The sequence below is a fragment of the Martes martes genome, assembly GCF_963455335.1.
Source record: "Martes martes genome assembly, chromosome: 2".
Lineage (NCBI taxonomy): Eukaryota > Metazoa > Chordata > Mammalia > Carnivora > Mustelidae > Martes > Martes martes.
In genome coordinates this window covers 8,591,676-8,663,764 of record NC_137889.1, presented here as the reverse complement: position 1 = coordinate 8,663,764, position 72,089 = coordinate 8,591,676, and the positions used below count along the sequence as shown (strand labels likewise).

The window sequence follows — 72,089 nt, the reverse complement described above, 5'->3', positions numbered from 1 at the left end:
AGGGAAAAGCAGAATAATAAGTAAATGGTAACTATTAAAGATCATCATACCGACTGAGCAGATATGAACAGATTCCAAAATGATAAACTACTGATATAAGTAATAAAATAATATTGTTTTAAGTCATCTAAAAGGTCAAAGCTTTTCTAAATATGACATAAAAACAAAGGCCATGTAATTAAAAAGTGTTACATTTAAATACATTTTTTAAAAAATGCCTGCATGTGCAAAAGCATTATATACAATGACAAGACACTTAAAAAATTGGAGTTTTTCCCAAACCTATAATAACATCACAAAGTAATTAAGCTGACATAAAGACTGCCCTTAAATCAAAAGGAAATGTGAAAAAAAAGATAGAAGTGAATACTAAAAAATCACCTAAATAAAATATAAATTTTAAGAATGAAAGTAAGCTGAGCACTACAGATCATATGAAAAATGCAAATTGAATTTCAACATATCTTCTATCAGATTGGCAAAGATCAAACTGTGTGAAAACCTACTACTTTTGTGACAATGCAAGAAAAGTTGTCATTTTATTTTTGCTGGTAGGAGGGTAAACTGGTATAAGCTTTAAAGAAGGCTATATTGCAATATCTAAGTTAAGATACATACTTTAGATGTAACAATTCTACTTAAAGAAATTTATCTTATATTTATTATTGCTTATCTGATATTAAAGGTGATTAACTACAGCCTTCAAATACATTAATAAGTGGACTATACAAATCTCTACCATGGAATATTCTATAGTTGCATAAAAATGAGGGAACAGAAAAATATATGTATATGAGTCTATATATTTACAACATTCCTTTAAAGGATATATATACAAGACATACACACATGTCCCCAGTACATGCTAACTGTCTCTGGAAGAGGGAATGGTTTTCTGGAAATCAATGAAGACTTCCAACTCTACATTCCTTAGTATTTTAGAATTTTGAACCACATGAATATATTACATATTTATTTATGTATTTGTTTATTTTCAAAGATTTATCTATTTACTTGAGAGAGGGCACATGACCTAGTAGGGGGCAGAGGGAGAGAATCTCAAGCGGACTCCCCACTAAGCAAAGAACCCAACATGAGGTTCAATTCCATGTCCTATGAGATCATCATCTGAGCCGAAATCAACACTAGAACGCAGACTGAGCCCCCCCACGGACCCCTTTATTTCTTAAAATATGTAATATATTTGGGGTGCCTGGGTGGCTCAGTCAGTTAAACATCTGACTCATGATCTCAGGGTTGTGATTTTGAGCTCCACAACACGCTCTGGGCTCAGTACAGAGTCTGCTTGAGATTCTTCCTCTCCCTCTGCCCCCCACCCCATCTCATGCTCTCGCTCTCAAATAAATAAATAAATAAATATAAAAACAGAGAGGAGATAAGAGAAGATATCCCTTTGATGAAGATCGATGTTCAATACCTCTCTCAGATTTTGTCTGAAAATGTCTTCAATTTCATTCTCATTCTTGAAAGTTAATTTTATTAGGCACGCAATTGTTAATTGATAGTTATTTCCTCTCCAAACTTAGAGGAGTTATTTACACCATCTTCTGGCTATAGTGGGTGCTGTTGAGAGTCAGCCCTACAAATAAATTTCCTGTTTTTGTAGGGAGTCTGTTTTGTCTGAATATTTTCCACATCTCTTTATCTTCATGTCATTAATTGTCCAAATAATGTGTGTATATATGAGTTTATTTTTATTTATTTATTCTGCTTGGAATTCACTGTGCTGTGAAATCTAATGATTCATGTCTTTCAACATATATTTGAAATTCTCATCACTTTTCAAAATATTTCCTCTCTGCCATTTTCTCTCTCTATATATATAGATGGCTTTATTTTGTCAACTGACGAAATACTAAGTTTAACTTTTTTCATATCGAAACATTTCTAAATGGGATTGCAGATTATTATCAGCAGCATTCTATAATTTGGCAATGTCTTTCATGTTTTGTCTACCCCGAATGTCTCAAAACTTTATTCCATATTTTCCATACACTGTGGCCATAACGAATGTCTGCGCTGTGTTTTGAGTGATTTCTTTTGATGCGTCTTCCAGTTTGTCATCCCCTCTTCAGCCCTATCTATCATGCTATTGAGCTTATACATTACATTTTACATTTAATTGGTTATATTTTCACTTCTACATGTTTTTGTCCCTTGGTCAGCCTCTGAGTCCAATTATCCAGGTTAAAAGTTAAAAATCTCAAAAATTCCTCAGGCTTTTGGGTTCTGCTTAATCCCTCTGCCTTTTCTACTCATTGAGTTTGGTCACTAAAATCTCCCTGGGTTTTTGTAAACTCAGACAATCATTTAAAAGTACATGTCTTACATTATCCAGCATTTCTAGGGGGTATATCCAGCATGCTCAAGCTGTTTTAAGCACCTAATCTGCAAGTTGCTGACAAATGAAATAAGGAAGGGGCTCTCCATGACTTAGGGGGTAGGTGATGACAGCTACCCAGGAGACATTGTATGACAATGACAAGGAAGAACAGGGTCAGATGGTTGCAAAGGAGCTGGAAGTATTCCAGGAGGAAAGAGAAGAAATACTTTAGATGTGGCAATAGAGAGCAAGGAGGTCGGATTCTTTATTCTGAGTTAGTTGCGATGCCAAGGAAAAAAATAAAGGTCTTCATTTAAAGGGGATGCAAAAAACAGTGTTTCATGAATCATCAAAGTTGCAGCTAAGACCAAAGGTAAATGAAACGTTTAGGGCAGAAGCTGGAGACAGAGCAGGTTTTCTTGGTTAAGGCTGTAAGAGTCCATAGATACAAAGGGGGATGGAGGCAAGTGAGACAAATGGTGGAGGCCGCTTAGGGAGTGAGGGCGGAAGTAGAGGAAAATCTCCAGCTCAGAGGGTGTGTGACACACTCTTGTAGGGACAACCCCTCTGCTTCAGGCACAGCGACGATACATTTCAGAATGAACACCATCAGGTCTCACCAAGCCCTACACGAGATCATCATTGCTACGGATCGGATCTGGAACACAGACACAACATGGGAGTTGGAACTGAACCCAGTAGCAGCAGCAGCAGCAGGCAGACAGTATGGAGATTGGTGACGGCTCCAGAGCAACGAGCAATAAGAAATGTCTCCTCATCAAATCAGGGGCCAAACCTAGTACACTGCTTGAAGCCATGTGCTTGTTTGGAATCACTCTGCTTGCAATATAAATATTAGGAAAAACAACCACAGACGATCTGACTGCTGCATTTATATACTTTACAGAGGGAGGCAGAGAAACGACTTTACATCCAGAATGTGGACCATTTGTTTCAATGACTAGGGCTGCGGTGATCCCAGCGGCATTGGAACAGGAGCCCAGAACCATCCTAAGGAGAGTTCATCCCGGACCAGGGGGTCAGTGTGGCCGGAGAAGTAAGCCACAGCACTGGAGAACAGTTATTGGAAGAGGGATTGTCAGTGAATGGGAGGGAGGGAGGGAGAGTGGAGGAGGAAGGGAAGGGGAGAGAAGGGAAAAAAGGAGGAGGAAGGAGAGATAAAGGGAACACAAGAATAAACCAGCAACCAGGGTGAGCATGTAAGTCAAAATTGCAAAAATGTGAGGAAAAAGATAAAGCTTGGAAAGACAAGCGGTAAACTAAAAGACAAAACACTCAGGAAATTGATTCACACCAGAAAAAAAAATGAAAATAACAGAACAATTGCAAAGTTGCATTAAAAGAAGCATGGTTAGGACACTCGATGAAGGATAAGGAGCAACAAAGAGCAGGCACGGAATTTACATCACAAATGGTTAGGGAAAAGCAACTTAACATTTTCGGGGAAGAAAAACATAGACTTTGGAACAAAATCTAAATATACATGAAAACTCTGGGACTGGGTCAAATTAAAGGGGGAATAAACGAAATGTTAATCTAAGAGGAGCTCACGTCTATGAAGATGTTCAACACAGAGACCACACTAACGAAAAAGCAGCTGAGCTAAGAGACAGCCAGTCCGGAAACAGGACAGAGAAAAGACATACCCCGGAGGGCAGAGACGTGTCTCTACCCCAAGCGTTAGGGATGGTATTTGGGGAGATAAGAGATGAAGGGATTAGCCCTCCTGGCTCTCAGATGGGCTTCAAACCCAGATGTATTGCCAGGCAGGCCTCCGCCGCATCAGGAAGGTGAAGGGCTGGGAGTTGGTGAAATGTTAGAGCAGGGAGGGGGCCAGGACAGAGGAGAGCAAGCCCCTCAAAGACAGAGGCAGCCCGTGGGAATGCAGAGCCACAGTTATGACACAGTTTTTAAAAGACAATGCATACATCTGGACTTTCAGGTCACAGCATCCGACTCTCAGCGCCGGCAAATGAGGTAATACGGAACTCTACAGAAGCCGGCGGACCCCAAGCAGCTGCCTGCAGGCTGAAATTTGCACCATTCACTTCAAGACAGGAGGGCGATTCAGAATCCTGAATAGGCTCGGTGCGACTCTAGGGTTCTGTTGACCTAGCCCCTCTTTTGTCAAGACCATGCTATTTAAATCAGTATCACAACATCTGTACAATGCACTTCCTATGGGGCCCCTCGTGGATCTCCTTTCCGCGCAGGTACAGTATAGAGGCAGGATTGTTACCTTCCCTGGGAGTCAAGAACTGTGCCTGATATTTTGTGAGGTTGGCCAAAATTATGTCTCTAAGGTCCAGAATACTTCCAGGATCGCTTCCTGAAAAATTATGTTTGGCTTCCTTGTTTTCTTTTAACTAAGGAGAATGATCACATCAGCCACATCTCCCTTCAATAACAAAGACAAAATTTAAATGAATTTTGAAAGAGTCTGTGCTTGTTTGTGCCATAGTCCTTTTCCATAACTTCTAAGCCAGTTAAATGGACACCGTGAAGATATTAACATATTGGAAGATATTTATAATAATTATCTCTTTGGAGAAAAAAACTCATACTTTGTTTTTAAGATTTTATTTTTAATTAATCTCTACACCCCATGTGGGGCTTGAACTTACAACCCCAAGATCAAGAGTCCTATGCTTTACTGACTGAGCCAGCCAAGGGCCCCAGAAGTCATATTTTAAAATGTTCATCTCACCACTTTAATTTGCTCATTTATGTTTCTTAGAATAATATTGCACACAAAAGCACCATCATCTAATAAAAAACTTAGGCATCATAAAATAACAGAGTTACGATGATAGAATGCACTACAGCTACGATTCTCCATCATGACGAGAAGTAATCCAGTGAGCAATCACATGGGGCTTTTTCCTCCTCGTGTCACACGCAGCGTTATACCCAGCTGTGCTGTTCATACAATGAAACAGAGTCAAGGGTTATTTTGAAGGTATTTCTGTGAGAGGGGAAGGTGGACGAGCCACTCTTCTCAGTTATGTCTTGCTTTCATTTCGTCTAAAGACACTTTTTCTTTAAATATTTTACTTGGAAATATTTCAAGTTTTCAGTTAATAAGCACGTCTCAAGAATTATGCCGCTACAATAAATCGTTTAAATGGCCAGGTTATATTCTACAGCGTTGGTCGCTTGAATATTTATCGTAAAGCACCAAGTACTATGATTTCCATTTTTATAATTAAGAAGCAGATCTGGAAAAATAATTCTAAGGGCTAAGTCAAGAATGATAGTGATGTAGTCTCGTAATGTTGTCGAGGTCCTGAGGTATCACTCCCTCTCGTGAACACACTTTGATTAGAAGATCAGTGGAAGAATAATTATTAGAAGCCAAGTCCCAGATACTTTCATGGGAAGCGAACTTGGGTCCATTATGCATAGCTGAACCATCTTTGTTGGTGCATTTTTCCATAATTTTTAAAATAGTTCTCATTCTTAGTTCACAAAAGACTTTCTTCGTAGGGGGCAATGAGGCCTGACTTTGAATCTCCCAGTGTTATTCTGATGACATATTTAACAAGTGTCCTCATCTCAAACCTAGTCTGTCTACCTCTTCTTTCCGTTAGTTTGAGTCTGTTTCCTTTCTGAACTTCTATGTCAATCCATTCTTCATTCTTAAAAGAATGCAGTCTACCTCCTAGTTAGGCTAGACAGTAATTTGATTTTGTTCTTCTTTCCTCCAAATTTTCTCATCTTGTATTGCTCCCAAGACCCCAAGTAGTTAAGTTATCCTTGACTTGAACTCGCCATTTTCTCCTCTGTCTTCCCATCTTCCATCCACTCTTGAGCTTTTCCAATATATTCCCTCACCGGAGGCGTGCCTATGCTGGGACTCTCATTTATATTTTAATCATTTTCTATATCAAATACTACCATTACCTCATTTATAGCCTTCTTAAATCTTTAATCTGTGAGTTTCAGAAGATTCACGTTTCCGCTGCTGCACTGTGTTACCTCTGCATTTTCCAAAGCTCTATATTCTTGACCTTTTCCTATAATCTCTGATGGCTTCTTCGTCCATTTTTTCCCTAAACTCTCAGTTACCAGCTCACTTGCTTTATTCTTAATATCTTTTTAACTTTCTCATACCCTTCTCTTGAAATAGTCCCATTAAAAAAAAAAAAATCACACTACAATGTACCTAAATTCATTGTGTTTCTGTGAAGTTTATCTCACTCTATCACTCAACATAAAGCCGCTGAACTCTTGAGTCTGTGCCAGAAAGATGAATTGGAAAGTCCATACAGAACTGGTATACCGGGGGCACCTGGGTGGCTCAGCGGGTTAAAGCCTCTGCCTCCGGCTCAGGTCATGATCCCGGGGTCCTGGGATCGAGCCCCACATCGGGCTCTCTGCTCGGCAGGGAGTCTGCTTCCCCTTCTCTCTCTCTGCCTGCCTCTGCCTACTTGTGATCTCTATCTGTCAAATAAATAAATAAAATTAAATTTAAAAAAAAAAGAACTGGTATACTGTATATAGACATCTACCATTAATTGTTACTGAGTTGATGACTCCAGGGTAACATTATGAACAGAAATTACTATTCGATGGCATAACAAAGGTCTGACTCTAACACCGAAAGAGACAGGCTGCCCCCATACATTTCAAATTCTTGATCTCTGCTCTCTGTGGTTTCCAGTTTTTGTGTTTTCTTGCTTTTATCAGTGTGGATACCAATAAGCAACCTCCTTCCTCCCTCCCTCCTATTCTTTTGCCTTTGTCTTCTGAGGTCTGGAATACCCGACAACCAATTTTAGGAAAATAAGGTACAAAACGAAATAGGTCAGGATCGGATCCTCACCCTTAGGGTGTTAGGAGTCCATACTGAAAGTAAGTTGTAGAAACTTGGTGCATGGACTTAGGGACTTACATTTTATTTCCTCAAAAGCACATTTTGTACCTACAGTGTTCTGTTGACTGCTAGATATCTGGGTTCAGCATGCAGAGGTTATTAGATCTGTCAGTGAGGTATCTAAAGGTATGTTAAAACTTTATTCAACTTCTGAGATGCACAACCAACTCATTTTCATCAAGAGAATAACTTGAACCCTTTTGAGAATGGCGATATTCTATAACAAAAAGTTATTTTTGAAGTTTCAAAAAACAATTATTTGTACTTTTGTTTTTCCCTTTCAAGTTCTTTGGGCTCTATGTCAAGAGATTACATTTCCTGTAGGTTAGGGATATTTGAAGAAATAAAACAAAAATGCATTTTGTGTACATTAAACTTTGTAAATATGTACCTCTTGCCTCTTGAAAGCAATTAGAAGTAGGCCTGGAGACAGAACCTCAGGGTGGACCTCACTGCACAAATGGAAGCTACCAGAAATTCTGGAAAAGTGGGACTCCCAAGCAGCAAAATAATTCGACAGTATACAAGGATAAAGCCAACGCACTCATTATTCACAGACGAAAAGAATTTCAGTCACTAATTTTTAACCATGAGATCCTTCACACGCCAATGAATCTTTTGGGGAAAAAATACTTGGACAATGGCTAGCCACACTCTAACATTTCTAGAGGAGCCACAGGAAAGCCTCTGATACTTGGTTTCCCTGAATACCAAGAGAAGTCTTTTCATTGCTCTTCTAAAGATGAAATTTCTGGAAAGTCAAATATATAAACGAGCACAGCCCACTCCATTGTTCTTTTGCCCTCCTTCCAGAACAAAGAGCCGAATAGCTCCCAACTGTATTCTGCTGGGCCCTCCTGTCTTCGACTCGCGGTCCCCAGAGCCAAGAGAGGTGCTGGGCAGTCTGACTAGAACTCTCGTCTGACCTCACTGTGCCTCACAAAAAGGACCTGAATGGAAGTCGTTGGATATGAACCAAGTTGCGTTTTCCAAGAACGTGTAACACTGGGCCATCAGAAGCTTTTTATTACTATTATTTTTAACACACTGTGCTTCTGCCCGCTCTCCTTCTCTGATATCTGGAAGACAACGATATAAACTTCCATCCCAGGCCCCCAGTGAAAAACTCACGAAAAGCTCTCTTACTCTCTTAAGGTCATACAGGAGTAAGTCTCTGCCACCAGTCCTCAAAGACAGGGAACAGTCAGCAGAAAAGGAAGAGGGCACAGAGCCTTGGTTTGCTGCTTCCAGAAGCCCCAGGAGTTTGGGTGTGTTTAGTACTGAAGAGGGCAGGGAAAGTCACCCCAGGAGTTTGAGATAAAGTTGCCCTCCAAGAATAAAATCAGGGAGATTCAAAACATAATGGATGAGATTGGTTATCTGTAGAAACGATGCACCCTAAGGAGTCGCCAAAAAGATTATGTGCAGAAATTTAGAAACACCCTGAGGAATTTGACAATAGCAGGAGCTTGATTGTATCCATATATTTCCAGCAACAATCTAATCAAAGTAAATGGATGAAGCTGTAACACAATCAAGCAGTAACTTAATCAGTTATAGTGAATAGATTAAGTACTCTAATCACAATCAATTGTATTGCAACCCACCTGAAGGAAGGGCGGCTGGGAGGAAATGGGGAGCGTAGGACCCGGGAACTTGTCTGGGCCTCCAGCTCCCTCCAGTGTGGGAAGCACAGCAAACAGGTAGGCCTCAAGGCTGTTTCCATGGTAATTTGGATTCTGAAGGCTTAGTCACAGGTCCATTTGCCTACAAGGAGAGAGTGCACTTGTCAGCAAAGCAGCAATCCTTATCGGTTTTGAGGCCAAAGGACTGCATTTTTAGAATTACCGTAATGGCCAAAAAACAGTCAGTAAAATTAATAAAGTAATTGGATACCGTTCACTCCCCCACCATTTATGAAACGGCTGTTGTACCCAAGCCACTGGCCTAGGAGCTGGGGGTCAGTGTCGAACCAGAACACCCTTGCCCGCATGGGACATTCATTGTAAGAAGGAAGACAGATATCAATCAGCTAGTTAGATGATGGATTACTGTGTTATAATTGTGACTATTTCTAGGAAGAAAACATACAGAATTTACTTGAATGGGAGCACATTACAGAGACCCCTGAGCTGATGGGAGGTTTGGAGATCACTTTCATGAGGATCCCTTTGGTGGATTTAGGCACATCTTATAAAGGGCAAAGAGATGAAAAAGACAAGAATAAATACACGTTGAGGAGTAGGATTAGACTAACCCTGTGAATAAAGCAGGTGACAATAAGTAGCTCAGAAATGATCTGTCACAAAACAATTACCCACACAGAGACTGGAAAGACTACTGCTAATATTCTCTTGAGAGGGGCACCAGGAAAGGCTTACCTAGCAATCCACATTCCAGAGACGATCTACTATTTAGAAATGAACTACCTCGATATTTTTGGACCTGGTAAGAGCCGGGGAGATTTTACACCACTGGAGTTGACCATGGATCAACATTATCTATGTTTGCTCCGGAAACAAAATGAGAGTGCTTGCTGGAAACGTGATATGATTGCAGCCCCACATTGCAAAGCACCAGACGATCGGCTACGGCCGTTAGACCGATTTGGGGATGCAAAACCATAAGGCATAAAGGTAGAATGATTGCAAAGCGATGGGCAAATAGAGCTCTCCCCTGTAATTTCCTATCTGAGGCAGAGAAGGGCTATTGAAAAGTTTTAGATCAACCATGGACATGCTCTAAGTGGATCTCAAGGGCACTCAGGCAGAAGCTGCATTACCCAGGAACGTGTTAGGCGTGGAGTGCCAGGACATAAAATATGGAGTGCTAAAACGCCGCTCTGTGTAAGACAGAAGGGAAGTGCAGGCATATGCTGGCTCCCCAGTCACAGATCAGAACGGAAAGGAGGCAGGAGCTGATGAAGCAGCAAATAGGCAAATCGAAACACTGTATCTTCTTGCAAAAATACAGGTAACATTTTGGAAAGAAGCTCCAAGGACTGTAAAGAAAATGGATTTACTGACTGTGGCGAAGATTATAAGGCAGTAAGCATTGGATTCTGTATGTATTCCTTAAGCTTTGATTGAGAAATCATTTGTTTAGGGTGTTAGACTTAATGTTAGGGAGGGTTTTTACCAACTTTTGCCTTTTGGAAATTTACCCGAGTTTAACATACACAAGATTTGGTGACAAAGCAATTCAACCCAAAGAAAGTCTGCAGGAAAAAAAAAAATTAAAAATGAGAAGGAAGGGGGTAGGGGAGAGGGAGGGAGGGAGAGAAAGAACTTCTAAGGCACTGTGTACAAACAGAACAGTTAAGCTATTTTCCCTGGGTCCCTTGGCTTCTGAAAACTTAACTTCAGTGAATGTTTGTTTCTCCCTCATTCCCATCCCCTGTGAATTGTTCCATCGACATTCAAGAGAGGATGTTTCACACTCTGAGATGAGTGCTATTTGTTTTGTTTTCATCGAAAAGTCTATTGGGGAGTTTTAATCAAGGAGTCTTCATGAGAGTTAAAATGTATAAAAGGAAGAGTGTCTCATTTTCAACATTCCTGTAACTGAACCAACCACTGACCCAAAGAGGGAAGACAGAGAGAAAAGCAGGTCCAAAGTGACGGCCAGGAAACACAGCAGAAAGCAAGGACCAGAGGGCTCGCAAAAGACACTAGAAGCAGGAAAAACGATGGAAGGGATTCAGCAAAGAGACTGGTGTAATTATGTTACTTAATTATGCAAATAATTGATATTGAAACCCATTCAGAGCCACAGTGTTATAGACTTGGAAAGGGATGTCAGAATTCTTCCAGCACCACCTCCTTGTTTTATGTCTGAAGACTCCGAGGTCCAAGACCCGTTCCGTCTCCCATCTCTCGGCAGGCTGCACGTTATTTAGCAGTGATTATTTTTATTCGGTCGTGCAGGACCGGCACTAGAAACCAGGTCGCCTGACCATCCGTGGCTCTTTCCTCAACCTCACATTCCCATTCCATTCCAAAATGAGTCATTATTACAGCACGTTTAAAAAAAGAAGCATTACATGCTGGTTTTAGTATAGTAGATTCAAACGTTTTCTGAAACAAACGTAAAAATACTGCATTCCAGAAGCGAGCTTCACAGACTGGAGCTTGCATAAGCGTTCCCCGAGGGCTTCCTACGGCAAACATCTCTGGCCCTAATCCTGGAAAGTCTCCCAAGCTTTGGGGTGATGCTGATGTGATGGGCCCACATTTTTATTACTTTACTGGTCCGGCTCCTGGAAATGGCTAGTATTTATAGTAGACCGACTCCGGGAAGTTTGCATGAGAGTAACCAACAATCTGCAACGAATCAACGACATGAAAATAATGACCACAGCCCAAGTTGGCTGATTTGGGCTCTAGTTATCTTCCATAGGTCTAATACAACAAACAGCCTCTCTCCATGCCAAACACCTCATACACAAACTTCTTCTGTGCCTACGGGCTCCTCCTAATCTCTACCTGTTTGTGGCAGGCCAACTCCTCCTCACCTCCAGTGTTTCCTCCTACAGGAAGCCTTCCTGGTGTCCCTCAGGTTGTCATGGGAGCTCTTTGTCCTCTCTCTTTCCGTATGACAGCTCTTGTCATATTGGATCTAACTACAATTATTGCTTTGAATGTTTACTTCCCCCAAGACTTGAAACAACTTGGTCCCAGCAACAGCTCCTTAAATATTTGTTAAAATATTACAAAAATGAGGATAACCAGAGAAAACAAATACAAAATACGTACAATACAACTAATTCTCTGTGAGTGAAATTCATGGTTTTAAATTTTGCTTGTTACCCTCTATCTATCTATGTATCTATCTCATCCTTGGTAGACCTATAAATAAAATGAAAACTAACTTCTGTCAAGAAACAATAATAAACTTACTAGACATGATTTGACACGATACAAATCTTCAATGCAAATATTCAGAAAGTGCCACCCAAACGTTTAGCACCATCAGTGATGATTCATTGTGTGCCAAACCACTTCCTTTAGAGGTTTAATTCCTAGGATTTTACAATGGGAAGAAGCCTTTGGTGGAAGCTGAGGTCCTTTCTAACCACATCTGCCCTTGATGGAGGTCAGTCACTGAATTTATTTGATGACATCTGGAAGGGACCTAAACATCTCACACCGTACCCAGTTCAGTTTTAAGAACTCTAATTTTGGAAATTTTTGTCCAATTAAACCTATAATCTCATGTCTCTTAGTTCTGTTTTTCTGGACCCGTATGAAAAAACACAATTCTTTTTTTGTCCTATCAGTCCCTCAGATTTCTAAAGATAGCTATCACATTCTGTTCAGCACATTTTCTTTAGTTAAAAAAAAAAGACAAAAAGGATACTAATTTAAGAAATGCTTATCAAGTACATTTATTAATCAAATGCAACTATATATTTACTGTAAAGATATCATCATTGAGGTATATATCTGAAAATAATCTCATGCAGAAGGGGATATATGGACTTTGCAAATCAAATTTGATCAAAAAATGTAAATAAATATGAATGATACATATTATAGGAATTTTACTAATGGATTTCCCTATCATCCTATTTCATAAGCACTCTCTGGTCACTGGTAATACCCTTATTTCTGTATTTTTCACTTATGGAACTTTATTCCTGTGAACATTAGCAAAAGAAAATGTAAAATGGCTGTATGCCATCGAATGTTAGAATCCCATCCCTAATTTTGTTTCACGGTGTTACTCCCACCAGTTCAGGACAGAGCTGATAAACCTCCCTTCCCCTTGAAGTCTCCATGTCTGATAAAAAATGGAATACTTGAGTTTATGCAGCTGTTCATGAGCTAATTATCTGCAATCATTTCTGATTACTTAATAGGCCATGGTAGGATGTGTGTTTGCTGCTATGTTGAGTTTAGACATTAGGCTTTAATGCGCTGATATGGTTAATTGTTGTGCTCACTGCTGCCTGCTAATAGACCATTCCTGAAAATGAGACCATATCTCAATGGAATTTGCTTGTTTATTTTAAATAAGTAATAACTACAAACTCAGATCCTAGATCCAGTGTTTACCATTTTAAGAATGCACTTTTTAATGCTGTATCATTTCTAATGCATTTAAATTATTCAAGTTTGGAGAACACACGTTATTAAACTAATGAGTCAATAACCAACTCAAATACTTAGATTTCACATTCTTCCTGCTCTGTTCGGCTTCCTAAATTGTCTTCTGCCATTGATAGCAAAATAAATTCTCTTTAAATGCGGCCAAACAAGCTGAATGTAATAATACAATAATGAGAAAAATATATGCATATTAAAAGCAGACAAGTATTTATTAACATGTGAGCCAAGATGCCGATGCGCACGGTGGGTCGGAGCCACGTAGAGGCGTTAACGCACGAGGTGGACGAGGAATTATAATGATCCTGCTCATTTGCTCGGCAGTTTTGCATTTTATGACAGCGTTTAGTCCAAAATGCTAGTGTGTAGTTTTAAAAATTTAGCAGGTTGTTCTTTCGTCGACTCTCTCCATATATTTGTGTTTCTGATTGCCAGCAACGGAGGCGAAGTGTCCGTACAGATCCTTTGGGCGTCTCTTTCCCGTGCTGTTCACGAGCTCTAATTCTTCCTTCTATCAGCAGGGTTTCAAGTCTTCATCTTTAAACTTCCTGTCTTTTCCCTCTCTCGCTACTCTGTGATTAGAGGAGCCAGTAGGATCCAGACAGTAAGTAGAAAGTGTTCCAAGCCCCAAACTCTCGGCTTCCCTTCTGCAACTTCCAAGAACGGGGTCCTTCTGTCCTCTGCCTGTCCCAGGCCTTGTTAGCATGGATGGGCCCCTTTTAAAGCAGACTTCAAGGAAGGGGACCCTGTGGATTGTTTGGGTCCATCGCTCTGGGTGGCACGGTACAATCCTATAACCTGCTTTCCCAGAAACACTGTACACGTCGTGCTTCCATGAAATTAAAGCCATATCTCTCTCTCTTTTCAAGATTTTATTATTAGAGAGAGAGAATGAATGTTGAAGGAGCAGAGGGAGAGGGAGAAGCAGACTCCATGCTGAGCAGGGAGCCCAACTCGGGGTTCGATTCCAGGACCCTGAGATCATGACCTGAGCCGGAAGGGAAACATTTAACTGACTGAGCCACCCAGGCACCCCAAAGCTATGTCTCTTCTGCTGTCAAAGAAACAAGGAGAGACTAGAACTAGAATTGTATAGTGATTTATATTCCTTATTGGATTTATAGGATTTTCGTTTAGAATGTAACATGTACCTGGATTTCTCTGAAACGTTGGCTTTCCATCATGAATTAAGGTTCTTGGTGGTTCTTTCATGTTCTCTATTTCTAAATTTTTGAGGTATCCCTGGAAACAATCACCCCAGCATCTCCTTCCTTTTTCAAAGTTCTGGGCTCTCTGTTCCCCAGACTCAACATGCCCTTCCTCAGGTACTCGCAAAAGGCTCTCTCTGGTGAAATTCAAATCCTGTGCAACCGCTGGCACCGTGCTTTCCTGAAACCTCCCACAGTAGTTATAGCCGTAGTAGTTAAGAGCAGTAATCATAAAGATAATGAGACAAAATGCAGTTTTTTTAACGCCCAAGCGCTGTGCAAGCCCATTAAATGGATACAGGACTTCGTTCGCCAAATGGTGCTGTGAGGTGGTGCGTTATCATGATTTCATTGAGGAGTTAACTGGGACTAGGCTCTCAGTAGCCAAAGCTTAGCAGAGATGTTCAGGGTCACATGGTCAAGGTCAAGGGAAGCGAGAGGGCAGGTCTTTGAACTAGCAGTCTTAAGAACTCAATCTTATTCCAGAATCTCCATAATTAAAGACTAACATTCAGTTTCCGGCAATGCTGGCAGGATAGAGGCCTTCTTCTCATTTGTTCAGAAAGCCCTGTGTTCGTATCGGTGGTCCAGCACGGGTCCCGGGGTGCACTGGCTTGCTCTCTGCCCCTGGGCTCCTGCAAGGGGGAACTTATTTATTTTTATATCCTCAGAACAAAGAAATGGCCCATCTTGTAGCAGTGAAATGGAATTAAGTCTTCCTTTACAAAGATTTTTCTTCCTGTGCATACCTGTCCTTAAGATGCACCATTCAAGCCACCCGGACTATTTGCTTTTCCCTACACAGCCCCTGTGTGATGCTCTTAGATATCGTTGCCTCTGCTATGCTCGCCGCCCGAAACGCCCTTCCACACACGCAGATCTTCAGCAAGTTGGATCTCCAATTGCTGTCTCTTTCCGGAAGCTCTTCTAGCTCATGAATCAGATGTGAGGGAGCTCTCCTTTCCTGTTCTTTCTGCCCCTTGCTTATAGGGCCGGTATCCTTTATGATTTCCTACCTCAGAGACTGCCCAGCTCTTCCTTAAACCTATGTAATGTTGATTTTTTTTTTCCACATAGTAGGTGTTTGATAGAGATTAAATGAATTCAGAACTGAGAAGTTATTTAGACCAGTTCATTTGGTTTCCTGTAAAATGAGAAGGTTCAGACTCATGGGCACCGGGAGTTGTAGGTACATGTTTTCATCTCTATGTTATTAAATACAGTTTAGCAGTAAGGTAGCATTCCTCTTTTCTTTTTTTTTTTTTTTCCTTTTCAATGACTGCATACCCTTTGATCTGATTAGTCTTGGCCTGTCCATTTGTAAGCAAATATCTACGGAATGCCAAATATATATATATATATATACATATATATACACAGAGAGAGAGAGAGAGAGAGAGAGAGAGAAACACTTTCATTTAAATTACTAGAAAGACTTAACAGCTTTTGGATACAGGAATTTCATTCTCTTTTATAATATACCAGCAGCACTCTCTTCAATGACATTTAAGTGCATTCATGTTTGAGTAGTGGTAACAAGGTTAAAAATGGTCAGTAGACTGACATTATATTAAACATTTATCTATGAAATCCAACAGATGGTTACCAAGTTTCTACTGTGTGCAAGGCACAATGCTGGGCAAGATTCTGTGAAGAACAAAGGAGACTTATATAAAATCCCTTCAAGAGGGAACATCAGGAAATGCAGATAGAACAAGTTACGTAACAGGAGACACACCATAGTATTAGCTCCAGAAAACCCAGCAAGAAAAAAAGAGGTTACGTCTTTTGGGAAACTCATTAGAACATTTCTTCTTTTGTTTCACACACCAACTTGCTAATGATGGTGGCTTGGAATATGTGATGACAGGTGCCTTTAGAAAGTACCTGAAAATAATGGATTAAAAAAAATGAATAGAGGGGCACCTGGGTAGCTCAGTGGGTTAAAGCTTCTGCCTTCGGCTCAGGTCATGATCTCGGGGTCCTGGGATCGAGCCCCGCATCGGACTCTCTGCTCAGCAGGGAGCCTGTTTCCTCCTCTCTCTCTGCCTGCCTCTCTGCTTACTTGTGATCTCTGTCTGTCAAATAAATAAATAAAATCTTTTAAAAAATGAATAGAAATTAAATAAATAAAAACAACAGAAGGTAGTGGAAATTTAAAAACAAATTAATGGGCATTTTAACATTGCCCATTTTAACATGATAAATTTTAAGGAAAAAAGGAGTGTAATCTTATCGCGCCACGATTATTTTCTTTTGCCTGTTAGGTATTTGTGCTATTCTGAAACCAGCACTTTAGTACACAGAAAGGAGAACAGCTTCTTCAGTGTGGACTTTCACACGGTGCAGACCTCACTCCAGCCACAGCCCGTGCGACATGGACACCTCTCCCACTTCACCCACAGGAACCAGGTTTCCTAAACTGAAAGTGAGAAGTAACAACAATAATAATAAAGCCTATTTCCTGGGTGGTCAAGAGCATTCAATAAAATGCTCCAGGGAAATGAGAGCTGTTGTCCCAAAAGAAAGGCCCAGGAAACAGGGGCTCTTTACACCATCTCTCTCACTGTACCTCCTACCTCATTCTCCGTCCACCCCCATCCCTGAAATCCTTCATACTCATGTGATACGGGTCTGAAATACCAAGAAACAGGCAGATTAATTCCAAAGAGCTGAACAGCAGCGGACCACATAGCGAGTCCCAGAAACGCAGCGCAGCGTTGAACAGCAGCCTCCGAGAGGCTGAGGCCCGGTCCTGGTCCCATGGCTGCAGGCGTCCGTGTTGTCCAAGTGGGACAAGATCCATACCTGCTTCCCTCCGGCTGGAAGCAGCAGGAGACAGAGAGGTGATGCCTTCTGCCCTCGCTCCCCTCCCCCTGCAGAAGGTGGCCTAGAAGCCCCCGGCAGCCCGGCGAGTCGCCTCTTTGCCGAAGACAACACAGAAGCACCGAGCAGGAACCTCAGCAAGAGCAAAGGGAAGGCAAGGACCACGTGCCCAGGGCGCTGCGACCGCCACTGTCCCCGGGCCCAAAGCCCACAGTGTACGTCACAACCTGCACATCGATCTAAGCGGAACACCACCGTGCTAAAGCAGAAGACCTAAATAGGCTGGAGCGTTCCCTAACCTCATAACGAAATATCCAGGATAGAACAAAAGATCACCCGTCGTGCCCCAAACCAGGAAAGCCACGATGGAAAGAAGAAAAGACGCTGCACCGGTGGTGATTAACAAGGTGGAACAGATGTTTGGATTATCTGACCAGGATTTTCCAAGTGCTTCCAAGATCAACTCGAAGTTCTCTTGAAACCAACTTAAAAAAATGGAAGATCTCAGCAAACAGATATTATGCAAAAGAACCAGGCCGGGGGGCACCTGGGTGGCTCAGCGGGTTAAGCCTCTGCCTTCGGCTCAGGTCATGGTCTCGGGGTCCTGGGATCGGGTCCCACATCGGGCTCTCTGCTCGGCGGGGAGCCTGCTTCCTCACTCCTCTCTCTCTGTGCCTGTCTCTCTGCCTACTTGTGACCTCTGTCTGTCGGATGGATGAATAATCTTTAAAACAAACAAACAAACAAACAAAAGAACCAGGCCGGAAATTACAGGACAGAGAAGCAGAGTTGCCGACATGAACAAGCTTGCTGGGGGTCTTACTGGTGGCGATGGCAGACTCAGGGACCACGGCAATTGGGAGGACCCAACATTTGTGTCCTTGGGATCTCAGAAGGATGGGGGCAGTGTGTGGGACTGAGGAAATGTTGGAAGAAAGGGTGGTTGAAAGGAGTAGGTATTACGTCTACGTACTTAACCTCCGTCAACTGAGATAAAAGGGTACAGCTCCGCGTAAGATGTAGAAACCTGGAATCTTCTCCTTCGACCTCTCCACCCTTATGCTACAGTCATCACAGCACGCCTGCATGTATCGTGTGCCTCATCACATGTTATATCATCTTGCTTCCAACAGTCCCATGTGTTGTAAAGAAACTAAGAGAAAATAGGAAATATTTCATATTTATTCAGATATTTGCCTTTTCAGGTTTTCCATATTGCTTCTTAACGATTTGCATTTCGGGCTGGCATCACCTTCCTTTGGCATGGACGTCAATGGGCATCGTTCAAACAGCTGCTTTAAAGCCCTTGTGTGCTAATTCCCATGTCTCGGTGATCTTGGAGTCGGTCTCCGTTGTTTGTCTTTTCCCTGAAACTGGGTCACATTATCCTGGTTCCTCTTATGTTGCGTAATCTGGACGGCATCCTGACTATCACATGGAGGTGGGTCGGCATGGGGGACATTCCTCTAGAGAGTGTTTCTGTTTTTGTCTCCACTGGCAATTAACTGGGTTGGATTCAAACTGCAAATTCTGACAGGCAAGTTGGGTTCTTTTGTCCTTAGCTGCTCTGTGTGCAGTCGGTCCCTGCACGTGGCTGGGGTGACTCAGGGGTCAGGCGAGGACAAGGGCAGTTTAAGCACAGAACTTGGGGCTCCTCCTCTAGGATCTCTCTCCTATTTCCCCCTTTCCAGTGGCCTCTTCGGGCCCCCTTTCTGGCAGACTTTGGCCAGCTCCGCTTGGTACTGGCTTTGTTCTGCCCTCAGGATGAAAGCTGTAGTGCATGGCAAGTTACCTCCAGCTGGTCTCGCCTCCCAAACCTTCCACCTCTCCAGAATCTGCCAGCTGGGGTTCACTCCCCAGGATGGTTGTTGAGTGTGTGCAGAACCTAGTTATCCAGTGGCCCAGAAACTAGAGCTGGGTCCAGTGAGAGCTTGCCCCACCATGGAAACAGAAACCTCCTTGGGGTTTTGAAGGGAGATGCAGTTGAAACTCCAAAGTAGGTCTGAATGAATGTCATTTTCCAAACACCCATTCTTCCTAAACAAGATCCTGTCTGGCCTGTCCATCCGGTTCTTTGATGCTCCTCAGGAAAATTTCCTTCGTACAAATCCTGCGTGTTTCTTACCAGGTAAGTATCTACACATACAATGCTGAAATTGGTTGCATTTCCTTTGCCTCTATTTCCTTGGCATTACTTTGCTCATTTACGGAAGCCTCATTAGAGATGGGCTTTTCCCTCCCTGGGGCACAAGAAGTCTGCAGTTTTGTTCTGAATGCACACCTGGGCACTTCACACCAGGTCAGTGAAGCTCACCCGCGGTCCAGCCCAGTCCGGGTCTGCCTTGTCGTCATTGTCCTGTTGAGCTCTTTGGGCTGGGATCACTGATCTTGGATTGGTTCCAAGTCTGTCTCTTCAACGTAGAGTTCACATGCAGATAAGACCATAGCATATGCTCTGGCCTTGCGGAGAATTTCATATGCTGGTGACTCCGAGAGCTGTGAGTGGACATTGTAGTGACAGAATGGGAAAGGGGTCAAGCCATTTCTCTGCGGTCCTTTTCTTTTCTAAAACATCTTTTTAATAGACCAAACCAGCTCTGAGTGGAATTTTCCACAAACATGCAGAAGTAATGTAAGACTGAAGCTTTCCTCTTCTCTTGGTAAATAATTATACAGTTACCTGCACTAAATTTGGCGGGAGTTGGGGGGGCGATTTAAAAAAAAACCAGAAGGAAGATAAAATGAGAAAAAATAATAGCATATTAAGCTTTTTAAATGGACTTGTTTTTAAATAATTAATTTCAGATATTAAAATCGAGATCAGAAAAACTGAAATCAACTCTTCTAGCAAAGATCTACAGACAACGTCTTCTGTTCCTAAATGTTACCTTTATATTCTGAATCCCCACAGGTTTCTAGGAAAATACACTTGAAGTTATCTAAGTGTTTGGCTTATCTCTAGCATCTAACAGGGAACCCGATGTCTGCTGAATAGAATAAAAACCAGCAAATGTTCTTTTCCTTAAATTTCATTTAAGACAACAAGAAGTACTTTAATCATATGCTGTGAAGAGCGGCGATAACCCAGAACATTACTCATTACAGATAGGAGACTGAGCTTTTCACTGGACTAATAATCTTTTCCTCAAAAAAGAAAAAAAAAAAAAGTCACTCCTTCCCCAAAGAAGTTACAAGAGACCAACAGCACACTAAAAAGACTTTATTGTCATTACTTGCATTATATATACATGATAAATAGAATATGTAGTACTTCTGATGAAACACCCACAGTCTTCATCCAGGTAAAAGAATCATCCATAGAAAGGAAAGATGGCACCCATTTAAAAAAAAAAATGAACATCTCTCAAATATTGCAACAACTATAAAACAAGCCACAGATATTCTACAACCGTCCTATTAAACAAAAGGGGACTAAACATTACATATGGTTTGAAGAAATTAAATGCCAGATATTCTACAGAAGGAGAAAATATTAGCACCCTGGAATAATTTTTATGCCCGGCCCATTTTCTGCCCACTGGAAAAAATTGCACTGTTTTGCCTTTCCAAGAGGACACACAAAAAAATTCTTTCCGTTATTAGGTCCCATCTTTAGCACCGTTCTCATGATGGAGCGTTTGCCATGGCTGCAGAATGGGAAGGACAAATCTGCCCACTGCAGGGTGAAAACAGAAGGATTGTAAAGTTTAGGAGCAGGTTAGAAACATGTACAGACTAAGTCTGGGTGCACGTCATGAGTGCACCCCACGTTCCCCGCTACTATGTATCAATCAGGCATTGTGAAATTGACACAGGTCATTAGTTCCAGCCCTTAAAAAAAGCTTATAGACCGTAAGACGTATCTCCTACAGATTTGCTTGAATTATGCAGAAAACTGCCATGACTGAGTTTCTCTTTGTCTGAAGGCGTGCTTATAGGAGTTCCTTCCTCTTTATGGAAAATATTTGAAAACGATCAGAATCCTGCCGTCAAGCCATCATATTTCTGTTATCAGTCTGTTTCAGTTCAAACAATGAAGATCAAAGATTTGTTACACATTTGACACTAAATTTCCTTCATCTCTTAGGAAAAGAAAGAATCCAATACGGAATTATGTGGATGAATTTAGTCAGATTCCCTTGAATTAGTCTTATAAATTTTGGCCTCAGGGGAGCTTGGGGGCCAGCTGTGATATTATTAACTTGTTACCTAATATTTTTTTCATTACATCCACAAAATCTCCTTGAAGAGGCTATGTGTCAGTTCAGGAGGGCAGAGTTACATCTTGTGCAGGGATTAAAACCTGGAAAATTCCTTAGTAAGGTACCACACTGAAGACAGAGATTTTCTCTCTCAATGAGCCCAACCTCCAAAATTTTTACTCCAGCACTGAAACAGAGTAGTATTTTTTTTTCAGTTACGCACCAGATGCAACAACTAGAAAAATACCTATCTTTCAACATTAGAGTCACACTCAGCATATGAGAGGCTCACACCCTGAAAAACACAGAAGATGAGCCTGAAGAAGGAGAAGGACCCCAGATTTTAGTGTCCTCTCCCATCTGCATTTCCAGGGACACACTCAGATCCACAAGCGGGGGTGGGGGGAGGAACTGCGCTCTACTTACTGTGCAAGCTTGTGTAATGGGACTTAACTAAGGTCACTGTAAACCTACGGAATGTTAACTATTTTTCCTGTGTACTTCTATCCAGTGCACAAACCCAGGGTTTTATAGCAGAAGTTAGGAAGAGCATGTTTGTATCTCGATTATTTGCCACCTGGGTAAATCACTCAAACCCTTCTATCTTTATAAACCAAGGGCAACACATCTACACTTGTGGCTACGTATGTGACATACTAGAATCATCTAATGGCTATTATTTGATGATGTTTTCTTTTCTTTTTTTCTTTTCTTTTTTGATGAAGCTCTTTGAATTTTAAGTTCTTCAACATTCAGGCTTCCAACTGAAGTGTCAGTATGGCTATTTGAAATTCAAAGGTGAAAAAGGAAATAAAATTTAAAGATGAATCTGGGAAAAAGATTGCTATTCGTTACTTTTTTTTTTTTTTTGGAGAAGCTGGGAGGAGGAGCAGAGGGAGGAAGAGAATCTTAAGTCCAGACGTGGGGCTCGATCTCGCAACTCTGAGATCATGACCTGAGCTGAAACCAAGAGTCAGACACTTAACTGACTGAGCCACCCAGGGGCCCCGCTATTCATTACACTTTAATAACCGAAGTATTCAATTACACTAGAGTGAGCTTAAAAAAATCTTACGCGTACTTGGAAAAATCCACACTGCGCTTCTCTAGGTAGAGGACAAGCATAAAACTGCCTGCCCTTGTTTTCGCCATCCTTCCGCACGACTCGGAGAACGCAGAGGCGGTTGTGTTTACTGCAGCGAGGACGATCAGCATGTAATGCGCAAGTACCATCTGTCAGATTAATTCCAAGTTCACTGAAATGACAGGTTACAAAGTTACTACAGTGTTAACAGCGCTAAAGGGACCGTTCCCACCACCTCCCCCCTGCGTCAGGATTCTGTTGGTACCAAGACACGGGACCAAAAAGTGGACCATGGTCCACTGGAGGTCATTACACACGCTGGGACATCTTTTTAATTCTTTGTTTTCCCAGGTAATCCCAATTTACTTCCAAAGCTACCTGTGTACCCACCGCACGCAATTAGAATTTCTAAAGAACAAAAACAGCTTAAGTGTCAACAAGGTACACCCACCTTACTTGCGCTTCATTTGTGATACCTAGTTCTTCCCTCATTCAGGATTAGAGTGTGGCCCCTTTGATTTCCTCTAAAATATTCTCAAGTCCGCCGCTCCCCACCCCCAAGTAACTAGAGTGTCAGTCTTCTCTAATTATTTTCTCACCTGTAGCAAACTCTCATCGATGGCTCGGGCAAGAGCCAAAGAGGTCACCCTTTCTGTTGTCCACTTTAAAGACGATTTTCTACGCTTTTCTTTGATCAAGGCTACTATAATAGTTGCAGTCGTATTTCAGCAAGGCACGGGCTGCCTAGCAGAGGAGAAATGTGTGTTCTGTAAAGCTACTAGGGAAGCTTTGTTTTCCCCCACAATTAGGATCAAGAGTATCTGCAGGTTAGTCCCACATACCGTGGACCAAGGTCAGAAGCCCGACCTCTACTGAGAGCTGGAGAAGCGGAATTTTCTCTTGGAAAAGGAGCTTCATGGTTATTTTAAGCTTTTTTTTTTTTTAAATATTTTGCATATTTTTAATAATACCTTTGTAAGAATTAGTCTTTTTAATAAACCAGTTGAAGAGAAGAGCTTACATTAATTAAAACCAGAAGTCCTTCCCCTTAATATGGCTATTTTAAAACTTTTTAATGATAAAAAATTCATCCTCTCTCATTTGTTTTGGTTAAAATATTATTAAATAATTTCTAGGGCAGGATAAAATATCCCTCTTAAATAATTTTTAAAAAATACTTAAAAATCATAAATACTTCCCCTTTTTCTTTCTTCCTCAACTACATTCTTCATGTTTGTTCCTGTAATGATGCTTCAAGGTATCACATTCAATTGAAATGTTCAGAGCGTGAGGTTATTTTTTTTTTTCTTTCCAGTTTTACTGAGATATAACTGACATATGAGGTCTTTTATTTGTGGTGAAATTGTTTTAAAATCACTTATAAAGGACGCCTGGGTGGCTCAGTCGGTTAACCAACTGACTTCGGCTCTGGTCATGATCCCAGGGTCCCAGGATCAAGTCCCGCATCAGACTCCCTGCTCATCGGGGAGCCTGCTTCTCCCTCTCCCTCTGCCTGCCGCTCCCGTGCTTGTGCTGGATCGCTCTCTCTGACAAATAAATGAAATCTTTAAAAAAAAGAAATCATTTATAAAACAGATGCTTAAATACGTTGCTTTAAATTAACTCAGGTATTCTCAGGGTAGTTTCTGAAGCTGGTCATGCAGCAGGCGTTGCTAAGGAAATCATTACAGTTAAATATTTTGCCAGCAACTTCTTCATGGCTACCTTCTTCAGGGTGGGGGACACTAGCCAGTGTTTTAGAATCAGAGGTAATACCATCCCAAAATAGCAAAGCCTGAAGACAACAGGCCTTTCTTTCTCCATGCTCCCTCCATTTTACCAATGCCCCTTCCAAGAGAGGGGATATTAAAACTTTAACTTCCAGGGAAGCTACATCTGTAGGTGGTTGTAGATAAGCCAAGACATGTCAAAACCAAAGGGAATCATAAATGTGCTTTTAAAAAAACTGTTAAGAGAGAATGAAAAAAGGTAAAGAACATTAATAGAAAGGAGTGAAATGATGCTTTCTTACAGAAAACATGCACACAGGCCAACACAGTTTTCTACATTATTTTGAAGGTGGCTACCTTAGATAACAATTAGTTGAATATTTTCTATCCCATTTGCTTCAACCTAGACATCTCCAGAGCTCCACATACCCGGGAGAGGTTTACATTTATTTCTCTTACTAGTAGAGCTTTACAGGGAGAGGCAAGGTGGAAGGTAGGGTTAAGGTCGGCGAGAAAGGCCCCAGGGACCCCCTTGGGTTCCTCGTTTTCTGGCTTTCACTCCATTTCCTCCTTGGTATAAGTTAAAGACAAAACAATCCACATGCTATCTTATCCCTAGTAGCTGGAGGGGGGGACCGCGGACCAGAAGCCTCAGCATTACCTGGGACAGCCTTGCCCACCCCGCTCGGGATCGCCCACAGAGTTGGAATCCGGATGTTAACAAGATTCCCTGATGATTCTTATGCACATTAACTTGTGAGGCACTGAGTTAATGTAACCAAGATACTGATGCCACCTGTGATCACATCAACTCTAAATATGTACAACTAATCTTAATTTTATGATAGAAAACATTATCCAGGATAATTAAATGTTCTGATTAATTGAGGACATCTTGGTTCTTCTTTGTTTCCATCATTATTTAAAAACTTTCTAAAATGTAGCAGACCATTTTCTTATGTAAACTTAGCATACAAAATAGTTTAACTTGCTTTGATAACTAGAACCATCACTTTGAATATTCATAGTGGATTATAAGTGGCCTGTTTATATAATGGATCCAGGGTAGACAAATCTTTTCAGATGGCACATATTTTCGGCTGTGGGTCCTAACAGTCTCTGTTGCAACTACTCAACTCTGCTGCTGTTGCATAAAAAGCAGCCATAGAAAATATGTCAGCCAATGGGAATGGAAGGTGTTCCAATAAAACTTTATTGATCAAAACAGGCGGTGGGCCGGGTTTGGCCCTGTCATGGTAAAGTGAAAGTCATTAGAAGTGAGCAACGCTTGATGTGTAATAGGTTCTCAATAAATACTTGTTAATTAATACTTGTTAATTAATAAATAAGTAACACTGAACAGAGAGCAGATAAAGACTATTATGGAGAACGAGGACATGACCGTGCACAAGTCTGTAATTTTAAAGTGGGTAGTTTTCAATGCTCGATTTATCAAGGTCTAACTTATCTTACAGATAGGGTGATTCATTATAATGAAAACACTGCCTAAACTGTTTTGAACTAATCAGCGTTGTTGAAGGTAGATTTTGGAGCTCAATGGCATTTCATGAAATAAAACAGAGGTTCAGTGACTCATCGTAGGGGGGTCCCCGTGTTTCTAAAATCCCTGGGGACTGGAACCTGCAAAGGGGACAGGAAGCGCGTCTAAGGGGTCCATGCTTCCCGGGTGTGAGAGGTGGAGCTCTGCGGACGCTCACTGGGAGACAGGAGAAACTGTGAGTGCTGCTGCCATCTTTATTTCTCCTCCAAGTGAACCTCTGCTCAGCTCACAAAAAACCTTAACCGAAAACACGAAAACACGTGTTCTTTGACTACGTACCACAGTGTTTCGCTCTGCATTTATAGTAACTGGATCAAAGACTTAAAGCCGTTTCTGGCAGTTATTCTGAAGTGCTTAAAAACCAGTTTGACCACCCAATTTATAATCCAGTGGCTGGATAAAATTCAAGTATATCCAAAGACCGATCTGGAAATATGCCTCATCAACATAGCACGTATCATGTGGTGATGAGCTTAGTCATTAGGAGAACAAAAGGCGAATTAATTACCATATAATTATTAAAGAAAAAAAATAAACTGGCTATAAATTCTTTGAGTGGACCACCTGCTTTAATCGTATTATGTTGTGAGCTTCTGCTCTGCATCTTGTCTGCAAGATGAACACTGTAGCTGCCAGACAAGGAGAAAAATGAAATAAATGACAGTAATTTGCAATTTATTCCTTGTAAAGTAGCTGGGTGCAGAAGGGCTGCTGGGTGAATGTATTTCATCACTTGACATTTATTCTGCTAGTTGATCTTGATTGATTTTAGAGTCTCGGTCCTGGGGTTCTTCTATTCAACGCAGGCTGTGGCGTTTCTAAGTAATGCTGTGTGCTGTGATTAATCATACGACCCTCTTACTAATGGCTTATGAAGAAATCATTTAAATTTAAGGTTACATTAATGTTTTTTTAAATCCCTAATTCATTAGTTAAATTGTCTGAGATTTTCTACAAAGCACTGAGGAAATAAAAATATGCTAAGATGTTCCATCAGGGTACAAGGAAGGCCACAACACTTTCAAATGCTCACCTCTCCTTTCCTCTGAAGCTACAGCCCAGGAAAGACTTCAGCAGTGATTTTCTTAGAGGACAGCCTCCCAACTCAGACCTTCCAGACCCTAGCTCTTTCACGACCTTTGATCGGGGTTCACTAGACATTAATATGGATGAAAGTGTAAAGGGAGTGTCCTGATCCAGTCAGTTACACACTTGGCCTCCACAACTTAATTCAAATGTCTGTCATTTCTCAGTATCATGGACAAAAGTTAAAGCAGTTATTACAAGTGATTATGAACAAGATTTTTTTAAAAAACCAGGCAAGGATAAATCATCAAGACTAACTCGATGGTAAATCTCAAGTTGGGATAGAAGACTTGAGACAAAAGCATCTATTGACCAAACACTGCCTCAGAATTATAAAATAAGCTCCAAGGGTTCCCAGAGGCTAGTCTGGGATGGTACCCCAAGCCGGTCCCCTGTCTTTCTGCCTGAGGGAAGAATCTTTCCCTCAGCAAAGACACAGCCCACCTGGGGAGAAGCTAATAATGCAACCCTCTCCCCGCAGTCACTTTAAATCCCACACACATCAACTTTTTTCTGCCGGTCTCCACGGACACTGAAAGACCCCTGGGAAGAAGACTGTCCACCTTCACTTCATTGTAAAAATGCAGGATGGACAGCACTTGCTTCCTGAAGGAAAAAACAAAAAACAAAAAACACAGCTGGGAAAAAAAATTGTGGAGAAATGTTTCTCTCTGAGGGAAGCCTTATACTGGGTTGTGAGAGGAAGAAAGCCCAGATAAAGAGTGTAAGCAAGGTCGTGTGGACAGGCAGTTTTAGGCGCTGCCAAGAATCCTGAGAGAGGGGGTGACACTGTTTGTTAACATTGCAGTATCTCTGGTGACAGCAATCGGGTGCGGGAGGGAGCTTCTCCTAGATGTGAAGTTCATAGTCTCAAAACGTATCTGGTCTCTAGTATTTACTAATCAAAATGACAGCTTTTCAAGTTCAGATACAAAAGTAGCACACATGTACTTTGGCCCTTATTGGCTGAAACCACCACCACCACCCCAGTCGGCTACTGAGGTAAGCCACTTTCTCTAGGAGGAATATTACTGAAAGTAACTCTGATCCCCCTCTCTTTAGAAGACACTTAGTAAACTGTCATGAGTGAGCTTTCCTTTAGAAGAACTATCTTTCTTTGGAAGGAAATATATTAAACAAAAATGTTAACAGTGGTGATTGATATCAGGTGGGATGATGGGGGATTTAAACAGTTTTCTTTATACTCCCAATTTTTTTCCAAATATTCTGTATTGAGCTGTAGACAACTACAGTGAGGATAAAATAACTTTTTACAAATAGATGTAGAAGGTTCTGTTTTCATTCTCTGCCTTTCTTTCACATTATGAGCTAAAGACAGCAAGGGAAGTAAATTACCATAATCATCTTTCCAGGTTTGATTTACCTTCCAAAATCAACGCAAATTGCTTTAGCAGGGGATGACTTCCCTGCCCTCTTTTTTTTTTTTTTTTTTTTTCCCTGCCCTCTTAAAACTTAATCCAAATACCTTCAAGATCAAGGTTATAAGTATCATACCTGGCAGGAAATCCAGGCTTACCACTTCGGAGATCTGGTGATGAGGAGTGGGTTGTTTTCAATTTTTTATATGCTGGACTAAATAATTCAGACTGAGGGCAGAGCGTAGGCGATACGTTTGCTTTGTCAGATGGTCGAGATCCGTGGTTTGCTCTGTCCTCGGAACGGTGCAGTGGGTCATTAAAACAAACGTGAGTCAGCGGACGGTTCTGAAATTCTCCATCTAGTGTCTGGTTTTGGCTCATTTTTCTTTCCAAAGCACTGGATTTATTGCTGAAATCGGCCAAGACAAGGGTTGTAGTTCCAAATGCTGTTTTCCTGTTGATCTTTACTTCCTTACTTGGTTTTCCAAAGCTGTTACAAGGATACCTCACTAAGTCGGTAAAGGCAATAGAATGTTCTTCATTCTTGATTATCAAATCTGGGAGGAGAGAGAGGTAATTCTGCAGTATTCCTATAACGTACAGACTACATGAAATACATATAAACATATATATTTGTAATATATTGACTGTCTGACACATCTTTTTACAGGACTAAAACTTATTCACCTATGATAGTGAATACGTAGAATGAATAACACAAAGTTACTTTGGACAATTAAGGATTAGCCATCTTCTTGCTAGGAAATGAAGTATTACATAAAGAACAACATTTCAACCACCCATAGAGGCTCCAAGGTGGTTTAAGAAAGATTTATATTTGCTTCCTACTAGGTCTACCATTTAAAGGTCACGGAGCTACCAATTCCGTTCCTATGCGGCAACATAGTAAAGCAGTGGTAATTAAGAGGCAGGTCTGCCATGAGGCTTTAGATCTGCGGGGAGGCACCTGTCTCTGGATTACCAGGAATGCTTCCGTGAATGACACAGTAAAGGGAAGGGCTTAGTAAAATTAAGCGAAGATGAATTACAAAGACTTAACATCAATTAAAAATGTTTCAGCAAAGCATCCCCGGATTTTGGAGTCGGGACTGGAATAAACCACAGTCTTTTGCATCCAGAGAAATAACAAGAGAATCGTTAATGAGATGCAAAGCGGCATTTCCGCTGAAATGAACGAGGAGCCCTAAGACTGTGGTTTTCTGAGGGCCGTCTGCTGAAAGATCCCGGCACAGGAGGCGCTGTCCCTTCCAGCAAAGCAGTGAGCACCCGGTGAGGCCCGCCTTTCTGGCCCAGAGAACAAAACGCCGTGTGACAGCAGGCACGATGTGGGGTCCGCAAGTCAAGAACGAACTTTCTCATCGCTAATTGAAGGAAGAAAGAAGGCTCTGAGAACACAATAGGAGCCACATCAATGAGCGGGTTCTTAATCACGGGCTCTCTCTGAGGTTTAACTTCCTCTGAACACATGAAATTGTGAGCTGTAAAGAGTTATTTTGAAGGATTTCAATGAAATCAGTACAATTGTCTGGGTAAAGATTTTAATAACAAGGGGTTGGAAGGATAAAGAAGAGAAAAAATTCAGCATTTTTCTATTCCACCTGCAACGATATTCTTACAGAAATCCTCCCTTTCAGTTTACGAAGCACTTGGACTGAATAACAAACTCCAAAGTTGCTGAAATCTGCATAAAACAAAGCTTTATTGAATAATTCATTAGAAATAGTAGAGAACAGATGTGATCATCTCCGTTTTTTGAGATACAAAGGCACATACTCTTTTAGCACAAGCATGTTTCCCCTCCCTGTTTGAAAAAGAAAAAAAAGGGCTCAACAGAATATTAGCGTGGTTTACGTGCAAAGGCTGGCAATTGCTTTAAATCTTTCAGAAAGCAAGCATTTGACTTCGTTACGCAATATCAAGGTGGAACAAGATAGACACCTTTGTATAATTAGCCCTCCTTGAAGCGGGAGGAACTCAGAACCAGAATCCAGGCTTACCCGGAGGCCTTGAAGTCAGGCAAGCGGCACAGGTCTTCGAAGACGGGCTATTTACTAGCGTACAGACCACACACGCCCACCGCTCCTCCCCTTTCCGGGCCACGTGCTCCCCTCTGCTAGACGGCCACCTGATTGTCGTGTCTCTCGTGGGCAACTTGCTGCAAAAGGATTCTTGAGGTTAATCACGAACACTGTTGCTGCCGTTCTTATCCATTCTGGGCATTTTAGAAATTCTTATAACCACTAATACCCAAGTGTGTACAGGCCCTAATTCTCTTGGAATAAAATGTTTCCTCTGGTGCCCTGCTGACTGCTACTAAAGACAGAAATAACAAATAAATGTTTTTATTTAAATCAGAGTTGTGGGGTTTTTGTTGTTGTTGTTGTTGTTTTTAAACCCACTAAAAATAGTTGACAGTAACTGCTAGGAAGCATTTCTCGAATAATGTTTTAAGTAAGCGGTCTTCTTCCCAAAGTCAAACTAAGATAACTTTATACAACCAAATTCAGGAGGTGGGGAGGGGTGGCATGGGCAGGGGGGGCCGGAGGCGGGGGGGGGGGGGAGAAAAGACTTAGGCAGAAATTAGAACATGGAAAGTAAAATGAGAAAAAATTTCAGTTACTTCATGGGCATGTCTCTCCAGAATTTCTCAACACGGTCTACTAAGCACTAGATCACAACTAACTGACCAATAATGAAGAAAAAGGTTCCCGGCCTCGTATTACTTCCCCTCAGGTAAAACTGTTTCCTGTTAGATAGCTAATAGATTCATAAGAAAAGAGTAAAACCAACCCTGATTTTTGGACTCAAATGTAAATCGTGATTTCCCACGTGGGATTTTTTTTTTTTAAGATTTTATTTATTTATCCGACACCAAGAGCGCCCAAGCAGGGCAAGTGCGAGAGGGAGACGCAGACGCCCCACTGGGCAGGGAGCCCGATGCCAGAACTGATTCCAGGACCCTGGGAGCAGGGCCTGAGCTGAAGGCAGCCCCTTAACCCACTGAGCCACCCAGGCACCCTGCGCTCCTATAATTCTTAATTGACTGTTGTTATGCAAAAGACCGTTCAAAGCTCTGCTGAGACCCTGCTCTTAAATACATAGTTTTTTAGAGCCCATCACGTGGGTAAGCAACATGGCAGAGCCATGGATTCCTTTCAGGATTCCAAACCTCCACCCTGAGAAAAGCTTCCTGTAAAGGCCATGGGACCTCCCATCTCAGAGCATGAGTTCCTCGACTTGCAGCAGTACCTGTTCTTTTCTCTTTACTGACTTTTAATGCTACTCAGTATTTGCTTCCATGGAACCACTGACCTCCCACAGAATCTGTGTCCTTGGCCTAACTCCTGCCCTCCTACCAACTTACTGTGAAAGGCAGCAAAATGCATTTATTCATAATTACATATACACCGTTTAAATAATCTTCAGATTTTTTGTACGTTACAATTTTTCACCACTTCCATCTTCTGTCCTCCAGAGTTCACTAACCGTAAGCGTATGTTCACTGTTCCCTGCAGAAGCTGTGGAACCGTTTCTTCCTCTTACCGTTCCACTTCTCAGCGACCTACTAAGAAATTCCTTCCAATCCCCACTTGGAAGTACAACAGGAATTTCAAAGCTAACATACATTTGTCCTGGACTGAGTAATGGTCTCCCAAAGATAACGGGTCATACTACCAGGAACCTGCAAACGATACTTTATAAAGAAAGAGGACCTTTGCAGATGTAATTAAAAATCTTGACATGGGGAGATTATCCTGGATCATCTGGACGGTCCCTTCATCCAAACCCCAGTGTCCTTGTAAGAGAGGCAGAGGGAGGCTTGATACCCAAGCAAGAGGAGGTGATGTGACCCCAGAGGCAGAGACTGGAGTGAGGCAAAGCGCAAAGGAAGGAGCCCCATCTACCACCAGAGGCTGCAAAAGGCAACAGATTTTCTCCTCTAAAGCCTCTGGAGGGAGCACAGCCCTGGCCACAGCCCTGGCCACAGGACAACATCGTTTCATGAAACGGATGCTGACCTTCTGGCATCCAGAGCTGCGAGAATAACTTTCTGCTGCCTTAAGCTACCAAGCTTGTGGTCGTCTGTCACGGGCAGCCACAGGAGACTAGTGTGAATAAAATTCATGATCACCCCCCACCACACACACATAATACCTTACAACTCTGCTAGCTCGTCTCATCTCAGTAAATGGCATCCCTGTGCAACTCCACTGATCGGGCCAAAAACTGGGGAGTGATTCTTAATGCTTCTTACCCTCACGTCCACGTTCGGGCCACCAGCGAATCCTGTCCACTCTGCTCCAGAGGCAAATGCGCTCTGAAGCTACCAAAGCTTCCAAAGCTCGCTGTGTTCTCCTCCATGGACCAGAGTGGGGAGCATGGAGAACGCAAGCAGTAACCGCAGCTACGAGTCCTGCGGCGTCCGTCCTGGGGTTCTGGTCAGGCAAGGCCCACGCACCACCAGCACCATCTTGCACCTGCTCAGTGCCAGGGTCGAGGTGCCCCAGTGTCTCTACTTTCAGAAGGACCTGAAAAGGTCTGCCGCATTCTTTGCTCAGGGGCCTTTATGATCCAGGCTGCAAGGCCATTTGACACACGCATCTCCCAGCAAAGGCAAGAAGTATGAGGCCAAAATGTGGAAAAAAGTGATTACACAAAGGGCACCTGGGTGGCTCTATTGGTTAAGCAACTGCCTTCAGCTCAGGTCATGATCCTGGAGTCCTGGGATCGAGTCCTGCATCGGGCTCCCAGCTCCATGCGGAGTCTGCTTCTCCCTCTTTCTCCCCTCTCATGCTCTCTCTCTCACTCTCTCTAATAAATAAATAAATAATCTTTTTTTTTTTTTAAGTGATTACACACAGTTGTGGCTTGCAGCTGATAAGAGTACCTTATTTGTCTCGTGTCTGTGGTGTTTATAAATTACAATTCGTTGTTTCTTATTCTAAATAGCCATAGTAGGACCGAACTTAGCATTCAAACTTTGAAATTTTTCTTCATAAAGGCCCCCTAAATTGCGTTTCAGCCCTTAACCTTTACTACCTCAACTTCTAAAACAATCCTAAATCCAGCCATTTTGTTTTACCTCCCACCCCCCCCCACCGCAAGTTGCCGTCACTTACCACGGGTCCTACCGCTGAGGTACCCAGACGCCATCTCTTCACTCTGGTCACACTTACAGCCACTTTTCCACATGGCGACCTCACCATCCTCATCAAACACCAGTCGGTATACGCCACCCCTCTGCTCACAACATTCCAGGGGCTTCCCAGCCCACTCAAAGTCAGTACAGCCCCTGCTACCCAGAGCGATCTTTCAGTATCTTCTCTCCCATTCAAAACCTCTGGAGGCACCTCATCGCACTCAGAACACACCCAGAACTTCCTGTCATGGAGGGCCAGACCCTCCGCCCGCATTCATTCTGCTCCACCCAGAGCCACACCCGCCTCCGTCTCCCCATGACCAAGTCAGAGACTTCTTTATGCTTTTCCAGTCACCTTCCCCTCCACCCTGACAAGGCATCAGACCCTTTCGAAAGTCTCCTCAGAGACTTTATGTGTCTCATACATATGATAATCTCATACATTATCCAAGGGCACAGAGCTTCTTCCTAAGACCTCCTCCCACTGGGATAGAGAGTCCCGTGAACAGGCCACGAATACAGGTTAAATGAATGAATTTTGCCCTGCTGGAGGATCACCATTTCTGAGTCATCGAAGGCGGTGGCCATCCCTCAGGCGCCACCAGCTTGAACTCCCTGGATGTCACCCGTCAAACACTGCCCACGGCTCTTCCATGGGCGCGCTCTCGTCTTTTGATCAGCAAAGTCAAGGCAACCTCAAGGCTCCCCTTGGACCTTCCTGGCTTGTCTTCGCACATCCTCTCCGTGAGTGCGATCCCCACCAGATTCCACTCTCATCTCCCGTGATCCCAAGGCCAGTCGCGGGGAGGGGCTCTGTTCTCAAAAGCCTGATGCTTACGACACAGGTGGAGGAGAACCATGTCTCCGGGGAGTGTCTGCACTTCGCAGTGGAGACCAACCACCAGCACGGGAAGCAACGGATTTCTCTCAATCTACACGAAACAGATTGTTTTTTAAGGACAGCAAAGTAAATGTTAATAAAACAAAAAGAAAAGTACACAAAATCAAGTAGCATTTAAAGAAGGTTGAAATAAAGAGAAGGACTGAGTGGCTGCGCAGCGGCTATTTTAGGGGAAGCGACTGCTGTTCCAGGTTAATCTGACCCCTCGCTCACGGGGCGCCAATACTTTCCGGGAGCCCCTCCAGGATGTGCTGCTTCTGCAGAAACCAGAAGGAGTTTACCATCATGAGGCGTGAGCAGGCAGCCGCTTATATCCTCCTTTATTCTTTCTCCCTGTTCTAGCCGTGGAGAGCCCAGGCGAGGTCGCCTTTCAGGTTCCAGGCCCCAGGACTCGGGTTTTGATAGCTTTTCTACTAATCCTGTGAATTCCACCAATATTCATTTTGGTTACAAGACCCACAGATTCCCATTTTTGTTTAAGATAATTTGAGCTGGGTTTCTGTCACTGTCCTCAAAAAAATCCCTTTTAAATTATGTTTTTATACATGACAACGGTGTCCTCACACTCTCTTGCCAGAACAAGCCTACCCTATCCAGGTTAACCCATGACAGATTTTGTTCAATTCGTGTCTCCCGAGTGCTCTGGAATTGCTTCATCCCCCTCAAAAATCTCTATGAGCTCAGACCTGCCTTAGCAATCGCCTTGCAAACATCAGTAACTTTTCATTCACTAGCAAGCAATTCTCAATAACTTTCCAAACTAGATGGTTTTCAGAGGCCTTTTTTTTTTTTTTTTTTTTACATTGTATTTATTTGACACAGAGAAAGAGAGAGCACAAGCAGGGGGAGCAGAAGGCAGAGAGGGAGAAGCAGGCTCCCCGCTGAGCAGGAAGCCCCACACAAGGCTCCATCCCAGGACCCCGAGATCATGACCTAAGCCGAAGGCAGACACCCAACCGACTGAGCTACCCAGGTGCCCCACTGAATATATCTTCTTATAGGAACAAAACGCCCTCCCCTTCGTGTGGCTCTGCAAATGCACGTTCCTGCCTTTTGTTTTCGATGAAACTCTTATTTCCTTTCACACGGATCTCAAAGGTCACCTTCTCCAGAAAGACTTCTTTGTTCTTCCCACATAGATTTAAGTGTTTCCTCCTCTCGTCTTCCACTACCACTAGTAGAACCTTGCCCTCTGCAGAGCTTCCATTCCAAGCCCAGTGGGGTTTTAAGGAACTATTTACTCACTGACTCCCCACCTTAGACTTTGAGTATTTTGAGAGGCTGCATTGTATTTTGTCTTTGGAGTTCCAGTACCTGACATAAAGCAGGCACTAATAAAGAAAAAAGTAATAACAAATGATTTTTTAAACAAATTTGTAAAATAAGGACTAGTATGGAAAAAGAAACGATACCACAGTTTCCCCTCAAGGAAAAAATATTCACCTGGATAAATTATGCTAGCTCGTATATAAATTAGAGCCAACAACAGATGGTACAGGCATTCAAAGTGTGGTGTGATCAATAAAGACTACAATTTGGGGAGGACTTCATGAAGGAGTTAAGTAAACTGTACAAACGAAGGAACACAGGGATTTAGATCAATACTGTGGGGCTTTTCGTATTGCTTCAACTTAATTCAAAAAGACTTTAACTTAAAATGAGAAAACGTAGTCAACATAAAAAAATTTTTTCAAAAACTCATGGAGAAAATGAACAGAATATACTTCATGATAGAAATCTCTAAGAATAAGGCAAATACTATTGGTTTTCAAATGTTTCATTATGTACACATTTTTAGTTGCTTTTCCAAATGATGTCTTAAGCTGAATGCCAATACATAAATCAGAAGTAGCTGAGGAGGGAAGAGGGATTGCAGGGCTCAGAATATTTTCAGTAGAGCAAGTCCTCCCCTAATTCATAGGTGCCCCATGTCTCTTGCAAGGAACCCCTGAGCTTTTACAACCTAACTTCAAAAAAACCTTTGGAATGGACAATTATTTACATGGTAAATAACACATTTAACAATTTGGAAGAATACTTTTTTTGTTTTTTGGGTTTTTTTAAAGATTTTATTTATTTGAGGGAGAGAGAGGAAAGAGTGAGAGAGAGCAAGAGTGGGGACAAGGGGGGAGGGGCAAAGGGAGAAGCAGATCCCCCACTGAGCAGGCAGCCCAAGGTGGGGCTTGATTGATCCCAGGAGCCTGGGATCATGGCGTGAGCAGAAAGCAAACACTTAACTGACTGAGCCATCCAGGCACCCCAAGAAAACCTTTCTTAAAGCCTCAAAAGTTATCAATTCAAAGAAAGCAAATATAGAACATTAAGCATCTGTTCAGTAAACATGAATCCAGTGTCCTCTATCTGCCAGACACTGTGCTAAACACTTTTGGTCAGAGAAATGTACACCTATAATATTAAAAATAAGAAACCACAAATCTGCACAATAAATATATTTATACCTAAATACATCACAGATATCTATAATAGTACAGTGGGGTGAGGAAGAAGCTGTGAGAGATTCTGAGAAAAAGAGCTGAGAACAAGAGGAGGAAGATGAAAAGGAAGTCGCAAAAGTAGGGAGGACAGGAAGAAAGCCACAGACACACTTGAAGGTGCAGGTGGGGCCCTCCCCGCACACCACCTCCAGCCCATCACTGAGCTTGCCATGGGCAAGATGGCGCCTCCCATCCCAGGTTCCACAGCGGCAAGATGGCGGCCCCTGCCCAGGTTCCACAGCGGCAAGATGGTGTCTCCCGCCCCAGGTTCCATGGGGATATCCTCTCCTGCCCTATTCCTAACCACACCACTGTGCTTTCTTGGCTCACTCTTCTCCTCCTACTCTGGATATTCCCTGAAGCTCAGACTTTGGTTCCTTCCTCTCTACTTTCCCTGGGAACGGATCTCTTGAATACTTCACTTAACCACCATGAAGCCATTACCTGCCACCTGGGATGTGGCCCATGATGCATCTCTTCCATCTACTGTTGACACAAAGCTCTTCTGTGCGCTCTATCCCAACTTTCCCAGACCCATACAGTGAACATTTCTATTAGTCTGAAACTTTTGCTTTGTTCTATATACCAAATCTGTCCCAATTCTTGTTGACTTTTTAAATTCTTTAATCGAAGTATCTATTTTCTTTTGTTTCCAGTGCCCTGACCTCAGGTCCAGGAACCTTCTCTCATTGTTACACTGCACTAGCTTCTCTACCTGTGAGTTTAGTCTCACCATTTCCCACTCACTGAAAAGTCCTTAATCTACCGATTTCCACAAGACATCAACCATTCCCAGAAGGACTAATGAGTCCTGTTATTTGATCCCAGTCTATCTGGAAAACTAGCTTTTGCGATCCAACACCTGAGGGACTCCCTGGGGCTTGGCCATTGTGCCCATCATCCTCCAACATGCTATGCTAATGAATGGTTAGGGTTGGTGGCCGTGCTATGTCTTTCCAATTAAATAATGTTTGTTTTCACATTTATTTAGCCAAAATTCTATCTTTTTAAAGTAAACTTCAAAATCACACTGTTTCTAGATCTTTCCAGCTTTGTGTGTATATATAAACCTCTAACATTCCTGAACTCTCATAACACTTAATGCGCTTCATGTCTGTTCTGGTTATTTTGGCCTATAATCACATACTCCTTTAGATTATTCATATTTGTTCTGGTCTTTCCTAAAGGGAAGTAGGGACTTTTATCAGGGTAACTGTGCAGCCATGAAAAGGAAGTAATCGGACCTCTTGGGAACACTGTACACTGGCTCCAAACAGATACTAATTCCAAGGGACTCAAAATACCACTGTGCTCCACCAGTCAGCACTGGGGCTTATGGAAGTCAGGAGACCAATGCAGTTGTAGCTCAGATCCATCTCAGCGGGTCCCTGAACCTATCCTCTGGTTCTTTGCTTAGTTCTGGAAGGTGTAACTGGAACAGACATAATCAGCAGCATGAAGAATCACCACATAGGTGTTTAGTAAGCAGTCGACTGTTTCACCCAAAAGACATGAATTTTGTAAAGACATCTTGCTTAGGTTTTATAATATTACTTCCAAATAAAGCAGGAACTTTTGAAGATAGTTGCATTTTTCCAATCATTGACCTATCTACACCTCCTGGTGATCACTTTACAAATGGGATTAAAGTAAAACGCTGGATATTAACATATGAGCTGGGGATTTTCTACTGAATCCAGAAGTGGTCCATACATCATCTATAGCTTACCCAGGTTTTTTGATGATGTTATTTACTATTTCCTTCCAAGGGTTCAAATACCTTTGAATTATGTTCTTATTAATAGCCTTTGAGTTAGTGATTAGGGCAAACAGTATATATTTAAATTAGATAACTCACCAAATGTCAACATGTTGAGGATTTTCTTTTTGACAGAGAGGGCAGAAATATGTCATTCTGTTATTCTCTCCTAAGCGACACACAGTTATTTTGCAACAGCACTGACAACAGTAAGGACGCTTGTAGACCTTATAGTGTTTAGAGATAACAGATCCTGTTTTATGGCACTAAAAACAAACAAACAACATTATAATATTATCTATAAAACAGTGTTGCTAAGGATCCAAAGATACATTCCAGAAAGTCATTTCTGAACATAATTTGTTGAAAATTTACATGTTTGTACATAAGTCCGTATAATCTTTTCTCTCATCTGAGAAAAGTTATTGATAAGACTCAGCAATATTTGTCAAACAAGATTTGTGTGAAATAATTAAGCCATTATTTTATAACTTATTAGTATTCAAATTGTTCTTTGCATAGCATTATCTTTTTATCTAAATGGGATGTAAAAGTTCTACAATTTAAAATGTCGCTCATGCTTTTAAGTTTTTTTTAATTAAACGTAATTATGTGGTTATAAGAAAAAGACTAGATTAGCTAGAAATCTGATTATTTTTAGAACACTAAAGCTGCTCACTTTCTTTCAACAGATAAAAGCAAAAAAATTTATTGCTACAGTGAAAAACTTGAGATCATCTTTTTTTGTTGACCTGACAAAGGCTGCTTTTTCATTTCTAATCTCACAAATTCACTAAAAAAGAAAATAAAAATTCAAAAGCCTTCCTAGCAAAGAATATGTCCCATTTGGTATACATTCTAATTCAAAAGACATTTTGATATTCTGTCACAGTTTTATTCTACTCGTATATATTTAAAGCTTCTAAAAAGACAATGTTTTGGGTTTATATCAGCACTGTAAAAATCTCAAGGCCCAGAAATATGACTTGCCATACATAAGTTGAAAATTACACAAACAACTTCCATTGATTTAAGCCAAGTATTAAAATACCCAAAACTTAGTCTGCCTCAAAAATGGGTAGTGGTCTATAATCACCTTTCCCTGAAAGAGTAAACAAGCATACAGAATATTAAAATTGCCATAATCCTCAAGGCAGACTTGTAAAACAAGAGGTTCACTACATGAGGCCAATACATGAAGACTCCTATCATACCTGCTATCTGAACATAGTAAAATTAAAAATTTTGAATAGAAAATGGACTGTGGGGGGAAAGAAAACAGACATGTTTATACTTTGCTGAAAAGAGAAGCTATGTTTTCTGAACTGCCCATGCAGAAGTATAAACATATATACAACTCTCCAAAATTTATACGTTAGCAAGTACTTACTTCATTCTCAAAATAGTCTTTGTGGTAGACAGAAAAATATTATTATCCCACTTTGCAGATGAAGAAACTACACCAAAATTATCTAAATAATCTAAACCACACAACCACACAAGTAGCAAGAAGCAAAATCTGACTGAGTTGAGATATATTTGTTCCAAAGAATTGAGTCTCTCTCTCTCTCTCTGGGGCTCCTACATTTTACTTTCATATGTCCAAAAATAGAACAAGAATCTAAGTAAAATGCTAACACAGGTGTTCCCGAACATCGTGTAAAGATAATTTAATATAATTATTGGTAGACAAGTTTGGACTGACCCATGACACCAAATTTCTAGAAGTGAATTATGCCGCCCACAGGTCCCTCTCCCTTCCTGTACCTCTACACACTGACCACTAGATGGCTACAAACAGCCTTAACATTTTTGGTGCAATCCAAAGGGAAATAGTTGACATTTTACCTAATAGAAACATTTTTACTCTTACCCTGTAGAAAAGAATGCTGAAGTCACGTATCATTTTCACAAGGTAATGGGTCTGTTCATCTGTCAACTGACAAACCTTAAAACAGAAAAACCGTTGAAGACAGTGTCATAATTTGTTACTCTCCAAAAATAATACCAGTTGCGAGTTCCAAGAAAACTATATACAGATTTAAAATATATGCATATCTTCTATTTCTCACACATCTATTTAATGTCATTAACAATGGCTTCAAATGATAGCACAGATTAAAAAAATACCGTTCTTGTTTATAAATTTCTATTTTAAATCTTTTTTTTTTTTTTAAAGATTTTATTCATTTATTTTACAGAGAGAGAGAGAGATCACAAGTAGGCAGAGAGGCAGCCAGAGAGAGTGGGGGAAGCAGGCTACCCGCCAAGTAGAGAGCCTGATGCGGGGCTCGATCCCAGGACCCTGAGATCATGACCTGGGCCAAAGGCAGAGGCTTAACCCACGAACCACCCAGGTGCCCCTAAATTTCTATTTTAAACACAAATAATTCTAAATAAGTATCTCTTCTGTATGAGACATCTTCAAAGTCCCAGCAATGTGTTTTGGCCATGAATTTGAAAAACAACAACAACAACAACAACAAAAAACTAGAAAGAAGGAAGGGAGGAAAGGGATAAATCAGCACAGGAATGAATGACCATCAAGGTCACTATCAAGCTTTAAAATGATATGAATTTATATATACCCATTAATATCAAGGTACTTGTTAACACCCAGAAGAACTCAGAAATAGCACTTATGGAAGAATTTTGTGTGTCACAGTCTAGCATAAATCTCAGTGTTACCCTTGTAGAATTAATTACCATTTGGCATGTGCTTTTTTTTTTTTTGGTAGGCAAAGAGGTAGGCAGAGAGAGAGGGGTAAGCAGGCTCCCTGCTGAGCAGAGAGCCTGATTTGGGGCTCGATCCCAGGCCCCTGAGATCATGCCCTGAGCCGAAGGCAGAGGCTTAACCCACTGAACCACCCAGGCGCCCCGGCATGTGCTTTCAATGGTGATGCCAGAAAATAGCTTGTCTGATGACTTAACCTTGTTTATGAATGTGAATATATACAAACATCTATATACAACAGAAACTAATTTATCAATGACTATAAAACCTAAAATCACTGAATCAACATAATCATTACAAAAATATTATGTCATATTTTCATTTATTTATTTATATTTATTTATTTATTTATTTATTTATTTATTTATTATTTATTTTCATTTATTTAAAGTTTAAAACATAAACACTTTTGAAACTGAGTTATTTCTTACCATATCTTATATACTATATTTAGTCAAACCTTGAAATGTTAAACTAAACTTTTTTAATAATTGTGCATGTGATTTTAGGGGGCTAATAGCTAAACTTGAGAACTATCATTAATTTTTCAGCTCCCAGACATGTGGGCAAATGATCTTTTACTAGACGAATGGCGTGCTGGATATATAGATAAAAAGTAAATTCTCAGTTTATCATAGATTATGACAATATTCTAAGTAACAGTACTCCAGTTTCTTTTTTTCTAAAACATTTTCCACAGAGGCCTACGTGATTTTAAAAAGCTTGCTTCTCATTAAAATTCTGTTTCATCACTCCCATGTTACAGAAATTTAACCAACTTGTTCCAAGAGTCAAAAAGCAGAACCTAATCTAGAAAAATCATTAACCAGTTTCTTTGAAAACTTATTTCTTATTGATTTGGATTTAAAGAAAACTATCTAGGAAATAATTACAGAAAATCAAAAGGTATCTTTGGACTCGTGTAAAAAAATGATTTTGTTTAAAGAGACCAGTTGGGTGTAGATAAAAGCCATAGAGTTCCTCCCTTAGAAACTAAAATATGCTCAGCCTTCTACCTGGCTTTGGGTTCTCATCTCTCTTTCTTACAACTTTGCCCTATTAATCACCTTTCTCTTTCCTACAATTTTAACCTCTCCCTCTTGACTATTTTTTTGCCCTTATCTAAATTAGTTTGAGTCTGTGCAGTTGAAGAACAAGGAAAACTCAACAAAACCCGGTCCTCGTCCTGACCACCTCCCCCCCCCCAAACGGTCTGTTTTCCCTTTATTCCAGCAGAGCTTTTACGAGTCCTCCAAATTCTGTTTCCGTCTCCCCACTAGTCCCTACTCCACAGTCCTTGCTATCCGCCTGCCATCCTTACTCCCCCCAAACAGCGTTTGCTAATGTCAAAGTAGCTATAAACAGGAATACAGGAGTGTGTCTAGAGTGTGAATTTAATATGCCAGTTACAAAGAGCAAGTTGTGAGCTTACTTCATTCCTACACCTGACAGATAATTCCCGAATGCCTTCCCTGTGCCAGACCCCACCTTCTAGATGCTTGGATCCCTCCATGAACAAAACAGACACCTTCCTCATGAGAGACTGTGCTGAAGCAGGAAGAGACAGATTTTAAGTAATAAATCTAACAAGTACAAATTAGGTTATGTTCGAAAGTGATCAGTGGTACGGGGAAAATACAAAGCAAAGCAAGTTACAGAAGATGGGGATTGGGAAGTGGGCAGAGGGGAAGCACACAGCAGTTGTAAAGGGAGTGGTCAGCGTTGGGGGCATTGAGACGCAGACAGAAACAAAGACCCCGAAAGTTTCTCTTTGGGGAGAATGTTTTACGGCAACACAGATTTACGAGTTCCACGCTGGTCCCTCAACAGCATCTAAAAATACAGAAATCATTTTAAAAAATGCTCATGACCTACTTTAACAGCTGGGTGGAGGCCACTGTCAAAGAGAGCTTCGTTTCTGATGATGTTCCCTACCCCAGGCAACACTTTCTGGTCCATTAACACATCACACAACATCCGTCCTTTCTGCTTCTTAACTTCACTTTCTGCTCTTGAGAAACTGAATTTAGGGGAACATACATCTAATTCTTCCATCATTCTTACTCTCTGTTGGCTTTCTGTGGAGTTTCTGTAGCAAGGAATAGAAAACACATTAATCATAAGTCGAGTTATAATTTCGCAAAGTGTCATTTAGAAGGAGCTTCGATACAAACACTTTCTGTTAATTGGGGTGTGAGTGATACCGCCCAACAATGAAGACCTTATAGATTATTGAAAGGCGTGTTCAAAATGAGGTTTTATCAATTACAGATCATTTTGAAAACATCTCTCTATCCCCACATTTGAAACCAAACCGCAGACCCATCTCTGCAGTTTTTCAGCTAAAGTACATTTCTTTTCTGTTTTACCTGAATTCTACTGATGAGTCAAAGAAACAAATCAGATCTTTGGTGAGCTGTAGTTCAAAAACAGGAGAGACTCCATTTTTATTTTTGTGCTCGCGTGGATTAATCATGATGGAGCCTTTCATTCCAAAATGAATCCTGAAACGAAATCAAACCCAGTTCTGAGTGGCAGAAAGTATAATGTGTTTCTAATTTTTTTTTTCCTTCATTTCACTTTTTGGATTATAAGCAAACAAATGTTAGTCAAGAGAGGCACTTTTAAGGGGGAAAAATGTAGCCAATATTATATCTTTTTCTGTTATGGCTTTGTATCCTCATAAAACTAGAAGAGGTGACAATTCAGTTTTTCAAACCACAAATAAAATAAATTCCTAGAGAAATAATAGGGCCTGACAATAAGCCCAAGAAAATATACCCTGTTCTTCTTTTCTTGTCAGATGCAGTACTTTTATTCATGGAACAGTCTAACATTTCAGCTTTCTCTCAGATTCAAAGGCTTTAGATGAGATGAGGCTAAATTTAAATTGCCTACAGTTCTTTTTTTTTAAATATAAATTCTACAAAGCCACTAACATTCAAATTCTGTATTTCTAGCCACAATGGATGGGAAATGTTTATCTACTCCAAAATGATATCTACAGTTTAAGACACTCTTTCCCTCCCCCTCGCTCTGGGATACACAACAAAACAATTTTCTTGCAAAATCTTATGCATCAAAAGAGAAGAGAATAAGTCAAAATGCTATTGTCTTCAGTTCTTTTAGTTTTCTTTTACCTTTATATGTATTGGGAAGACGGGATTTATAAATATTTACGGTTAACTTGAAAGCCACAATGCAGTGATGAAAAATTGATAACCTTTCAGTTTTTATAGGATTGATTAGCATGTCCAGTAAAAACAAAGAAAAAAGAGAGAGAGAGAGAGAGAGTGAGAGAGAGAGAGAAAGTGGTTTTGTGAGACCTCTGATGATGAAGATCAAAAATGATTCCTGAGATGAAATACTGTGTTCTGCCTTTCAAATCCTTCTCCTTCTAGCTTTGTTGAGTTAATAAATATGGCTCTTTTGGCAGCAAATGTTACTGCACTGTGCTTCTAATTCCAAAGCACCATGTTATAGTATTGTACAAGGTTAACCAGTCTAACTTTAAAAATGTGGGTTTTAAACTCTGTGTGCCCTACTATCAATCATAAATGCATTTTACATGCCCCATAGTTCTTGACAGGAAAAATGTGTGCCTGTAAGTACTCCATAATTTAGCTTATGGAAGTTCAACCCCAGTGAAAGGTGTACAACTGGCATGCCCAGAAGCCATCATATCTAAAATCTTTTCAGCTGCATGGCTCATAAAGTGGATTCTAAATCACTTTCCATAATGAAACTGCGTCCACATAAAAAAATCTCAAAGGTTAAGACCCAAATGAAATGCAGGAGTAGCCCCAATGAGAATTCTGAATCAAATTAAGTATGCTTTTTCTGGCCTTATTAAATCTATTCAATTTAGAAGAAAATGTGCATAAAAACCACAATTTTTAGTTTATTCTTATTTATTTTATTTTTATTAAATAGCAAAATGTTGTGATAACTGAGCCCCAATATACCAACAAATGTTGGGTTTATTGTTAAGTAACTTTTATATTAAACTAAGAAAGATACACCAGTATCGTGGAAATTTTTTGGCATAGTCACATCTGTACTCTTGTAACAAATCCCATATTGATCTTTCATAGACTGGGACATAGGTTCATATCACTTTTACATTCAAGAGTTTGATTTGCTTTTCAAGACTCCTCATTCTAATCAACTTAGTTAAAGAAAATTTTATTAGATCCTTATTCCTAACTCTTTACCTTATCAAATCCCTTCCATCCCCAGCCCAACTGGTCACCTAAGATCATTTACTCTGCATAGCATGACTGCCTGCCAATAACGGGCATTAGGCCCAACTCTGAGTTGGTGTCTTGTCCCTTCCTCAGCTCTTGTGCCTTGGCGTAGCTGAACTGGAAGAGGGCACCTGAGTCAAGCTAGACCCATCAGTATCCAGAACCTGGATTCACCTGCCTCCCCCTGATGAATTTATGGATTTGGGCTGCAGACAAACCAGTTTCCCGTTAGTACTAGGAGATCCAACATGGGAACACTCTTTGGGAATGTTACCCAACATGGGCAGCAGAGAAGCCAAGGGAGGCCTGTCTACAGGAGGGAAGAGTTCAGCAGATGTCAATGAGGCACAGAATGAAAAAAGGCAGCGTCCTCACAAAAAATAGCCTTTGCTTCCAATTCTGCCTGAAATCCGACTGCATTACGTTCAGGTAAGATACCCCATATTCTTGTAAGAAATAATTACTGAGCTCATTTGAGTTGGGCTTCTGTCACTTGCAACCAAAGTTCTAATATAAAAATTATAACTAAACACTGAAGTGATATTAAGAAAATGCCTCTAGTTCGAAATAACTTCCTAAAACAAATCAATAAACAAGACCTGATACTATTTTAAACACCAGCCACAGGCTTCCAGGTTATCACTATAAGAATGACCAGAGCGATCAGAACGTCCTAAAACAAACACATATGGCATAAATAATGGTGTTGTCAAGGTTCATCTCAGGGATGACTAAACATACACTGCTAATAAGGCAACTGTTTATGAAAATTATCAAGTGGTCAAAAGTGACCTAAGGATAATAGTGAGTATAAAACAGTTGAATGTGATTATTGTAAAGCTTATGTTAGAAATTCAAAGAAAAAGGTTATAAAACAATATGGAATAAACCATGTTAAAAAAGTAAACAGGGAGTTCTGCATCTCCTTAGGGTACAGAAGCTCGAAGGACATAGAGCTCCTCTCCCAACATGAAGAGAAAAGTCGTATTATTTACAGAATCGTAAATTCTCTTGAACCCACTGAAGACGTGAGGCTGCAGGCAGCGAGGTGAGCTAAATTCCAAATGGTAACAACCTCCTCCCCGCTTCATGTGTAAAGGCAGACACCCAAATTATTTTACCTGTGACAGAGCACAGGCAGGAGAGCCTGTAAAAACAGGTAAGAAGGAAACAGCTCAAATTTTCCACAAACTTCTAAATACAGAGTGTGGCTAATATAACCATTTAGAATCCGTGGAGTCCCAGACACAAGGACGGGCTCCCATGTAAGCCCTTTTCCATGGGTGTGCACCCCTGTGCATGAGAAAGATGGGTCATGGGAGGGGAGCGACAGAGCCACCCTCGGTGGCATGGTGCCGGTCTGTAGCCAACGGAAAGGTACAAACAGAAAGCCCTGTGTCCCTGAAGGATTTACAGGAAGCCCCGTGCACACACAGTCTTGCACCAGGCAGCAAACAGAAGCAGGCGGTCACGGTCACGGGGGAGGGCAGGAAAGTCGTTGCCACCAGGCTCAGGCCGAGTGCACTGCTGCTGAGGTTATGCAAGCAAAACCATCGGTCTTTAGGGGTGAGGCAGGCCATCTGCTTTGTCCTGCCGTGATATGCGGAGACATCTGCTCCCGCTGAGAGAGAGGAAGGAAACGCTCTTTTACTGGGGCCCACCCACACATGGAAGGAAGAATTTCACTGCCTTGGGGAGGAAAAGGGTCAGTGGCTCTGAGAAAAGTGCAACCCTCAGGTCCCTGTGCACAGGGCCGAAGGTAAAAGGCTAGCCGAGAAGAATCCTTTTCCCCATCATGGACTTCTCACTGAATAACAAGCAACAGCAGTATCCCACTGGGGTGGGAGTGGGGAAGGGGAGGGAAGCATGTGGAGAAATCCCCTCATGGTATACATACCCAGGGTCTGCTAAAAGCTGAGAGTAGAGGACAGAAACACAGAGAACCAGCCCCAGCCACACCAGGCCACACTTGAGGCACAAAACACTCAGAGCCGCTGAAGTTTCTGATGTCGCTGGTGTGCTGAAGCCGACTACAACACAACAAAATCCGAACCAAGGTCAACAGCTCAATCCCCCGCCCTAATGACCTGATAGAAGAGGCATTACTATTTTTGAGGTTAAATATTACTTAACTTGGTCTCTACTGTTCCTCCAAACACAATTACCTGGAATTTAAAAAAGTTATGACACATAAAAAAAATAAGATAAAAATTAAACAACAACAAAGTGACTCAATGTCAAGAGATAAAGCGGTCAACAGAGCCAGAGCTGAAGACGTGTCAGATGTGGAACCATGAGGCAGATAACCTAAAATCAACTTAAGTACAATTATAGTTGTCAGTTGAGAATACCATGCCACGTCGATCTGCTATGATAAGGTCTGTAACCTTCCACAACCACTATAGTGCTGCACATACACTCTATGCTAACATGTTTCCAGACTTTTATAACCTTGCACACAGGTGTGGATAAATCTGCACAATCAGAGCCAAGGCAGGCCATGCATGGGCCATTCTCTATCATACGGCCAGTTGCAGATGCTTCCCGTTCATGGTAGTTTTCTATATGCCTTCAAAAGGGATCTAAGAAAGTGTCAGTAACCAAGATCCAGCAAATCTACATCTAGGAATTTATCCTAAGAAAACATCAAAGTGGTAAAAGATACACACTCAAGGACGGAACGTCCTTCAGAGTTTTTCATTAGAGTGAAAAATGGGGGAAAATGCTAATCAGTAGTGATGATATCACGATCTGTGCGTATGTAATATAAATTATGTATGAATATATGGTATATACACAATTTATATTTTAATCTATGATATTTACAAAAACTGTTAAGCGTGCCCTCTTTTGGTGGTAATAATTATGGGTGGTATTTATTTTTGTCCTTAGACTTTTGGGAACTATCGGGTGCAGAAGGGAAAGCCAATGAAAAAGGTAAAGATTTCTAGATCTTCTCCAGTTACACATAAAAGCATCACGGTAACTGAAACAGAAAATAAAAATGTCAAAATCTACCATTTTAAAAACTAAAGATGTTTAATTCTTGGCTTGTAGATTACTTTTAATGGTTAGTTTTCTTATTTTCTCTTTCTTTCTCTCCTCCTTCCTTCCTTACCCTCTCCTTCATTTAAATGGAGGTATCCTTGACATAGAACATGAGTTTCATGTGCATAACATGATTCAATATTTGTTGACATTGCGAAAGGATCACCACAATAAGTCTAGTTAACATCTGTCACTGAGCACAGTTACACTCATTTTTTCTTGTGATGAGAACTTGTAGGATCTATTCTCTCTGCAACTTTCAAATCTGCGGCACAGTACCGTGAAACACGGAGGTTCCCCGTGCTGTATGTTACATCCCCACGACGTACTTATTTCCTATCTGGAAGTTTTTGCCTTCTGATCATGCTCAGTTTCCTCAAATTGTGGGTGACAGAAACCCAACTCAACAAGTTTAGGCACTAAGGAGTACCTCGTAGCTCTTAGTACTGAGGGAGGGTAGAAGAATCAAGCTGCAGGAAAGGAAGGAAAGCAGCCGGGATCAGAAACAGACGAAGGAGGGGCTAGAAGGCTTTTCGGATTCTCGGCTTTGTGTAGGCTGGTTTTACTTTCCACCACCTCACAAGCCAAGGAACGCAGCCACCCACAAGGTCTAAGGCCTCACCTCCTAGCTTCCCTACGTTACAGAGCCTGACCGTCCTCGGCTCCAGGTGAGGAAGTCTCACTGAAGAACCCACACTGACCCAACCGACTCTGTATGAGACAGAAGGTCCCCTAAGATCGTGCTAGAGTCAGCTCGAACTCTGTGGTCAGTGTGGCCTGATGACCACTTTCTAGAAGGAATGCTGTCCCCCAAAGACAAGTGAGCATGGTGGGCAGACAGATTAGCAGGACTGACTATTCTTCAAGATCCGATTTCATTTAGAACCTTTATCATGCTTCCATTTTTCTAACATGGTAATGTGGCAGATCACAAAAACTACGTCTAAGCTGTAAAACCCTTTTATGAGTAGCGTAAAATAGATACCTTAAAGATTGTTTCACAAACTACGAAGAACTGTCACATTACCTCATGCGTAGCCGTTTAGAGGATCAGATCACTTACACCCCAACAAATTACAAAACTGATAATGTACAAGGCTTCTCTAAAATGACAAAGCCTGTAAAATATTTCAGATATACTTTCAGAATATGATCATCGCAAACCATCAGAGTCGTATAAATCACAAATTGGAAATAGCAAAGTGTTTTGGAAAGAGAGACTCATTAAAAAAATATATCTTTTAAATGCGAGTCCGAGCCGTAACAGCTGGGTTCTTTCTGATGGAAAATGGCAGCTTCTAGGGTGGGTGTGTCTGGGTAAGTAGACGGGTAGATACATTCCCACGCCGTACTGGCAGTATATACACATACATATATAGGTATAGTTATACATATAGCCAATATGTTTATATACACATATGTAGTTAATAGAGGTTATATTTGGGAGTGAGATTATGAATGTATAAATTTATTCTTGCTTGTTCTTTACGTCTCAGTTATCGCTAATGAGTATTTGTTACATATATAGCCAAAAAATTATAAATGGTTTCTGTTTTGTTAACGATGATGAGCTTCTTTAAAGTGTTCAGAAGGAGTCCCCATCTTAGTCACACGTAACACCACTACTGTGCTCCAAAAATAACTGCATATCAAATAATTTTTCGCGTTCTATGGAACTGTTAGGATCACTTGAGCACTTTGATAAATCTTTTCGTAACAGAAAGGGTTGCTCTAATTTGTATCTCTCTGAAGTGTGCATTTTTGCATGGCCGATTCCCTCCGGAGGGCTTGGTCTGTATCCTCTTTCCATGACAAATGAATCCCAGGAACATTCATGGCCTGCCCTGTAAGATGCATTAAAATCCAGGGCAATTTTAACTGTAAAAAGCTGCACGTTACGGGGTAAATATAAGCGAGCACTAAGCGTGTTTCCTGCTACATGCTCTCTCAAATGCAGACCAGTTGGTGGGTAGCAAGAAGCGGTGAGGGATGAAGACTAAATTTCTGTCTCACGCTCGCAGACCTGTAACGTCACACAATGATCACATTCTGTGACAGAGTCATCCATTCCCTTAAGAAGCGTAGGTTGGGAGAGAGAGAGAGAGAGAGAGAGTGTGTGTGTGTGTGTGTGTGTGTGTGTGTGTATTTTTACCTCCTATCAAATTGTGGAAAGGGATGCAGTTGATTTTAGGTTGCTCAGTTTGTATTCAAACAGCTGATCTGCCACGGTCCTGGAATTATCACATCAAATAGTCATTAGGGCTGTGGGAAATTGAAGGGAAGCCAGCCACTGCGCCTCTCCCCACGCATACACTGAGACACATACTGCCCACGGAGGGTCCCAGTTCAGTGAGTTTAAGGAAGTGATTGCCCTTGTTTAGAACTTCAGGGAACGTTTACGGACAGCCCTGAACTGAGAAACGAGTCCCCCTTTGCCAGTCTGGTGGAGAACAATTGATAAAAACCTCCATCTGCTCCAACAGACATGAATCCACACCTAACACCAGAGAATCAACAGCGCATCAATGTTTCCAGCCACCTTCCACGGACGCCACTGGGTCCTCCTCCAGTCCGAGCGGAGTTTTCCATCACCTCCATCCAGCACCACAACAGCGCAACGGCCAGAGATCACTCCTGCCTGAGCCAGGAAGCACACGCTGACATTACCCTTTCCAGCTGAGAAAAAACCCACCCCGTGATGCTGTGGTCCAAGGATGGCAGCCGCTGACAGTAAAGAGAGAACATGTCAAAGAGAAAGCAATTACATAAACTCAACGTTCTTGAACCGGACGGTAGGTGAGGGGCGGAAAGTAACCATCATACAATCATAGAAGCTCTCTGCGACCATCAGTCACCTTCGGTTAGAGGCACGGGGCCTAGTACCAGGGTTTCTCCTTCAAGGTAAAATTGTTCAGAAACATTAAGAGAGATTTAAGGGAGCACTACCGTTCTTCATGGGTGGTAACACCTTAGGCTAACCTCAGAGAAAACAAGGATTTGGTAGACATGCTAATCCACGGCCTTCCTCATTTTCCTGCAAAAATTCAAGAGGGGATCATGATCTGGCAAGTCCACACATTTTGACATTCTCATCATTAAGTCAACCAAGGTAAGAGATTGCATGTCTTTCGTTGCCGACACATTAGCGATGACTTTCCATAACCACTGTGGAAGAATGGAGAACTTGGGACTTCTGGGAAAAGTTCTAGAATTCTGTACATAAGTTTCCAATTCCATACAAGGCTTCAGAAAAAGAAGGAAGACAGAGAACTATAAAACTCTAGAGACAGGTTGAAACCGAACTGGGAGCTGTTATACATTTAAAGAAACTAATGCTGCTAATACAATAAATGCTAGGGGGAAAACACGAGAGAAAGCAGGAGGGGAGAAGGGCCGGGAGAAGAGTGTGTGGGGGATTTGTGAAGAGCCAAGCCAGGCTGTGTTCCTCCACCACCTCTTGGAAGCCCCTCTAGCTGATTTTAGTTTTTCGTAAAAGCAATATACTGACTAGCCCTCCAAGTAATGATGACATCACAACTTACTCATCTTCTGCATCAGATAGGATCTCAACCTCTTATATTAGAACTTAGAATTGGAGTACTTTCTACGTGATTATGTGTGACACCAGGTGAGTTGCAAGAAAAGCCTACACACCCCTAAACAGGGCAGTAAGATGTGTTGTGCAGGTTTATCTTACCGTAAAGCTTTGGGCCCAAAGTACATGAAGAGCTCCTTCCCCAAAGTCTGGACACCACTGTAAACGTATCCATTAAACAGTCTCAAGGGATTCTGGCTCGGATCTTTCTTATTATTCAGTGCAGCAGCCTAGGAGAAAATACACACACACCCACGTAAACACACATACCACCTCTAAACAAAACGATAATTTCATTCTTAAATGTATTTCTATTACTTCATTTGCAGGTGCATCCCAATGAGAAGACTAATCTCCAGCAAGTCAAGTAATGTAATCAGCTGTTTACATACACTTTGTCAAATTACCATGGAGTCATTTAAAGAGAGAGGCCAAAAAAATTAAGTGGAAAAGAAAGTAATTGGCTCACCATCAAAATGAGTTTCTTCCAGGACCCTAGAGTTCTGCATATATGAAAAGAAAATACAGAAAAACATTGTGACAGTTTTAAAACCAAAAAAGAGGAGTCTTCCATTCCTAGAAGCATAGCTGAGTTCCCTGAAAGTGCATTCTGATCGAAACAGCTAAAAAATAGTGGATAAAATGAAAACAAAATAGTTTTACCTATAATGATGAACTCAAAAGCGAGAAAGAAACAGTAAAAGGTTGAAAAGCAAGTAATAGAGGGAGAGAACCCCAAAGCAAAGCAGCTCTCTGAAGTAGGCTTCTGTCAGAAAGGGATTTCTAGGCCCCCAGGAAGGGGGCTTTCAGCTTTCATGGTCTTGGGGGGTGTAGGGCATCAGTGGTAAAGACAGGGCTCCCGTGAGTGTTGGGATCTAATGCACGACCTGCTCTTCTCTCCCTCCTCAAACCACAATGGCAAGAATAAAGGAAAAAGAAACCCACTACTTCTTCCTCCTATCACCATGCAAAACCGAACAATATATTGTGAGGATTACAGTATAGGTACTAAACACTATAAAGATCGAGGAAGTTATAAACAAAATATCAATCGGCCTTTTTGTGGGGCAGGGAAAGGAATGGGACTGGGTATAGATATTGGTAAGGCTCTTTTTCTGGATGGGCAGTGGGTAAACTGGTGTTCTTTGCATCAGTATTTTTCATTTCTGAGAAGTGTTTATAAATATTCTTTAATTTGTAATCAAAATACAATAAAAAATTTAAAACTATCCTTAATGCCTAGCTATTCTATAAGGTATAATAGGTACACATAATTATATTTACACATTAACTCTTAATCTAAGGGAATATCCTCACATACTTCTAACCTTTCTTTCCTTTTTCTCAAATGGACCTATGCATTCCCAGAAGATCCAGGATAAAATCTTGCTGGCAGCAGGGGTGCAGGTAGTGGTGATGGTGACAGGGAGATAATTATAAAACAACTTTAGACATCATCTAGAAGCAAATCATAGCTTCCCTTCCACTTATGGTAGAATGATATTCAGTGATTCTCAAACTTTTGGTTCATAGACATCTGTCATTCTAAATAGTTAAGATGATATGTCTACTCTATTCTTTAGTTTCCTAAATTGGCCCTTGTTAAGAAAAAAAAAAAAAAAAGACACATTATAGTATTTAGTTCAAAGGAACAGAAGGATAAAAGGGGTTTTTTTTTAAACACCCCCCCCAAAAAAACCCCAAAAAACAAAGATTGCAAACAGCTAGGGACTGATTTTTGTCCCTTCCAACACGCATACGTTGAAGTTCTAACCTCCAATGGGACTGTGTTTGCAAACAGAGCCTTCGGGAAGTACTTAAGTTTTCGGGATGTCATAGGGTGGGGGCCGATCCAGCAGGATTAGCATCCTTGTAAGAGCCTGAAGAGAGCTCACTCTCTCTGTCCTGTGTCCTCAGAGGCTGTGCCACGCGAGACGGAAGTGGTGTCTGCAAGCCAGGAAGTCAGCTCGCACCAGAAACCAAACTGGCCTGAGCCTTGACCCTGGACTTCTGGCCTCCAGAACTGGGAGAAAATAAGTCTCTGTAAGCCTCCGGGGCAATGGCACTTGTCATGGCAGCCCAAGCAGGCTAAGGCCAGAGCAGACACCATTCTTCCACGAGACCCACGTTCAGTTATGGCTACACTGATAGTAGAATCTTCCAGCTGCCCGACGTTCAGGGAACCAGCCTCCATCCCTCCTCCACATAATAAGAACTGGGAATCAGTCACGTGCTTGGAGGGACCAAGGAACCAAGGCACAGAAGGGATTACACATGGCAGCCGTCCAGGCCTGCCCAAACCCCCAGAACCGCCTGTGGGAGGTTCTAGCAAGAGGCCCTCCAGACACACATGCCACCATGTGCTCAGAACGTCTGCCTCTGATTCCTTTCCCCTTTCTTGGTTGAACCCCGGGGCCTAGCAGTGCTCACCAAGCCCTCTCACAACTGGCCGGAGGACCCAGGGAAGGAGGAATACACTTGCACGCGTGCCTCGTTTTCCTAAATGAATCTGCGAGAGCCCTGAATTGAGAAGCACCAGGAGTCTTGATGTTTTCCTGCCTCACAGAAGGCTTCACCTGGCCACAGAGCCAAGTGTAGATTAAGAGGGTGGGTTTCAGTGCAGGTTTCCATGACAACCAAGTAGCAGGTAAAAAGTTCTTCTAAACCAGCCAGGACGCTTTGAGGATGATGATATACAGAGCAGACACAGGTCTGTTGTGAGTACCCTTTGCCTCAGCATAGACTAGGTTTGATACATTTCTGGATCTTAGATTTAAGGTCCTAGTGACATTTTAAAAACCTTCATTTCTAAATTGATGTTTTCCCCACCACTCCCGTGTCAGCAATCTCTTACCCTCTCCCCATACTGTTTCCTAGCAAGGGGTCTCAGCCACGCCCTGCAAAGTCCTTCAGCTGCCGTCAGAGTTCCCCGCACTTGCCAATCAATCTGATACCATTTCATACAGGCGGTCCTACGCTGTGGCTTCCCTGAGAGGGAATCTGTGACCACTGCCACCACAGTGCTTTCATCTCCTTTAGTCCTCCAAGTTTTACAGGTTCATCTAAAACTCAGCCTGTCTCCAGAGTGCTGGGAAGGCAATCACACGCGGTCTGTCATGCGTCCATCCCCTTGGATGCATGAGAAGGGGCCTGGGGCCCGGAACATTGCCCATCTAGAGACATAGAGCCCTCAGAGTCTGTTGCCTTGGGAGGAAGTATCGTTCCCTCTTCCAGGCTTGATGCACATCCCCAGGTGCGCCAGGGGCTCTCAGGCGGCGACCCCAGCTTTCTGTATGGCAGACCCCGGGGGAGGGCTCGGCGTCCTTCTGCCCCCACACCAAGACGGGGGAGTGCAGTCACACTGTCCATGTCTCCTGTAACCGGGATCTACTGGCCGTGGGGACCCAAGCCTTGTGAGGGGCTGGATCTGTGCTCTCTCTCTCCTTGGGCCCTAAGCACACACTGGACCGCCGGAACCTGCTGTGCATGATTTCCCAGCAACTTGGAATCAGGATCAGGCGCTGGTTTCTTCCAGTGGCACTTAGCTGCCTTTTAGCCTTGACCACTGTCTTGTTAGAGTCTAGCCTTCCACACAGCCGGACCCCCAGGGAACAGTGATGGTTTCTCCCAGTACCGCCCTGAAGCTAACCTTGCCCCCCACTAGTTCACCCAATAGGAAAGCGCGGGAATGAGCCGCGCTCACCCGACCACTTCTCTGTCCCCTGCTCACACCTCCTTTCCTCCACTTCATCCCAGCTTTACCCGGTGTTATCACGGCTCCTGGCAAAGAGACAGACAAGGTAACCTTGAACTAGGCAGCCTGGCACGATACCTAATAAAACAGTACACACGTCCCGGCCGACTCCTGTGAAGTTTGCTCACGTTGCCAAATGAACAGCTCCGAAGAGCACTTGCTCCACTCAGGTTAAACTCACCGTCGACAACAGCCACAGTTCCAATTCCTCACTCTTCACGGGGCTGGGTCTGTCATTTGATGCCCTCTGACAACAACAGTGGGATAGGACATCTGCAAAGAAGTCCCTCGCCATTGAAAATGCACCGTTCACGACTGCTCATTGGATTCATTCATTTTAGAAAGGTCGACTGACCCTCCACTGTGTACAAGGCTTGTTCTAGATGCTGGGGATGCGTTAGTGAGAAAACAAGAACAAAAACCTCCTGCCTTCACGGAGCGTAGAGTCTTCCAAGCAGGAGAGAGTAACTTAATAAACAGAATGACAGTGTGTTGAACCATTTGGAAAAGAAATCAAGATGAGAAAGAGAGGTCAGGATTAGGGGAGGGTGTAGCAGGTTATAATTCTGAATGAGGCACTCATAATCTCATGAAGGAAATGGTATCTGAGCCGGTCTCAAGGGGGTTTTGAGTGAGCCATGATCCACACGTAGGGAACAGGGATGCAAAGGCCCTCCAGGAAAGTGTTTCTGATAACAGCGAGCGGATCAGGATGGCTCACAGGGGAAGGTGTAGACAGAAGAGAACCAGACCGCGTGGCCCACAAGGTCCACTCTACAGACTGGCTGCTTCTCTGACACAAATGAAGACGAATTAAAATATGATCTCCGTTGCTTTTTAAAATGCTCTCTCTTAAAATGCTGGGTAGGATTCTGGCTCAGGAGATCAGGGGGCAAGTGGTCCAAGAACTCAGAAGAACCACTGCAACGATCCAGACAAGAGAGGAAGGAACTCGGGCCCGATACCGGAGCGGCAGAGGCGCTGAGAAGTGGCCGGATTGCTGGACGGATTTTGAAGGTGGAGCAAAGAGCATTTGCCGGCACACACGGCATGTGGGAGAGTTCCCGCCCGAGTTATGGCAAAGACAGCAGCGCTGGCAACGGAGATGAAGATTTGGGTGGAACTGGAGGGGAGAGGAAAGTGAGGGCTAGTTTTCAGGTAAGTTGAGGTGAGACGTCGAGCAGGCAGTTGGGTACGGGATCTGGAGGTCAGGAAAGAGGTCGAGGCTGCAGATGTCAATGTATCTAGTCATCAGCATTCAGACGGCTTCTAAAGCCGCGAGACTGGATGACGTCAACAGGAGACGGTCCAGAACACCAAGAGAAGGGGCCAAGAACGGTGGGCTAGGACCCCGCCGCGTCCTGGCGGTGGGGATAGGAGGAGGAATGGGAAACCGTCAGGGAAAGGAGGGGGACAGCACAGGGACAGCCAGGAAGGAACAAAACCCAGCAAGGGCGCTGTCCTACAAGCTAAGGAAGAAAAGTTTCGAGGAAAACTCGTGTCCGGTACTGTTAACACCTCAAAGTCAGATGAAGACCGAGACCCGACCACTGGATTTAGCCATGTAGAGGTCATTTGTGACAAGAGTTTTTGGAGAAGTGACAGGAAGCAAGAGCCTGGCTGAAGTGGGTTTAGGAGGCTACGAGAAAAGAGGCACCAGAGGCACCGAGGCGGTGTGAACACGTGGCGCTGTCCAGGCTAACACAGGGACCCGGTGATGGCTGAGGGGAAGTAGAGGCAAGGTTTGTTTGCTTTAAGATGGGACAGCTCAGGAGAGAGAAGAACTGTCATGCAGGGGAGATGCTGGCTGAAGCGAAGTCTTCGTAGGAGAGAGACAAGCTCAAGGACACCTGGGGTGTGTTGGTCTTGACAGGAACACGGACAGTCCACCTACAGCATCAGGAAGAAGGCAGCTTCTATGGGTACGGACACTGGGAGGTAGATGTGTTTATGCAAATTCTCTTGTGGTTGACACGTTTTCTCAGTCAAATGGGAATCAAACTATCAGCTAAGAGGAAGGCCCCAGGACCCTGCCTCCTCTATAGGTACATGTAGCGCCTAATAATAAGATTCATTTTTGCCAGATTCTGACGCGATTCCCAATAATCATTCACAAGTAGAGGCCAATGGCTTGACATAAATGGTGTCTGTCCTTCCATTCTGGAGACATCTATGTGAAAATGTCGTTAAAACCTCACTGTTTAAGACCACGTTGGGTATCCTTCATTGCTTACATTGACTTAATGCTCGTCAGTGGATGTTTTTAATCTTATTACAAGGAAGTATCCATTTGTATTTGTCTACATAATCGGGCTAACCAGGATCATAACATTCCCTGATTTTTTATTTTATTCTCTGCCTTCTGAAAACCCAGATTGTTTTCTGGGAAGCTTTCCACTCCATAAGGACTAGTGGTCACCGTTTAGGGGCTAGACTAGACCAGCTGTCCCATTATCAAAACATCCAAATTTAATTCAGCAGTAATACCTCATGGGGTTTTATTGTAATTGCTTAAAAAAAATACTTAAGAGCACAATTCATATCACATTTTCTGTGCCACTCATTCTTTGAACCACTCTACAATATACATTTCAGAAGAGAGCCATCAAAAGAAACAGTAAAAACCAGGTTAAAGAAAAATGGGTTTTAATAAAAACCACTGCCTTTTTTTTTTTTTTTTTTCAAATCCAGGTAGTCAGATGCCCCAGAGCTCCAACTAATGTCTATCAATAAGAAATTCAAACCTAGCTTATCCTGATTTCTATCTGAGATTTCCCTCCCAGGGAATGTTGAACAATTCACGAAAGGGGTCTATAAGATCCTGCCCCAGGACTGTCTGGAACCTCACTGTGGGGAATTTGGTTCCATAGACAGCTTATGGAGAGCACAGCTGAAACATCCTTTATTACCAATGCTAAGGGGTAGGTTAAAAAAAAGTTTTTATATCCAGGATTAATTCCTCAAGGCATCAGAGGTAGTCCTGTTGCAGACACATTACTGTCAATGATCAGAGATTTTAGACTAAGTGATCCAACCATGGGAAGTTTGGCTATCCAGCAAAAGGAAGTCTCAGTGGATGGTCCTCCAAAACTTTATGGTTACTGGACCACATATTTAAAACACCAAAGGGGAGTACATGCCCTTGTAAATAATTCTGTTGTGCTTAGGAGGATGAATCCAAAAACATAAAGGCCGATATACTTAAAATGCACGAGACCATTAAATCTCTTAGCACAGCTGTCAGTGAAAAGTGAACTATGTCCTTCTGGCTGAGAGGGCCTCAAAGAGAACCACAAACCAAATCCTTAAAGGTGTACTCTAGGCCTTATTTTACTGGTGTTTTTACCCTCTTCTCCATGACTAAAAATAACACATGATATGACACCAAAAAAAGAAAGAAAGAAAAAAAAGACATGTTGAAGAGGTCATGAAACTTAACACCTCTCCACATACTGAAAAAGAACATGTCTGTGGCCCAACGACAGCGTGCAGGACGACACAGAGGCCAGCAGAAGGGCAAGAACGGGAAGGACAGCAGGTGGGGCAGAAGTCGCCGGGAAACAAGACAGACCCGCAACTGTCAAAGGACTTCAGTGCGGCTGAAACCGATCCAGCTACAGATGCTGCATGACCTTGGCTGGAATACATTTCGGAATTAGTTTTTGAATACTTGATGAGGTGTTTGGGAATTAAAATGAAATGTTAGCATAACCTCTTCCTTGCACACACATATAGATTGCATTTCTCTCTAGTACTAGGATTTCCCCAGCTGGGAGGCCCGGTAATCTTGAGGCTTTCCCCTGCCAGATCCAGCAACCACCGTCATGGCACTTTCCATACCGAACGAGTGTTTGACTGTGACTTATGTTTCTTCTCTGACTGCCTCTAAGCTCCAGGGGGACAACGACTATGGTGTTTAACTAATATTGTTGAGAGCTGCACGCAACACCTGGAGCGAAGTAAAGATGTGTGGGATTAATTAGATCCCTCCTCCTTCCCGTCCTAAAACTACACGTGGCTTTAAAACATAGGCTCACTCACAGCATGATGTATATACGTGTCCAGTCACCACATTGTACACCTAAAACTAATGCAACTCTGTGTATCAACTATACTTTAATCATTAAAAAAATACAGGCTGTCTCCCCACCTACCATTCCATCCTTGCTTAACCTTTCCCAGGATCTCTTGGCAAAAATTCCTACTCTACCATCTGTTTCATCTCCTCTGAAAATTATTAACAACCCAGTCTCTTGTTTTCTTTCTTTCTTTCTTTAAGATTTATTACATGAGAGAGAGCAGGGGGAGGGGCAGAGGGAAAGAGAGAATCCCAAGCAGACTCTTGGAGCCCAACAGGGGGCTCGATCTCATCATCCCAAGACCACGACCTGAGCTGAAATCAAGAGTCAGATGCTCAACTGACAGAGCCACCCAGGCACCCCCAGTGTCTTGTTTTCTAATGACCTGCAATGGAGTGAGGCTTACATATTAGAGGACCACTTTCTCATAAGGACCAAAAGCTAGATGGGAGTAAAATACTATATTAACCAGAATATCCCATAAAGTAAACTTTATGAAAAGGTTTAGGAATTCTGTTTAGGAATTCTTCAGGGAAAGGGATTTAGGAAAGGACTGATGTATTTTCAGCAACCAGTGTTAGCATGTCCTGGTTTCTGTTTGAGATGTTTACTCAGCATTTTAATGGTTGCTTTAAAACACTGATTCTAATGCTTCACTTGGGTTTTGAGGGTAATGATACACGAAGATCTTTTAATTCAGTTGTCTGTCATTTGGGCACTAGACTCAAGTTACCTGATTCCCGGAACACTATCGTTTTTAAAATAATCAGCTTTGGAAAATATACTTAGGACATAATAAAATTTTCAACTTATGACTGACCATCTCAAGCACTTGCTTATATTTTTAGTCTTTTTTTAAAATTCCATTTTAGAAGGAAATTCTTGTATACCCATGATGGTTTGTTCCACTTATTTTGAGAGCTACTGTGTATGAACTGGCCAAGGCTTTTGAAATAAACCTAAGATTTGCAAGATATTCACTTGTCCTACGGTAGAATCTGGGGTTATCACCTCTTTGTATGAGCTCCAGCTGCCTAGACAAATTCAAAAATTAATTTCCACAAGCCTATTATCTTTGTTATAACTATACACAAATGCCCAATATATGCTTGACTTCCTCACACTGACCCTTACAATTCTGTTATTGTGTGATTTGAACATTTCCTCCTTTCCCCCCTGAAATAGACATGAAAATCTTCTATGCCACAATTTTAAGTATGATTGAGAAGGGTTCACCTTCCCATTTTCAAGTGGCTTAATAATATGAAATTGTCAAAACAACATATATCTTCAGAGACAGCACATGATTTATTGTGCTGATTACCATTTATCCTGCCTATCCATGGGTGAACACGGAAGATGAACTTTTCAGAACAGAGCAAGACTTTTCTATAGATAAATGCTTCAATTCTAGTGCAACTATATATTTTCCCCACAGAGAAAAGAAAATACCACATTTACTTTCATAGTCTCTCCTCCTTTTTTGCCACATGCCTCTTTCTCCTCTAATACAACAACACTTTGCTTAATCAGAGGTCACTTACCTACCAATTTAAACCATCAAAGAACCTAATTTTAAAACGGTCTCTAAGCACCCAAAGAGAGGTCTTTAGGTTCATACATCAAAACATATTCTACAATTTTTTAAAGAGCAAAGCCTTCAAGCATTTACCCAGAGGCTAAATGCTTTGTACATAATTTGAGGGCACCAAATGATTGCAAACCCTTCATTAAGGAAAAGAGCGTTCCTCCAATATATGGGTCTGCCAAGAAAGCCCTATCTGGGAGAAAACAGAGCAAATAATTACCAGGACACTTACTTTGCTAGACACTAAGCTAAGAGTTTCATGCATCTTCTAATCTAATCCTGACCAAATCAGCAAAGATGTGAGTGTATCATCTCTATGGGAGAAAGTAACAAAAGAGCTAGAATTCAAAATCAAGATGGTCAGGTGCTCTTTTTTCTACATCAAACCAAATACTTTGCTGTTGGATTAAAAGCTACAGTGGCCATGAAAAAAAATCACCTTCCTTAGTCTCCTCATCTGTAAGATTGTTACCTGTTCTCCATTATCCTTTGTTCCATGATTCCATGTAAGGCTGAATGCTGATAATAATGACCCGCAGTCACTAAGGTGAATCCATTATCAGTATGCGTTTAAAAAGGTAAGGGATCATATAATGCATGTTCTCGATCACGGTATCTCCCCTGCCAGGTTAGTATCATATTGCACGTCCTATAAAATTATAAAACCCCTTTGTATTGAAAGGCATAACCTTCCTTTAGCTAGAAAATGAATCTCTGTGGATTAGCTCATCCCTTCATACAATGGCACTAAAATGAGCAATGATTTCTTTCTTTCCCACTATGAACAAGAGGAAGAAAGGAGGAAATCTTTTATTGTGTGGCTTCACTATTTTCTCGTGGTAGGAACTGTCACATAACATGCATAACAAAATTCACACACTCGTAACGAAAGAGACCTGACTGAATTTAGTTTTAAATCCTTAATCATTTTAGGCTATTCAAAACTCTTCTGTTCTCCATCCATTTAAAACATTTATTAAGTGCCTACTCTCTTCAGGACACTGTGAAGGACATAAAAAGATGAGTAAGGGTTGCTATCATATTGAATACATGTATCAAATCTTAAGAAGGTATAGAACAGCGGGAGCCTCATGTTTCAAATGAAAGGAATGCTTATAAATAAACTGTTTCATACCCCGTTTGGTGAAAAGGAGATTGAAAACATATGCAGATTACACACCGACTTCCCTGAAACATTGTATCCACCCAACAATTAAAATCGGGGGATTGGCTCTTAGCAGCTCATCAACCAGAAATGTTCATTGATATTCCAATACTGTTTCTTACCATAAGGTTCCACGAACTCCAGCAGAGTTTTATGCAATGTGCTTACACAGTGGCATAATTTTATGCTGACAAGACAGTGGATCAAAATTCAGAGAAAGAATATAATGCATACATGACTAGCAGATGCTGAGATCTCGGAGGGTAGGCTTCTTCAAAACGAGGATCAGTTGTCACAAGGAGACCCACATTAAAGCGTGTTCTCTCTGAACTCCAAACAGAAGCCAAAAGCAAGGAACACTACCTGATACACTAACAGGTTCATTAATGGCAGCAGCTACAAAGGTGGGGGGTTTTCTGGTTGGTTTTTCAGTACAGTGATTACCTGAATTATTTTAAATGCCCACTCACTATTTCTTTAACTCTGCTTTGTAATTTTTTCATGTTCAGTGCAATATAAAGAATATAGTATGCAGTTGTTAACTTATTTTTAAACTCTGCCTGTGGAAACTAGTGACTTCAAGCCAGCAGCAGAAACATTTAAACAGCTTTAACTCCCTACCATAAATGCCTGGGAAACACAGGATCATCTGTTACAGCAATGACCATGTTGGAGATCAGTGACAACCTACCACATTTTGATTAAATTTACTATAGATCCAGCAACCCTCTAAAATGCAAAAGGCCCTTTCTGTTTATGAAGATTATTATTATTGTTATTATTATTGTTATTTGATCAAAGGCCCAGTAAGTGAAACCATGGCAAAATATTTACTATTTTCCCAATAACCACAAAGAGATTACTATTAATTCCATATTGATTTTCAAATCCAGTTCCCATAAAATCAGATTCCTGATCCCAATCATAAAGACGTATTCCAATTTTTAATACCTCTTTATGTCAAGGTATTAAACAGAACAGTTTTAAGGGCAGGCCTTTTTTATTTAAGGGGTATAGCTTACTTAGTACTGCTTCCGAGAGATGTTAACAATTGCCCAACAATTAATGAAGCATTTGCGTTCTATTATGAAGTTGCACTCCCTTGTACAATCTGAACAGAGGATTTTAAGTCCTTAGAAGAGAATCCTCAGTGAAAGGAAACTGATAATTGAACAAAACTACAAACAGTGGGTAGATATAACCAAAAACCCAAGGTCTCAATTTCCTAGTTAATAATCACTACTATCTATTAGGCAATGTGGTGTTTCTGCCTCTGAATTATCCACTTTCCCACCGAATCTTTTAAAACTGAGAAAAGCTATAGTTAAGAAAATAGGCTTTGGATTCCAAAAGAGGGAACCCCCCTCTTTACCCCCGGTTCAACCCCTTGCTAGTCCTGTGATCTTGGGCAACTTTATTAAACTCCCTCTGGACCTCCCATTCCTCAACTGTGGAATCATAGGGTTAGTTTTTCTCCCAGCTACATGAAGTGTAAAGGTTTTTCAAATGCACTTTAATGCTTTGCCACCAGAGATAACCATAACAAACTTCAAGGAAACATTCCGGCTCTTTTGGCCTAAATACCAAGGTGATATTTATTTAAAACATTAAGTTGGATTCTCACAGCAGGAAGTTTATCTCATTCATCTGTGCATCCCCAGGAGCTAGCATAAAACGTGACACAAAACACAGGACTGCTGAATGATGTAAATCATGATATCCATACTCATATTTAGGCCCTATCCATTTCTGAGTGCTCGCTGCCTTTGCTTTGGAAATAGCAACTTGGTCCCCTCTTCACCTCCACAGTCAGGCATCCCCCCTGGATTCCTGCAGCCCTCTCCTGAGTGAGGGTGCAGTATGTACTTTGGCTTTCCCCCAGTCTTTTATTTTTCCTTTTCAAGAGACAGTGACCTTTCCAAAGTGTGAGTGGATCTCACCACACTTCGAAGACCCCTCTCGCCCATTACTTGTAAGATAAATACAAAGTCCCTAACCAGGTCTACAAAGATCTCCATGGTCTGGCTCCAGCCCAGCAACCTCAAACGACCTACCTTCTAGCCCATTCTCTGTTTTCCAGTCACACTGCTTTTCTTTCAGTCCTTCAAACACTTGAAGCTTTCTTCCTTTGCGAATGCTCTGCCTAAGGTGTTCTGCCTGCCAACACCCCCCCAGGTGTTGCTCATTCCTTCTTCCCCCTTCATACCTCAGTTTAATTGTCAGCCAAGCCTCTCCTGACCTCCCTGAGTCCTTACAGAACCATGTAGGAGAGCCTTCAGAGAATTTATCAATTTGTATTTATGTTCTTAATGATTGCCCGTGTACCTTCCCAACTTCAGTGCAGGCTCCACAGGGTAAGTGTCTGTTTTTGCTCCCTAGGCAACTTGAGTATTCAAAATTTTGTGGAATGCGTGATTTTTTTTATAAACATTAATATTCTAAGAGAACACTCAAGATCCAGTCCAGTGGTACCCTGACCTGATTTTGAGAAACACCACAGTGAATAGGTGCAGAGCATGTAACGACATAGAGAGTTAAAACAAATAAAACACAACGACAGTTGGAAGAAGATGCAAAACTTATTCTCTTCCAAGTTTGAAAAATATTATTTTCTCAGACTTAGAGCCTCACTTCTTTCAAGTTGTAAGCATATGCTAATTTCATAGCAAGCTGCTTTTTCTTCCTGGACCAAAGGCTAGGAGGGAGTTTTGCAGGGGAAATTAAGTACAGCACAGTATTGCATGCATCCATGAAATACAATCATCCGCACATCTAAAGGGCTTTTAAGGCATGATGGCTTAATCAGAGTATTTTTAGTACAAGTCCTAAATTCTTAACAAATGCATATCACACCATCTGCAATGAATGCCTTGAGTGGTCAGAAGCTGTGCTACAATTTATTTTAAGAAAAAAGAAATTCACTTAAGGGAAGCAGAGCTGGGTTCCATAGCCCCTTCATTAGATGGCAATATTAAGTTGAGTGGGAAGGTCAGTGCCAAATTTTCTGTGTGCAGTTTTAGAATTATATGTTCGTTGTGCTGCACTTATCAACTGCAGAATAGTAGGCAGACAAGAAGCTGAAACTTCATGCCAGAAGCTCATTGTCTTAAAAAGGTGAAGAAAAAAAATGGGGAGCTCTGATAATATTAACAGCAGAAACTGCACCTATAGACGCAAGGAGACCATCTTTTGCTGGGTCATAGCAAATTAAGCAAAGTGATTCGTAATAAGACACCTTCGACCAGTTCTTGCCTGGGCATCTCTCTTTGGCAGCCTTTGCTCGGCTGTCCAGTCCTGTCTAGCTACACAGGCGCGTGAGCACTGACTCGTCCCTCTTACAAATTAAAGGCAGGGAAACGCTAAGCCCCAGGGAGCCTGTTCCAGAGCAAAGAGATGACATCTGGGGCCCTGGAAACCTAACGGGGTCCTTATTCCACTGTCCCCTGCTGACCCCATAGCAAATTACATTAAGGGCTCACCTGGGAAGAGACCAGGGCCAGCGAGGCTGCGCGAGGCAAGACCTGGCCTCCCAGGCTCTGCAGGGCGCTTCCCCGCACGTCCGTCACCGCCTGGCCCGGGCGCACTCGCGCCCGAATTTTCTCTCCATTTAGAGTACAACCGGGTCCTTCCACCATCTCCCGGCCGGGGCTGCGGCTCGCTGGTTGCAGACCCCGCGGAGAAAGTCGCTGAGTGGGTATCTGCGTGGAGAGGAAGTTCAAATCTCCCGCGCTTCCTGCACCGCCTCGGCCGCCAGGCCCCGCCCAGCTCGGGCCCGCCTGGCCCCGCCCATCCCGGGCAGGCCTGGCCCCGCCCAGCTCGGGCCCGCCCGGCCCCGCCCAGCCCGGGCCCGCCTGGCCCCGCCCGGCCCCGCCCTGGCCCCTTCCGGTGAGGTCCGCCTGGCCCCGCCCCAACCCGCCCACCGTGCGTGGGGCCCAGGGAACCCCGCTAAACTGTAAGGGCCCAGGCAATTGGGACCTCAGAAACTCAAACCTTTTGCTTTGAGGTTTAGCTCTTGTCCTTGAACTACTCAGTGCACGTCCATTTTGTGGTGTTGTCCTCTTATTCTGCCCTAAAATTCAAAGTCGTCCCAGTCTCGGCAGGCTTGGGTTCTTGTATGCCCTACTCAGAAGTGGGTAAGGAAGAGAGGAACTCAGAAAAGGGTGCTTAGAACAAGCAACGTATATATTTTCTCCTGTAGAGTTAGCATATTTTCGTAAATGTGGCTTTATATGCCAAATATATTTTAGTCACTGTGTTAAAAACCCTTTCATTTTTTGAGAGAGCTGAGCTAAGTGAGCTCTACCCAAATTCATCAACCATTCTTTTATGGGATGCCTCAGATGAATGCTATTTGAAATTGCTTTGTAAAAGGCAGGGCTCTATACAAATATGAAGGCAATGCATAGCTTTTCAAATTTACACACAGATGCATACATATAAACATATGAAGCTAATGACTCCATACAATTTTTAAATAATAAAACCTAAACTTTTTTGAAAATTAAAATACAGCACTTTAAAACAGAATGTGAATCAGTCTGTGATTTAATTAATCAGCCTATCACCGTGCTGTAGTTAAACCAGAGGAATAGTAGTTAAACCTGAACTCAAACATTTAAGAAGCATTAAATCTTTCTCTTTGTGGGGAGAGATCAGTGATCGAGTTAGCTGGATCACATTCAGGATTCTTTGTACTTTACTCCCTTGTTGAATTGTTGTTTACTCTTCTAGGTCAAATTACTAAATAATCAAATTACTAAATAATCGCAACCTAAATTCAGTCATAATCTCTGCCCTTTGCTGGAGGAAAGTGCTATACACCTTATTTGCTTCTACCTTTGTATTAATTATTTGTCGCTACCTAGTAAATTATCCCGTTTTTTATTTTGGAGTTCCTGCGGGTCAGGAACGTGGCAGTGGTCTGGCTGGGTGGTTCTGGGTCACCGTTTCTCAAGAAGTTGCCGTGAAGATGTTGGCCAGGGCTGCGGTCACCTAAAGGCTGGACTTGAGCCAGAAGATCCACTTCTGAGGGGGCTCCATGGCACGGCTGTTCACAGGAGGTCTTGGTGTGTCATCCTCTGAACCTTCTCCTGACAGGGCAGCTGAGTCCCCCCGGAGGTGTGATCTGAAAGAGAAGGCAAGAAGAAAGCTGTAACGATCTTTATTACCTGGTCCCTGAGGTGACAGAGCCAGGCCTTCTCGGCTTCCATTTGTTAGAATCCAGTCAGTCAGCGGAGCCTACAGGGGGCAGAGATGAGGGATGAAGCTTTGTCTCTTGAAGAGAAGAGTATTCGATAATTGGTGACCATATTTTAAAGCCATCACGGTCCTCATTAATTCATCACGGACTTCTCATTTCTCTTCAGCTTGCACAGTGTGCACGTCTGCATCACGTATCATCTTCAGCCAGGATTAGGTGTGCCGCTCCCCACAGAGCTCAGGGAGCCGGCGAGGAACGCTGAAGACACTGAGACTTCATGGATGCGTCCTGAACAACCAAGCCGGGTTTTGTTTATATGTGACTCGCCTTCGGGTCTACTGATACTTCTCTTTGTTCTCTTTCCTTGCATCCAGCTACGCGTAAAATCACATAAGTTACGCATCTGCGGCGCCTAGAAAAGAGCCACCTCACACCATTGCAAGCAAACCCACCCCAGGGGCAGACTCTCGGCGCTCTTCTCAGACTGTGTCAGAAGTCTCCTAACTGCCACCCTCCCCGCCCTTAGCCTTCCACACGTCTTCTGAAGCACGATGTATTCCCTGATGACTTTCTCTAAGTCATTTGTTTTCTCTAAAACTCCCTGTCTTCATAAGTAAGATCAAATATAGTTTTCCTGTTAACCTCCACAGGACTGTTCTAATTCCCAAATACCAGAACATATGTGAAAGCACTTTGAGAAATGTAAAAGACTCTACAAATTCAAGGAATTAAGATGCAGTCTGTTTGCTACTCTTAGAATTTTTTCTGTCTTTTATTTCTTGGCTCATGCTGTTATTCTTACCTTTTTTTCTTTTTAATTCCTCTTCAGCCTAGCTTACTGAATTTTCCCACTTTAAATCCTAGTTGAATGCATATCCTCTAAAAAACCTTCCAGGTACAGTCAGAATTAATCTCTTGTCTTCTGAAGTTGGTTTTCTCTTGATTTTACCTAACCTACCTTGTGTTAGAGTTAATTGGGTACAAACTGGTCTCCTACTAGAGTCATTCCTTGAAAAAAGTCGAGGGACTGTCCTGTTTATCTTTAGACTTCCCATAGCACCCAGGGTGCTCTTTTGCACATAACAAACTTTTGATGACTATTTATTGAATTCAATTATGATTATTAACTTATGAATGAAATTATTGGAACTTTTGTCCCCAAATACCTTTTCTTATATTTTTAGTGTCATTTTATGAATTGAGATTTTATGTTCTCAGAAGTCCTTGCTAGGGGCGTCTGGGTGACTCAGTGGGTTAAAGCCTCTGCCTTCGGCTCAGGCCATGATCCCAGGGTCCTGGGATCGAGCCCCACATCGGGCTCTCTGCTCAGCAGGGAGCCTGCTTCCTTCCTCTCTCTCTCTCTCTGCCTGCTTCTGCCTACTTGTGATCTCTCTCTGTCAAATAAATAGATAGAATCTTAAAAAAAAAAGTCCTTGCTAAAATAAACATCAACAAAAATAGGTAATACATTAAGTTACCCTACAGTATACTTTCTTTATTAGATCAACAAGCTAAGAATCTCGATGTATCCTTGAGGAAATCAGACCACCCACATGTACAATCATTTGTGTACATTCATTTCTATCTATTTATCTTCACAATAACCACAAATATTATGTACGATGGTCAGGATACATATTTGTACTACATGAATAAAGAAATTGCATTTCAAACCACTGGTTATTTTCCATAATCACACGTAGGCACCAACAAAGATACAGAAATGAAGCCCACATTTTCTGACTCTGAGACCAATATTCTTTTCACTAGCACCACAGGTAAGTGTAGATGAAATAAAGATGTCGAAAACATTGGAAAAGATAGCTTTCTCCAGGACCTCAGGTCTCTAATATACAGCACCTAGGCACTAATGGAAAACGTGTTGGACAGGGTAAGAAATCACCAGAAGGAGATGGAGAGGAGCTAAACATAAACCTGAGTTTTACTTCCAAAGATTTGCATTAATAAAAACATACTTAATGCTGGCTCTGTGTGAGGCACTGAGTCAGGCTGCACACAAAAGATTACAATGTAGTTAGGGATGCTGATGTGAAAAGATGCAAGAGGAAAAGAGAGCCCATGTTATATACAAAAAAGGATTTAGAGACTGAGAGAATTCATTGAAGGGACACATCACTCAGAAACATGTCTGGGAGATGCTCAGAGACAAGATGAGGTCTGAGCTAGTCCTGTAAGAAGGAGGGCCCTCGGCAAGGAGAAAGGTCACTTAAGAGCATTCTAAGAAAGAGGAATACAGGCAAATATGTGATGTATTTGAGACACGATGATTAAAGAATTGTCAGGCAGGGGCGTACTGGTAGATAACCCTGGAAATATCCCTAGGGACTGCTGTGTGCAGAGCCCAGGAGAAGGAAGAGCAAAATTCATTTTCCTGGACAACGGGCAACCCTGAAACGTTTGAGCAGATGTAGGGACCCCAAGCCCACAAACTCACTATAATTATTTACTAAAACTGAATCCAGAACTCCATTCAAACTTTGAAGAGGAACCCACTCTGCAGTTTGGATCCCTTATTTGCTAATTCTTCACTAAGAAATAGATGGCGATGCCTGGGTGGCTCAGTCGGTTAAGTGTCTTCCTTTGGCTCAGATCATGATCTGTGGGTTCCTGGGATCGAGTCCCACATCAGGCTCCTTGCTCAGTGGAGAGCCTGCTTCGCCCTCTCCCCCTGCTTGTGTTCCCTCTCTCACTGTGTCTCTGTCAAATAAAAAAGATAAAATCTTAAAAAAAAAAATAGGTGGGTCACAGTGGCTCATAGTAGGTGGGCATAGTTGCTTACATAATGCTAAGTTCATAACACTTTAAAGAGTCCTTAGTTCAAAATTCCTCTGTTTTCACCAACAATTATCCCAGATACTTATTTAATGTTTCTAAATCCCAGGCAGCGTTCAAAGCATTCTGCAAATACAGACTCTTTTGATCCTTGTGATAATCCCCTGAGGTTTGCACTATTCTTATCTTCATTTTACAAATGAAGGAACTGGCACAGAGAGGTTAGGCAATTTGTTCAAGGCCACAGAGTTGGAATCCAACCAGGCAAGTCATGGCCTTTGCCAAATATTTTCAGCAACATCAATTATACTACACTGGCCTTCAACCAGACATTTTTCGCAATGAGCTTAAGAAATGGTGGTTTAGAAGAAAAGCAACCTTTTAGTCAGCCTTATAAAGGAATTAAAGTCAATGAAAAAACCTTCCCTTAGTGTATTAAGTTTTGACATATTTTGGTTAGTGAAACTTTTTGTTTTCAGCCCTCTCTTTACAAAGTCTGTGGGCAGCTTTTTTAGGTGGAATGATAAAAATGTAGCCAGGGGGAAATTTCTTTAATCTCTGTGTTTTACATAAATTACCTGAATATATTTAACAAGTAGAGAGATAACATCCATCCTCTCTCAACATCCTCTTAATTTGAGCTCTGAAGAGAGGAAACAGTCATTAGTGAACATGAGGTGCAGGTGTTTTTGGTGATATTTACTAAAGAGTCTCCAGTTTCTACCCATTAAGAGAAACTTTTAACAGTAGACTACCAGAAGAATAATAAAACGCACAGCAACAGAAACCATTTTGACAGTTTTATTGTTCGAGGCAGGTACCCAATGTTGAGACTTTGCAGAGCAGTGGATTGCGTTCCACTGCAAAGCCTGGAAGTGCCAGGTGACAGTTTTCTGCCAGCACAGTCACAACTGAAACCGCAAAACCAACCCGGGCCTCCGAGGGGATGCACGAAGCCAGCCTGACATAGTGAGTCTTCTCAGAGTGCTGTGGAATCCAGGACTGGGTTGCTTTAATTCCAGCTTTGTTTTGCACAATTCTCCGCACAAGGGATTTTTCTCGTTTGTTTTGTAACTTAGGCATATTAAGGAAGTAAAAGTAGTTTCTGAGCATGAACTTGATTTGGGAGAAGTCAATAACTAAACA

The 72,089-nt window shown here is 42.0% G+C and overlaps 1 protein-coding gene across 2 annotated transcripts; it reads right to left on the bottom strand.

The window, feature by feature from the left end:
- Positions 1 to 20,586: 20,586 nt before the first annotated feature.
- NEIL3 (nei like DNA glycosylase 3) lies at positions 20,587 to 67,047 on the bottom strand. 2 transcript variants are annotated; one of them, XM_080795492.1, is made up of 11 exons: positions 66,941 to 67,047; positions 66,430 to 66,648; positions 52,467 to 52,594; positions 43,844 to 43,978; positions 43,350 to 43,563; positions 40,614 to 40,688; positions 38,840 to 39,006; positions 30,443 to 30,600; positions 28,561 to 28,981; positions 22,666 to 22,840; positions 20,587 to 21,058 (listed from the first exon to the last, which is right to left on the bottom strand). In XM_080795492.1, exons 2-11 carry the CDS (start codon positions 66,583 to 66,585, stop codon positions 20,876 to 20,878), a joined length of 1,812 nt encoding a protein of 603 aa, XP_080651618.1. In that variant the 5' UTR covers positions 66,586 to 66,648; positions 66,941 to 67,047; the 3' UTR covers positions 20,587 to 20,875. The 2 variants fall into 2 exon arrangements, with proteins under 2 accessions (XP_080651618.1, XP_080651617.1); XM_080795491.1 differs by lacking the exon at positions 66,941 to 67,047 and having other exon boundaries at positions 66,430 to 66,703.
- Between the last annotated feature and the right edge of the window lie 5,042 nt (positions 67,048 to 72,089).

What these genes read in the sequence shown, in the direction of transcription:
- NEIL3 (XM_080795492.1), bottom strand. Translation starts at nt 66,585, where the DNA reads ATGGTGGAAGGACCCGGTTGTACTCTAAATGGAGAGAAAATTCGGGCG. An exon ending in GCCTCCACCCAGCTGTTAAA is followed by an intron (nt 40,689 to 43,349) that starts GTAGGTCATGAG and finishes TTCTGTTTTAAG; the next exon opens with GTTTGTCAGTTGACAGATGA. An exon ending in TCAGCATTCTTTTCTACAGG is followed by an intron (nt 39,007 to 40,613) that starts GTAAGAGTAAAA and finishes GTTTGTTTTTAG; the next exon opens with TGCCATAAAACAGGATCTGT.